The sequence below is a fragment of the Phoxinus phoxinus genome, assembly GCF_949152265.1.
Source record: "Phoxinus phoxinus genome assembly, chromosome: 1".
NCBI lineage: Eukaryota > Metazoa > Chordata > Actinopteri > Cypriniformes > Leuciscidae > Phoxinus > Phoxinus phoxinus.
In genome coordinates, this window is record NC_136876.1 from 18,425,945 (window position 1) to 18,497,337 (window position 71,393).

At 38.3% G+C, this 71,393-nt stretch overlaps 5 protein-coding genes across 15 annotated transcripts in view; 4 read left to right on the forward strand and 1 right to left on the reverse strand.

Annotated features, from left to right (window-relative positions):
• lmx1al (LIM homeobox transcription factor 1, alpha-like) overlaps positions 1–6,265 on the forward strand; it is a 23,069-nt gene extending 16,804 nt beyond the window's left edge. Inside the window, exons 4-9 of the mRNA XM_079627716.1 lie at positions 801–1,033; positions 1,144–1,307; positions 1,391–1,468; positions 1,722–1,839; positions 1,927–2,082; positions 2,172–6,265. Coding sequence (XP_079483842.1) covers positions 801–1,033; positions 1,144–1,307; positions 1,391–1,468; positions 1,722–1,839; positions 1,927–2,082; positions 2,172–2,329 — 907 coding nt within the window. The 3' untranslated portion in view covers positions 2,330–6,265. The remainder of the gene's footprint in view (positions 1–800; positions 1,034–1,143; positions 1,308–1,390; positions 1,469–1,721; positions 1,840–1,926; positions 2,083–2,171) is intronic.
• A 2,706-nt stretch (positions 6,266–8,971) lies between these two features.
• On the reverse strand, positions 8,972–13,387 carry chchd5 (coiled-coil-helix-coiled-coil-helix domain containing 5). Of its 5 annotated transcripts, none has more exons than XM_079613164.1 (5): positions 12,883–13,387; positions 10,808–11,003; positions 10,367–10,507; positions 9,345–9,496; positions 8,972–9,236 (listed from the first exon to the last, which is right to left on the reverse strand). In XM_079613164.1, coding segments are annotated over exons 2-5 (321 nt in total). In that variant the 5' UTR covers positions 10,810–11,003; positions 12,883–13,387; the 3' UTR covers positions 8,972–9,210. The 5 variants fall into 5 exon arrangements, with proteins under 5 accessions (XP_079469290.1, XP_079469289.1, XP_079469291.1 ...); XM_079613163.1 differs by having other exon boundaries at positions 10,819–11,003; positions 12,883–12,943; XM_079613165.1 differs by lacking the exon at positions 12,883–13,387 and adding an exon at positions 11,649–11,779.
• Positions 13,065–34,129, forward strand: atp13a1 (ATPase 13A1; the record flags this gene model as incomplete). The annotated part of the gene is made up of 25 exons (XM_079613155.1): positions 13,065–13,391; positions 13,559–13,648; positions 14,308–14,571; positions 15,290–15,445; positions 15,855–15,924; positions 17,952–18,058; positions 18,144–18,273; positions 19,773–19,828; positions 20,033–20,159; positions 21,177–21,314; positions 21,401–21,521; positions 21,733–21,890; positions 22,077–22,252; positions 22,783–22,893; positions 22,962–23,087; positions 23,802–23,910; positions 23,990–24,183; positions 24,297–24,393; positions 26,920–27,104; positions 27,202–27,316; positions 28,703–28,899; positions 28,984–29,126; positions 30,269–30,380; positions 31,045–31,188; positions 33,197–34,129. The coding sequence occupies 25 exons, from the start codon at positions 13,065–13,067 to the stop codon at positions 33,305–33,307; spliced, it is 3,564 nt and encodes a 1,187-aa protein (XP_079469281.1). The 3' UTR covers positions 33,308–34,129.
• Positions 34,130–34,938: 809 nt separating this feature from the next.
• dsn1 (DSN1 component of MIS12 kinetochore complex) lies at positions 34,939–42,326 on the forward strand. Of its 2 annotated transcripts, XM_079589854.1 has the most exons (12): positions 34,939–35,242; positions 36,127–36,232; positions 36,515–36,542; positions 36,889–37,144; positions 37,224–37,297; positions 37,411–37,483; positions 38,275–38,356; positions 38,476–38,526; positions 38,625–38,696; positions 38,777–38,924; positions 40,539–40,626; positions 41,491–42,326. In XM_079589854.1, exons 2-12 carry the CDS (start codon positions 36,201–36,203, stop codon positions 41,571–41,573), a joined length of 987 nt encoding a protein of 328 aa, XP_079445980.1. In that variant the 5' UTR covers positions 34,939–35,242; positions 36,127–36,200; the 3' UTR covers positions 41,574–42,326. The 2 variants fall into 2 exon arrangements, with proteins under 2 accessions (XP_079445980.1, XP_079445979.1); XM_079589853.1 differs by lacking the exon at positions 36,127–36,232 and having other exon boundaries at positions 41,491–42,102.
• Positions 42,327–46,863: 4,537 nt separating this feature from the next.
• Positions 46,864–71,393, forward strand: part of pbx4 (pre-B-cell leukemia transcription factor 4) — a 38,442-nt gene continuing 13,912 nt past the window's right edge. For 3 of the 6 annotated variants that reach the window (XM_079623205.1, XM_079623210.1, XM_079623208.1), the window contains exons 1-3: positions 46,911–48,121; positions 52,535–52,636; positions 55,692–55,765. In XM_079623205.1, coding sequence (XP_079479331.1) covers positions 47,937–48,121; positions 52,535–52,636; positions 55,692–55,765 — 361 coding nt within the window. In that variant the 5' untranslated portion in view covers positions 46,911–47,936. Of the gene's footprint in view, positions 48,122–52,534; positions 52,637–55,691; positions 55,766–71,393 lie in introns of all 6 variants that reach the window. The other 3 variants (XM_079623206.1, XM_079623209.1, XM_079623207.1) reach the window with 2 other exon arrangements.

Consider the following 71,393-nt stretch of genomic DNA (forward strand, 5'->3'; position numbering starts at 1 on the left):
GGCTCATTTTTCATCTTTTCAATCTTTTCAAACATATATTGAAAAGATGATTGAGAGATGAACAAATAATAAATGCTCATCAGAAGCCTGATGGATCATATTTGATCACATTTTAAAACGATTTTCTAAAAAAAAAAGAAAAAAAAAGAAGACGTATGGATAATCAAGTAAACCTAAGTTGCGTCAGTCCAGTAAATGTTCATCATCAACTATTAATAAAACATTATCAAAAAATAATAACAACTATTAAGGCCAGGATTAGGCCTTAGTTCAATTAGGATATTTAAGTATTTTATAGCTTTTATAAATGTGCCCTACTGGTGTGCATCATGAGACAAAACAATGGCACTGACATATTTTAAGATATGAGATATGATTGAACTTAAAACAGCTCAAACATGCATTTTAGTCTGGGACTGGCTTACGCCTTGTCTGTGAAACCGGGGGTAAAAGTTATTCTTACGTTCTTCACTTAAAATCAGTAAAGATTTCACAGCAAAGATGTGTGTCGTGACCTAAAGGAGGACGTTTTTACAGTTACACAAAAAAAGCCTCAACTATCAATCAGACGACAGAAGGCATGTGATAGATTGTGTGCAAGTTTTGATATTGTTACTTTAGAGGCCTTAGAAACTTGCGTGTCAAATACAATACAGTGGGATTTATAGGGTTAAATACATTTTTGCTTTGTTGCTTGTGACATCTTGTGCGTTGTCAAATATTGCCACCCAGTGTCACAGACAAAACATTGCATAAAGTGAGCGTTCAGTGACACGTGCACGTGTGTGTGTGTGTGTCAGGCTGTTCGTGCGGAAGTGCAGTGCCTGCCTGCAGGCGATCGGGCGCTCGGAGCTCATCATGCGTGTCCTGGGGCAGGTGTATCACCTGGGCTGCTTCAGCTGCTGCGAGTGTGAGCGGCGGCTGCAGAGAGGTGATGAGTTTGTGCTAAAGGAGGGACAGCTGCTCTGCCGGGGAGACTACGAGAAGGAGAGAGAGATGCTGGCCGCCATCAGCCCGGCCCCTACCGAGTCTGGTAACCTTCTTGACCTCAATTGAAGGTTGATATTAAAGGAGAAGAGATGTTGAAATAGTTAAGAAATGACACAGTTCACCTTTAAGCCAATGCTCAGTTTCCCTCTGCAGTAAAGAGTGAGGATGAGGAGGGTGGCGGTGTCTCCGTCGGGGGGAAGGCTGGGGATGATGGGAAGGATCACAAGAGATCCAAGAGACCACGCACCATCTTGACCACGCAACAGCGCCGCGCCTTCAAGGCTTCCTTCGAGGTGTCTTCCAAACCCTGCCGAAAGGTCAGCAGTCGCAGGACGCCTGTGTGCACTGTATGTGGAAACAGCACTTGTATGTCCATCTCACGCATGCACTGTTGTTGCAGGTCAGAGAAACGCTTGCAGCCGAGACTGGACTGACGGTGAGAGTCGTGCAGGTGTGGTTCCAAAATCAGAGAGCAAAGGTACGGTGGCATCATTTTTTGATACATTCTGAAAATGTTCCTGTTTGAAACACCATCTTATGATTTACCCAGGTAGAAAAAAGTAAAAAAAAAAAAAAAAAACATCCTTGTTCTATTGATCATATTTTAGGGTGTGTGTTATGTCTAAGGTTTAAGGGAGTATAATTAAAATAAACTGAAAGTTATGATTACTGATTTTATGACTATTATATGGGAAAGTTGTTCCTGGACCAGAGCATTGTTGTGTGTTCAGATGAAGAAGATCGCCCGCAGACAGCAGCAGCAGCAGCAACAGCAGGAGCAGGAGCAGATGGGCGGCACCAGGAGGGGCCCGAGCAGAGGGGGGCGCCAGAGTAACGATGACAGCGAGGGTAAGACACGGGCGGACGGCGGAGTGGAAGGACAACCGTGTGAAACGGCTCGATGAAAGGTGTAAACCCAGCTCTATCTCTTCACAGACGGCTCCAGCAGTCACGGACTGGATGGGTTGCTCTCCTATTCCTCTCTGCCACGGCAACAACTGCTGGCTTTGGATCCGAACATATACGGCAGCGAGCAATTCCGACACGGGCTCACGCCACCACAGCTCGGCCCCGAGCAGATGCACTCCTACGGTAAGGACCTCCGACTGTATGAACTTCGGCATTGCTTATTCTTTTTCCTTAACTGAAATGTTTGTTTTTAAACGGCGAATTCATTTCAGACTCAGAGACAGTTTTCCATGACTTGGACAGTGATGGAAGTCTCAGTCATCTTGGGGACTGTCTCTTGTCGACCGCAGATGGAGGAGTTCTGGCTGGGCGGATAGGAAATCCCATTGATCGCCTCTACTCGATGCAAAACTCCTACTTTACCTCATGACCCTGGTTCCACCTACCTAAAGCGCTCCTCCACCACTGCAGGGGGCAACAAATAGAGTCTCAATGGAGGCGTCTTTCATCATCAGAACTAATTGAGTCCCTCAATCATATCTTAGTCGTGCCAATAAAGCTCTAACCAGTCAAACTAAGACATGACCAGACCCTAAAAATTCAATATGACATGGAATAGGAATTCACTGGAATCTCATGTTTTATATCACACATATGCACTATTTTTTTGTTCAAAAATGTTTCGACAGTCATAGGTTCAGACATTAACAGGCAGCTGTTCATGAAGTCTAAGTGTTACCTCACCCTCTACTCAATGTAAAACTAACAAACTGATTAAGGCTGTATCCAAAATCTCCCCCTATATTCTCATTCAGTGCTTGAATGATGATGTGTTTTGTAGGCCAACCAAAAAGTTAGCAGTACCTCGATAAAAATATCACCAATACAATTATTCTATTGGATTGTTGCAGAAAATGCTCTGTGAGAGTTTGATTCTTACACATTTTGTTCATCATGATCATTTTTTTGAAAATGTTGAAACCTAAATACAATCTGCGAAGGTAAAAATCTAACCGTATTAACAAACCACACCATGGTCACATGATTTTAACATCACCACCTTTAAGCTTCGAATAAATACATCAGTCTTTGTTTTAAAAAACTTTTCCCTGAAAGTCTGAGTTAGAATAGTTTGCAAGAGTGTGATTATAAAAACACAGAGGCTGTGAAAGCGGATTAGTGTGTGGAAGAGTTTACCCGTTCGGTGTGATGACGTTTAAAGGTGCAGTAAGCGATTTTTGAAAAACCGAGCAGCACAACACACTTGTAGCCAATCAGAAGTAGGGGGCGTGTCCACTCATGATGAGGAGGAGAGAGTGAGCCAATCAGCAGTAGGGGGCGTGTCCACTCATGATGAGGAGGAGAGAGTGAGCCAATCAGCAGTAGGGGGCGTGTCCACTCATGATGAGGAGGAGAGAGTGAGCCAATCAGCAGTAGGGGGCGTCCACTCATGATGAGGAGGAGAGAGTGAGCCAATCAGCAGTAGGGGGCGTGTCCACTCATGATGAGGAGGAGAGAGTGAGCCAATCAGCAGTAGGGGGCCTCCACTGATGATGAGGAGGAGAGAGTGAGCCAATCAGCAGTAGGGGGCGTGTCCACTCATGATGAGGAGGAGAGAGTGAGCCAATCAGCAGTAGGGGGCGTGTCCACTCATGAGGAGGAGGAGAGTGTGAGCCAATCAGCAGTAGGGGGCGTGTCCACTCATGAGGAGGAGGAGAGTGTGAGCCAATCAGCAGTAGGGGGCGTCCACTCATGATGAGGAGGAGAGAGTGAGCCAATCAGCAGTAGGGGGCGTGTCCACTCATGATGAGGAGGAGAGAGTGATCCAATCAGCAGTAGGGGGCGTGTCCACTCATGATGAGGAGGAGAGAGTGAGCCAATCAGCAGTAGGGGGCGTGTCCACTCATGATGAGGAGGAGAGAAAGTGAGCAAGAGAGATTTGAAGAAAGACTGTAGAAAGAGATGGCTGAGAGACATTACAAAAGAGAACAGGTAAGATGAATATCAGTGGTAAAAGAAGGTTGTGTTGTTTCTGCTCCATGTGTGAATAACATTGGTTTTGCTGTTTCGCAGAACCAAGATATGCTTTTGTTGTAATGTTAGCTTTAATAACAGGGCAGTTTTGAGTGTTATTGTTTGTCAGGAGCTGCTGGCAACTAACAACCAGCTCTTGCTTGTACTCTAGTCCGTTTTGGGGGCGGAGCAATGAAGGTAGGGGTGTGTTTTATTTGGGTTGATTTCAAATATCAACAGTGTTTCTCAGAAATTGCTTACTGCACCTTTAATGTGCCAAACAACCTCTTTAGTCCCATTTACACAAGTAAAAGCTATTAATGATGTATTTTATGTTGTAGAATAAAATGTCAGATTTAGCTTATGTTAACCACTTATTTTAGGCATTTAACCAAAAACCCATTTACTTTTAGGATGATGAAACTGGAAGTGCTAAAATGCTAACTCGTGTCTGGGCTTTGGCCGACAAAATTATGTCATCCCTGCAGCGCACTCTATTCATTACATTACTACACTGATATTGTCCACTGAACGAGTGAACGAGACCGAGTGAGCCGGAAGTTCTGTCCACTATGGTTTCAAACAGCACTACAAAAGCCCAAGCCTATTTCCACTCTCTTCGTATTGCTTTGCAATCTTTATGTCCTTCCTTATGTAAAGAAATCAGCTTTTATTTAAATATAAATAAAATAACTTAAGTGAAAACCAAAATAGTCCAGCATGCTGGCTAGAAGTCAATGTACATTAATATTTCTTGTCAAGTAAAAATAAGGTGCACTCAGTAGTTTTATGTATGTCAAGCTGACCGATATAGCAGTTGTTTTGGACTTACACTGACACCTAGTGGCGTGGATGCAGCAGCACACAAACACAAAAGTTTGAAGCAGGGTTATTATAGTTAACTAAAACCATAACAAAAAAAAACATTTTTGTAGCTTGAAATACAGTAAAATATTATCGAGCTCCCAAGGCAACATTTTATTTAGTTTAACTTGACATTAAAAAATAATAAATACTATATAGACATATTTTTTAAAAAAGCTAAAGGGGGGGGAGATCTGTTAATTTGTATTTTATTTTGAAGACTATTGATTTTTTGAAGTGTAAAACTCTTTTCAGAAAAAAAATTCTGAGTGCACCTTTAACATTTTAAATTCCTTTTCGCAAATTATAAATGTTGACAGCTAGTGCAGTATTTTTTATAAAGAAATTTAATCTGGAATTCATTTGTTAGGTTTTTAAATACTGGCAGTTTCTCAGAAAGAGATTTATTGTTTAATGTTTCAAGCCGCCTTAACTGTGCATTAGACAATTAAAGAGACACAATATTAAAATAGTAGCCTACACCATCAAATAATGAAATGCCTGTAAGATAATGACAAATTGAAGTAGATATCTCAAAAAGAGAAAAAATAGTGAGGGAGTCTTGATTATGCTGTAATTTAATATTTAATTAAACAAAACCACAAATGAGATTATTTCATTTAAATCTCAGGTTTTTAAACATTTGGACACAGGGTAAACTGTCTCTGATAAAAAAAAGTGAGAAATGTGAAAACTATCAAGGGCCTTGATTTGCATACCGTAGCTAAAATGGTGGTACAGCGACTATGGTACACATGTAGGTTTTAGATTGTTAGGCATCAGGTAAAATGTAGGGATGTGCTCTAATCTCCAAACTGAGATAAGGAAATAATCAGGGTTATTGCTGTTACAGGGTTAGTTAGCCTACAGTTACAGGGTTGATCATAAAAAGGACATCTATCTCTTTGGTACTGACAGGAAAAATAGCACAAAGTATTAAGAAGACCCCATAAATGTTACAGGACGTGTTCATTTGGCAAAGTGTTGCTAATTGTGCTTTATTGTAATATACTAAATGTGTTGGTCATATGACTGTTGTTGTAATTAGCACTATTGTTATTCGTGTAGTTATTTACTTCACCTCTTTTTACTCATTATGTTCTTGTTGGCTATTTGTAATGGCAACAATAGCATTGGAATATTTATGTTGCAGCATGATAATTATGTGAAATGTATTATTTATATTGATGAATGTACAGTAACTCCATCTGCTTATGAAAACCCTGACTGGAATGTAGTTTCTTGTACACTGGACATGACTTTCTGGTAAATCGAGTGTGCAGCTGACTGCTCACATATTCATGAGCCATTTTGTGATACTGGACTGTTTTATTTAGTGTTATAATATTTCTCCAAAGGACTGCGATGATGACAGATGTTGATGGGGAGATGAATGGTGCGTCTTTCTGTTTCTTTTAATGTGATGACTTTCAGTGAACGTGTTTTTGTGAACGGTGTTCTCGGGTTTTCCAATATAACTCGTCATTTCAAACATTGACGCCTGGCTTTGTGATTTATGGCTCATGCACTCTGAGAAGTATGTGATTCTGGTAAAAAAACGTTACATTTCTTTCCACTTTTGATAATGAACCGAATGAAAGATCTGTTCAACTGCTCAGAACCCTGTGTCCTCCCTCCCGTTTAACCAGCGGTCAAAGCAATCCTAATCTAATGCCTCCCTACAGTCTTTTGTTCCTGGACGCAGGGAACCGGTGGGCATGTGAGGGGGAGATATTACATGTCTGCATTCTTTGGTTTAATATTATACTGTGACGCCAAGGTAAGGGGAAAAACATTCAAACGATGACTAACAGAGTACAAGAAAATACCATTTATAATTGAAATAACGGCATAAATTAGTTTTATTATTTGTGACCCTGCACGAAACCAGTCACATGAAGCAATTTTATGAAATTGATTTATACATCATATGAAATGTGAATAAATAGGCTGAATAAATAAGCTTTGAATTGATGTATGGTTTGTTAGGATATGACAATATTTGGCCGAGATTATATTTGAAAATCTGGAATCTGAGGGTGCAAAAAAATCTAAATATTAAGAAAATCGCCTTTAAAGTTGTCCATTTATGTTCGCGATTGTGCTGCATTCACTCACAACAATAAATGTTTTATATATTTACGGTAGGAAATGTACAAAATATCTTCATGGAACATGATCTTAATATCCTAATGATTTTTGGCATAAAAGAAAAATCAATCATTTTGACCCATACAATGTATAGTTGGCTATTGCCACAAATACAGGTGCTGGTCATATAATTAGAATATCATCAGAAAGTTTATTTATTTCAAGAATTCAACTTAACAGGTGAAACTAATATATTATATAGACTCATTACATGCAAAGTGAGATATTTCAAGCCTTTATTTGTTATAATTTTGATGATTATGGCTTACAGCTTATGAAACCCATGAAATCAAAATTAGAATACATGAAATCACACAGTAATTACACAGTAATACCATGGTCATTGAACCAGGTTTTGGTTCTTTTGGCAGTGTGGGCAGGTGCAAATCCTGCTAGAAAATGAAGAAAGCATGAAGTGCTCTCAACATGTCCCGGTAGACGGCTGCGTTGACTCTGGATTTAATAAAGCACAGTGGACCAACGTCCTCTTTTCTCATGAGAGCAAATTGTGCATCTCATTTGGAAATCAAGGTCCCAGAGTCTGGAGGAAGAGAGGAGAGGCACAGAATCCACGTTGCTTGAAGTCCAGGGTCAACGCAGCCGTCTACCAGGAAGTTTTAGAGCACTTCCTGCTGCTGACCAACTTTATGAAGATGCAGATTTCATTTTCCAACAGGACTTGGCACCTGCACACAGTGCCAAAGCTACCAGTAACTGGTTTAAGGACCATGGTATCCCTGTTCTTAATTGGCCAGCAAACTCGCCTGACCTTAACCATATAGAAAATCGATGGAGTATTGTGAAGAGGAAGATGTGATACGCCAGACCCAACAGTGCAGAAGAGCTGAAGGCCACTATCAGAGCAACCTGGGCTCTCATAACACCTGAACAGTGCCACAGACTGACCGACTCCACGCCACGCCGCATCGCTGCAGTAATTCAGGCAAAAGGAGCCGCAACGAAGTATTGAGTGCTGTACATGCTCATACTTTTCAGTTGGCCAGCATTTCTAAAAATCCTTTTTTTGTATTGGTCTTAAGTAATATTCAAATTTTCTGAGATACTGAATTTGGGATTTTCATTAGTTGTCAGTTATAATCATCAAAATTAAAAGAAATAAACATTTTAAATATATCAGTCTGTGTGTAATAAATGAATATAATATACAAGTTTCACTTTTTGAATGGAATTACTGAATTAAATCAACTTTTTCATGATATTCGAATTATACGACCAGCACCTGTATACCCGTGGGACTTATGACTGGTTTTGTGATCCAGGGTCATATCCACATCACTATCAGATGCTTACTGCCGTTTATTCACCGCTTTAATTTTGTTGTCATATTCATCTAATCGTCGCTCTCAGAAGCGTGGACGGCATTGGGATGTTCGTTAAAAGTATTTAGCTGAAAATGTATTTCCAACTTAGCAAAAAAGAAAAAAGAAGTTCGGGGCCTTATCATGTGTTCAGCCTCAACTATGTGTGCACGAGTTCGAGCACGAGCAATAAGTTGCTGACTGCAGTTCACTTAACAACCACCGGTGTCGCTAATAGCAAGGGCTTCTGAATTCTTCATATAGCCCCTTTAACTGAAGATAAACATATTATCATAATAATTATGTTTCCATTGCAGTATAGAATGTTAATATAGATCTAAAATGAATCCATGTTTCAGTGACAGGTTAAGCTAAATTTATTAAAGACTTATTAAAGATATTAAGACATGTAAATACTCGCATATGTTAAAAAGAAAACAGCATGCTCATCTAAAAATAATTATAGAATTTAAGATTTTCCTCACAAGTCTCCTAATTACAATACTGATTTGAATAAAGGTAATTTTTTTCTTCTTCTTAAAAATTATAATTTATTATTTGTAGTCCACCGCGATCAGATTCTCAAGAATTTCATATTGGTGTATGAAAAAATATTTTTCAGGGATTTAAACAGTGAAACAAAATGGTTTGCTGGTAGAACACAATCTTCAAAAGAGCAGAGAGCTGTAGAGAAATAAAAACTTAAATGCATTTTTTTTTTTATTCCAACTTCTTTTAATATCATGGAAACCTTTTAAAAATTATTTATCTCATAAATAGTGTGAAAAGTTCCAAAAAAAAAAAAAATCTAATATCACATTACACAGTGGGGGGGACATTACACTGTTCTTGTGTGTTGCAGTTCTTCATATATAATATTTTCATAATCCATTTCTTCCCAGTATTATGGAGTATAAAACACCTGTGCTATTGTCCTCATTAGACAGAACAATGGTGAAAACATCTATGTGGGCTGAGGTGCAGCATTTGCTGTTGGAAAAAAAAGTTTTTACATATATATTTAAATGCATTGTACTCTCTGTAATAAATTCAAGCTGCATTATAGCTTTATATAAACACACATACTTCACTGCTTACCTATTCCTGAAAGGTCGACGGCCTCAACACAGGCAATGAAACGGGTGAGGTGAGGTTGACACGCTTCGGCAGAGCTCGGGTTCTCTCGCAGACAGCTCTCAAACGCAGAAAACTCACCGGCACATTCTGTTCGGATCTTCCTTATCACAGGACTGCATTGAGATGCAAGAAGAAGAGCGGGAAAACATCAGAAATAAAGCCCTTTGTATTTGAATCCGGGTTTTAAACACATCATTAATGTTTCATCAGTTTTAGGGAAAAGTAAACTCTCACTAGTTATTTAATTTGTCTACAAACAATGTCCAACAATGGATATTGTGTGTGTGTGTGTGTGTGTGTGTGTGTGTGTGTGTGTGTGTGTGTGTGTGTGTGTGTGTTGCAGAGGATGTCCTGTATAGCTCAGGAGAATTTTTTTTAATTCATTTAGTTTTACTTATGTCATCAACATTTCTACCAGTATCACATCTCAAACAATGTATTTTTTTTAATAATATTAGGTGGTGGAAAGTACAAATTTAAACATATAGATACAATGGCAGACTCCGTTGTCAGCTTAATATTTCATATGTATGTGTAATTAAATAACAGGAATCTTTGGAGAAAACAAATAGAGACAAAATACAGTTTAATGGAAAACGAAAATATAAAATATTCTGTTCCCAAGTAATTATGATTAGCTTGATGTTTTAATAAGCTAATCATAATTAGTTTAAATAAGAGGTCTCATATTTCATCTTCATATTTTATTCTGTGTGATGGCATAACTGTGGGGTAGTTAAATTAAATTATATATTTTTTAATGGATCGCCATTGATTTAATGAAGGCATTGTAAAACAACCAACCTACGTGTATATACACAAATCTTTTCATTGTAATACAACTCAACCCCTGGGACAGAAGAAACGTGTTTGAAGTTGAAGAAACACATTTACATCAATTTGTGGTATAAATAAGAATAAATAGCTTTGCAAAGCAAAGAGATAGAAATGCATTTGTCTGCAAGTGTAACATTTGAACATACTGTGATGAAGTGCACTTTGCCACCTTCAGCTTCAGGTCTAGACACTTCTCTTGCCATGATTCTGGATGAGACACAACACAGCCCCCATATTCCTCCAGCTCCTTCTGGCAGTATTTGGTTGTGATGGCCATTGCTGCCTCCCTGTCATTGTGCAGTTAAATATGTTTTATTTGCCTAAATGCAAATTACAATAAATTATCAACACTGCAGCAGGTGACTGACTAATGCGTTCAATGACAGTCTGTCAAATAAAGTTTTAGAGAATGTTATTACAAAATAAACATTCTAGTTCATACCGTTCATTTTAGATAATGAAGCTTAAACATAGCTTGGTTTGCTATCAGGCTGCTGATTTCATCGTATTACAGCGAAAGCATGACACATGTAATATTACAAAAAGCATTTAACACACTGCTGTCAATCAGCACTAACGTTACTTACATGGTAAGCACCTTTGATTTTCACTCGGCTTCCTGAAGGTTACTCTCGACGGCACATCACGCAGAGACACGCACATGTGCAAAGGGAACGTCCGCGGCGCGCTCCCGCCGGAGGAATTCGATTGGTCAATCTTTACACTTACCGTGATCTTATTGGTCGCTTCACTGGTAGCGTGAAACAATGGGCGTGGCTTACGCTACACAGTTTAAAAGAACATTCATTTTTATTTACATTTCATCGCATGATTACTTTACTGTTCATCGTCATACTTTTTCTTTACTGTCACATTTCAGGACAATAATTCGATTTAAATCAATAATTGCATGTGATATACTGAAGTTCCCAAGAAAAAAAGAAAAGAAAAAAATCATATTCTCACTCTCATACAAGAGCAAAGCAGATTATGTGCCATCAGAGGGATCTTCGTCACTTGCTGTGATGTGAAAAAAAAACCTGGTTGTTCTATTTTAGTAGTTACAATGGCTGCGCCCGAAATCGCGTACTTTTTTTCGCATACTATAGGGACGTCCCGCGTGACGTCACGCCATTTGGAGCAGCCATTTTGACGGAATAGAAAATGCTAAACCGCTGGTGATACTACAGCTCGTCGCGAAATATTCCTATCATGCCCGAGCGATGCTGTACAGTTGGATCCGATCAGATACGTGATCATACAAAAGGAATATCTTTGTAATGTATCCCAAAAGAAATAAAACGGAGAAACAAGTGGTTGGTGGCAATAAACAGGTGATTTTGTTTTGTGTTTTCCCCTGTAAACTCAGTTTAAAGATTATTACAGGTAACGTCACTATAATTTGGTTATAAAAATACATAGACCAACTTTTGCGGTGATGATTGAATAATCCTTCCCCGCTGGCGTCCAAATCAAAGAGTTGCTGACCCATCCGGACTCGTGATACCGATAGCCTGCTAACGTTAAGCTTCTGTATGCTTTTAATGAAGCTCCGGTGTAGCGTTAGCGTGATGGGAAGTGAATAATGTAGCTGTAAATGTCACCGAACTCAATGTCAGGAAGTTGTTCTACACATTTAATGCCTGTAAAAAGAACTTGTGGTGCTTCATATGGATCTATGATTCCTATAATTCTCCTTTTGCAGGAGAGATGCAAGTGGGAAATCCTTATTTACCTTTTGAATGTTGAGCGCCTTATGAACTTTATATAAAAGCTGACGCGGGACAAAATGCCCGGTTTCCCAACACGTTGAACTGACCAAAGCCACTGTGCAATTTTAATAGGTACTTTTAAACGCATATAGCTCAGTAATGTCAGTTTTATGTATTTTCTGAGAGGGGGCGGGCGGGATTTTTGTTGGGAAAGTCCGGGGAGAGACGCACACTTAGACTGGATAAACACATGCAGCATCTTAATTGTTAAGAAAATGAAACGAAATGAATGAATAAATAAATCAAGCCTTTATAACATAACACTAGGCTATATCATAACTTACAACATTCAGAAAAATGCTGCACGCGCACCCCTAGTTCCTACGTCTATGGTCCAATGACGCTACTATGAGCATTTACTAGCTAAATAAATGCGGGTCGGGTACAGAATGTTCTTAACTTATTTTTTGCGGGTGGGTTAGTTGAAAACGTCGGTCGGGTGCGGGTTGTTTGTACATTGACCCGCACATCACTGCACTGAGTAGCTGACGGATGTATTCCGTCAAAATGGCTGACACGCGGCTAGGGGTCACGTGACTGGGAGATCCCTATATAGTATGGAAGTATTCGATTTCGGACGCAGCCAATGTATTTGTTCCAAAAATGGGAGAGGACGCCACCTATCTATTAATATTTTATTTTTATATAATATTTGCATTTAATAATATTCTAATTTGTTACAGTTTGTTTAAAGTCATCTATAAAATAAAATAAAAATAGATTGGAGCTAGACTATTTTATTTATGTGTATTTAACTTACACAATAAAATCAATAATCGTGTAATATATGCTTTTTCTATTACTATCATGTTGTTTTTAAAATATATAATTTGTTTCCATTTTAAATCTCCTGATAACATTTTCTGTCAACTCGCAAAAATATTATTTACCGGATATTGCGTCACCGGCGTACGTGCTTGCGTATGCGGAAACTGTCGTATGTGTCTGATATTTTTCAGAAATCTGCAGAGTGGCCAGACAACAGGCCGGTGCGAAGCTGACTTTTTACCATCAGCGCCTGCAAGGAGGAGGTGGAGAGTAGGAGGGTCGACGGAGGAAGGCACACTCTAGAATGGATGAAGCTAAAAAAGAGGGAAATATGGCCGCAGACGGCGTTGATGGGCCGGGGGGGACGCGGACGCAGACGCGCGCACCGAGCGATGAGCTGGTGAGATCAGTGTCTCTCCACAGCCGCAGATCACGCGTCCTGCACGGTACTGTGTTCCCGTTCCTCCTCCTCTACCCACTCTGCTTATATACGTGGTTTGGGGTTTACGGGGCATCCGAGTATGTTGAAGCCGGCCTGCTGGCGCTCGCCGCTCTCGGGATCGCGCACGTCCTGACAGTGCTCTCTGGCTACTGGTCCGTGCACGCGCACTGCTGGCTCACTTGCTCAAAGGTGATAAATGACACATAAAACATATATGTGCAATATAAGCATTGTTTTGAAAGTCTAACACTTTTGGGGGGTGGGTTGACTAAGTCAAATATCCAAACATATGTTTGGAGTGTCTCATAATAATGCACAGTAAGCTGACTGTAATTATGCAATTATATTTCAAACAGGAGTCTGATCCAGCCAAAGCCACATTTGCAAAAGTTATTCCAACACCCAACAATGGTTCAGCTGAATTAGTGCCTCTTCTGAGGGATAAGGTGAGAGATTTTCCCCCCTGGTGTTTAGGGGTCACATTTGTTATCCTCAAAATAGACCCAAGACAATAAGCGTAAACATTTTAATGAAATGAATGTAGTATATTTTGTAATATTTTTATATAACTTTCAATTAATACAGTTTAAGTTACAAATAGAACAAATGTTTTTTAAAAAATCCATTGTATAGAAGGCATATTTGTGCCATCTGATGGGAGTAATAAAGAAAATCATATAATCCCATAACCAGTAGATGTCTGTATAGTCCTAAATAAACACAACGTATTCCCTAGTTGCTTATTAGATAGTTTTTTGACATAAATTCTTACTTTTATTAGGTTTTGCATTTGGATATAAGCCTATATTTAGACATTATCAATGAATATTTCATCATGGTTGAGTTGATTGTACCCTAAAAACTGCTTTGTATTTTATACAGAGTATTATATAAATGCTTTGTATTTGGAAATAAATTCAATCTTAAAAATATGATTTTCCAGTATTTCGATTTCATATTTTCAGAAGTTCTTATCTGTAAATCATGAACACCTGGACAAATCATGATAATTCATTGGTCAAAAGGTGTTGAAACCCCAAATGTAGGTTAGATGAGAAAAATGTATAAGTGAAGTTTTTGTGTGTGTGTGTGTGTGTGTGTGCAGGATGAGGATGGAGAGGAAAGCCTGTCCTTCGAGTTCCAGAAGATCCGTTATGTGTACGACAGCAAGGAGAAGAAGCGCTTTCTGCAGGTGGCGTTTCCCATCAACTTTCCCATGAGTCATTTCCAAGACTGGAAAGGCTATCAGGAAGAGGCTCAGCTACGGGCTGCAGAGAAGCTCTACGGCACCAACCGTGCAGAGATGATGGTGCCGGACTTCCTTGAGCTCTTCAGGGAGAGAGCCACAGCGCCCTTCTTCGTGTTCCAGGTACGTCTGCGCCGTGCATGTGGCTTTATTTTACTGATATGCAGTGCTAAGTCGATTACTCGCAAAATGTAGTCAGTTACATATTGCAAAATACATGGTGAAAATTGTACATGTAATGCAATCTATTACCTTACACATTTTAGGTAATGTACAGGTGAAACTCGAAAAAATTGAATATTGTGTATTTATTTTAGTAATTCAACCTAAAAGGTGAAACTAATATATTATATAGACTCATTACATGCAAAGCGAGATATTTCAAGCCTTTATTTGTTATAATTTTGATGATTATGGCTTACAGTTTATGAAAACCCCAAATTCAAAATTAGAATATTGTGAAAAGGTTTTCATATATATATATATAACATTGTCTGAATATGTAATCGATAAAAATTTAACTGTAGTCTGGTTACTTTCAAATCTAATCCAATTACAAGTACTTACTTTTTGTAAGATAATTACGTAATCCAGATTACATATAATCAGTTGCTACTCAGCACTGCATATATTTATGGGGCTTTTACCTGATGTATTAATGGCCTGTACATTATAAATGTATGAATCTACTGTGAATGCATCATCTTATGGCAGGGCTTCTCAATCCTGGTTTGGCTTTTTAACACTGAAAATGTGTCAAATATACATCCTGGGTCCAGGATTGAGAAACACTGCCCTGCTGTGGGTATGGAATGACCTGCATGGCTTTGTTCTCCTGCAGGTGTTTTGTGTGGGTCTGTGGTGTTTGGATGAGTACTGGTACTACAGTGTCTTTACACTCTTCATGCTTGTGGCGTTTGAAGCATCTCTGGTGCAGCAGCAGATGAGGAACATGTCAGAAATCCGCAGAATGGGGAACAAACCTTACATGATCCAGGTAACTGCGACAACTTTCAGCGTCCAGCTCCAGTTTTTGTTCATCTGTTGTGAAATGCCCATGTTTGTCTACTAACTCATATCGAAATGTTCTTTATAAAGCACACAGTGCTGGTTCTGCCTTCTGATTGGTCCATTTGTGTTATCCACAATATAGTAACATGCACAGCTACCATATTCATAAAACATTCTGTTATTGTATGCTTGTCAGGGTCTATATATTTTATTGAAAGTATGGTGCTCAAAGAATATGCTTAGTAAAATAATGTTTTATGTAGTAACTATTGTACAAATGCATTACATAGTAACTATTTTATGAAAGTAATCTCTTGCCTTATTGCTTAATTAATTAACCCGATATATAGAATAAGAGCAATATGTATAATTTGAGCTTTTTCCTCTTGTAACAGGTCTATCGAAACAGAAAATGGAGGCCCGTATCCAGTGATGAGCTAGTCCCTGGAGACATCGTCTCAGTTGGTGAGTTTTATGTATTCCGGATTTGATTGTAAAGCGCTTTGGATGTACAGTAGTACTTTGTAAAGCGCTATATAAATGCCTCATTCATTAATCTGTCTCAGGGTTTTTGTCCTGGGTCAAAAATGGTCTTTGGTGGTGGAGGACAAACACACACACACACAGTAAAAAGTACTCTACCCATGTGAACTGCGAGCCCAGTACTATCAGTACATCCAAAATAAATGCAAAGAGAAAGGTTGTACAATTAATTATCCTATTTATTCATGAAATAAATGCCAATCACTTTCAGGACCGATCATAAAACAAAGTGGTTAGAACTATTTTATATTTAAAAATCTGTAAATGTATTCGTAAAAAGTCACTGAGTGACTGATTTGAGAAGCTGGTGATAAAATGAACAAAAAAGTAATACATTCATAGAAAAAGTGTCAGGTCTATTATTTTGAATTTAGACTCCAAGACTTAATGCACAGATCATATGACATACAGTATCAGATTGTTTTGTTCTGTCCATTGCTATGGTTATCACTCACTGTCAATCGGATTTAAATACGATTGTCAGTCCAGAAACTTTGCAATGTGTTGTTAGCAGCATGAAAAATGGCTACTGGTATATACAGAAAGCCAACAAAGATCGCTGCCATTATAATCACTCAAGCTGTCAATTTCAGTTCAGCGCGAGGTACACAAAGCTGCACTCTTGCGAAAACTCACGTGATAGTCAATGAAGCTGTGTAATGAATCTCTTATTGACATCTTGTTTATACTTTGTTGGTTTTAATGAAAGGATTCGCGAGCGTGCAGAACTCGCGCCTGAGCAGATTCGGACTAACTTAAACACACCGGATTTGTGATTGCGTTCTCGCGGTCAGATATGTCTGTAATGGCCTCAACGCTGCAAGAACGCATAAATAAAGTAAATATAAACCTTACACAAACATTAACTGGAGCATTTTACAGTTCACCCAAAAATGAAAATGCTGTAATTTACTCACCCTCAAGTTGTTCCAAACCTGTACGAGTTTCTTCCTGAAAAACCTGAATGCCCATCAACTGTCTGGTTACCTACATTCTTCTGCTAAACACAAAAGATATTTTGAAGAAAGAAACTCCTACAGGTTTAAAACGACTTTAGTCAGAATCTTCATTTTGGGTGAACGATCGCTTTAAAGCAGCCAGCTATCAGCAGTTACTGTAGAACGACAGGTATTGCCAAATTAATTTATCAATTTTTTGGCAAGATTCATTAAGGAAAGGATTCTTCATGGTGGCCGCCAAAATATCTTCAATGCAGGAAAAAACCTGTCTCTATAATGGCATTTGGAAGCTCCAAAAATATTAGTACAAGCTTATTTGCATAAGCTTAAAAATAGCTGAGAATCTTTGCATTTTTTTATACTATTACTCATACTTTAAGCAAGTTTGTATATACACTACTATTCATAAGTTTGGGGTTTGTTTGTTTTTTGAAAGAAATTAATCATTTTATTCAGCAAGGATGCATCAAACTGACAATAAAGACATTTATAATGTAAAATAAATGCTTTTTCAAATATATATTTTTTTACTTTCTATTAATCTAAGAATCCTGAAAAACATAATATCATAATTTCCACTAAAATATGAAGCAGCACAACGGTTTTCAACATAGATAATAATCAGAAATGTTTCTTTATCATATTAGACTGATTTCTTAAGGATCATGTGACACTGAAGACTGGAGGAATGAAGCTGAAAATTCAGCTTTGCATCACAAGAATAAATGACATTTTAATATATACTCATAGTAATTTTTTAAAATATTTTTGATCAAATAAATGCAGCCTTGGTGAGCATAAGAGACTTTCAATTATTCACAAATAAATGTTACAGACTTTTTGAACAGTAGTTTATACTATTAAAAAAACGATTTGGCTTCTGGTTGTCACATGTTTCTAGTACTGACTTCATACATCCAGTAAAAATCCAAATGCTAATCTAACCTTCACTAGCATGTTACTGATCATGGATTTGTCGTGTCGTCACAGGACGGTCTCCTCAGGATAACCTGGTTCCCTGTGACGTGCTGCTACTGCGAGGCCGCTGCATTGTGGACGAGGCCATGCTCACAGGAGAGTCTGTGCCTCAGATGAAGGTGCGTCTGGATGCTTTCTCCACAGAATCGGCAGCAAACCTCAGCTAATAACATATACTAAGCTCTGTATATGTTGTGTCTGTAGGAGCCTGTGGAGGATCTGGACCCTGACAGGATCCTGGACCTGCAGGCAGACTCCCGACTTCATATCATCTCCGGTGGCACCAAAGTGGTTCAGCACAGCCCGCCTCTCCGAACCAGTGCCGGACTGAAACGTTAGTACTCACAGCTGTGAACGTGCTTTAGCTCTAATGCCTAATAAACCTTAGATTTATTAAAGCAGGGCTCCAGACTAACTTTTTTTTACTAGGAGCGCTGTGCTCCCTGACTTAAAATTTTAGGAGCACAAGCAGAAAATTTAGGGGCACACCTTAAATCAGCTTGCAATGCAATTATTAAAATTTCTCCCAAATAACTGTAATACTGACTAATTCTTTAATAATAAATAGACTTAACGTACAGATATTACAATGTGCAGTTTTATTTTAAGTTCACACTCTCCAGACTAACATTTGAGGGCAGCAGCACCGGAGCCACTGAGTTCTACAAACAATATCTGGAAGCACTAAATTATTATCATTCATAATGTCTTAATATTCATTAAAAAGCAAAAGGAGTGAAAAAAATAAATATTATATAGGGAGTGAAAATAGCCAATAAGCATCCTACTGTTTACAATGGTAATTTATTTTGTATTTTTAAATAAGAGTTTTCCTACATCTTAAAATGTTCAATCTTTGAAGGATAAACAAAAAATGTGTTGGTCATCACATTAAAAATAACATTTGTATACGATATTATAGTTTTGAAGTGCTGGAAAAAGAGGTGTAGTACTTGTAAGCGTTTGACTATTTCTGTCACAATACCATAGTTATGATTAGAGTTATTACTACATTAGCCTAAATCCATGGTGAATGTTGCTGATTTGTGGACTGAAAGCCTTCTATAAGTGTTTCTCCTGGTTTCCACGTCAGCACTGTTTGATCTGATGTCTATGGATTATAACAGAGAACTCTGCTCCAAATCGGAATGTTTCTCGCTGGATCTCGCAGCGATGGTGTTATTAATTCTGAGGCGAATTCAATGGATTTCTTCACTGGATCTCCAGAGTCTGGATCTCCTAGTAACAGTGTCGCGTGATCGAGACCTGGCAAGGTCGGGGCGCTGCGCTGTTTATGATTTGTCCGAACTAATAAACGGTCCGTGAGGCATAAATGAGTAGTGCGTTTTCGTTCTGCTTTCATTTTGTTTGTATTCGCTGCTCGTGCTCGGCAACGTTGTAAATAAATATTTGGTTGCACCGGCAGGAAAAATTGTCGCAGTATGGAGCCCTGTAAAGTGTAAAGTCAGTGATTTTCACTCTGCTCTGTATTGTGTTGGTAGTATATGTAAATGAACAACGTTTACTCGTTCTTCGTGTTACCTCTGTTTTTTTTTTTGTATCCCTGCCCATGGACAGTCGGTGGCAATGGCGTTTTGCTTCGGGTGGAACTGTCAGAACGGCAGTTTCTTAAAAAATTTGCCCGTTCGATTGGCCTAAAACACTCTGTTTGTGGTCGTCCAAAAAAATTATGCGCACGGATAATTTATAATGAAAACAATTGTTAATTTTGATTTCATGGTGACTTTAATAGTTTTAAGTGGTTAAATATGATTAATATCATGGTTTAAAATTGGTATGTAATTATACTCCCTTTTTTCTGTCTTTTCACAGCTGTAGACAATGGCTGTGTTGCTTATGTTTTGCGGACGGGATTCTACACTTCTCAGGTGAGGCTCTTGATCATGTGGCATGTTTTTGAAAGTCATTTGTTTGGACATTTTGCCACTATTTATGTGGAGGACTGTGGAATATTAACAGGAAACAATTATGAGAGGAATGAGGGATTGGGTTGGAAAAATGAGTCGCAAGCACACAAACCCTCTCCTTTAATCTTGTGTCTTAAAAATGTCTCAACCTTTGGTGTTTTTTAGGGCAAATTATTGAGAACGATTCTGTTTGGCGTGAAGAGGGTAACGGCCAACAACCTGGAGACCTTTATCTTCATCCTTTTCTTGTTGGTTTTCGCCATTGCAGCAGCTGTGTATGTTTGGGTCGAGGGTGAGTCACATTCATCTGTAAAATCTCCTTTCACAGGGATGGGCAGATATTTTCTTTTTTTTTTAAAGAGGATTGATACTGGTAGACACTAAACCCTGCTCCAAAATGTCACAGAGAATGTATCTCCTTTAATAACTCCTTAATTACTTTTAAAATTAGTTTTAATGTTTCAATATCAATAGTTCAACTTATTAAAGCCTGGAATATCTGTTTAGTTCAGTTGTGTGCTGTGTCTTGGTTGTTTTTTAACTCGTATCTTGTGTGAACTGTCCCTAAAAAAACCACCTGATCTGTTTTTTTTGCAAATTTATATGTATTTTGTACTCTTTACAAGCCCTTTGTGGGATATTTGTACGTTCCAAGCAGGGTATTTTTCCTTTTAAAAATTTTTGGACTTTCAGTACCATTGAAAAGTTTAGGGTTGGTAAGATTTTTTTTTTTTATCATGTTCACCCGGGCTACATTTATTTAATGAAATCTACAATAACAACAGTAATATTGGCAAATATTATGACAATTTTTAAAATAACTGTTTTCTATTTGAATATATTTGAAAATGTAATTTATTCCTGTGATCAAAGCTGAATTTTCAGCATCATTACTCCAGTCTTCAGTGTCACATGATCCTTCAGAAATCAGTCTAATATGATGATTTGATGATCAGTAAACATTTCTTCTCATTATTATTATCAAAGTAATATTTTTCTGAAAACCAAGAAAAAAAATGCAAGACTCTTTGATGAATAAAAAGAACAGCATTTATTTTAAATACAAATATTTTGTAACATTAGAAAAGTCTTCACTCACTTTTGATCAGTTTAATGCATCCTTGCTGAATATAAGTGTTAATTTCTTAAAATCGTTCTGACTCCAAAATGGTAGTGTGTATCTTATTTGCATAAAGGTGATATATAAAATTGCTCGCATATCACTTAATTCTGTTTTTGTTTTATCTGTGATCCTGGCGGAACATTAGATATATCAGCTGTCTCATACGTGACTCTCTGTGTCTTTCAGGGACGAAGGATGCGAGTAGAAATAAGTATAAGCTGTTTCTGGAGTGTACTCTGATCCTCACGTCAGTAGTGCCTCCTGAATTACCCATAGAGCTCTCGCTGGCTGTTAACACATCTCTCATAGCGCTGGCCAAACTCTGTGAGTGACCGCACTGGATTCAACATGATCATCATGACTTAAACTCTCCCCTCTCAGACTTATCCTCTAATATTCTTCTCTCACAGATGTGTTTTGCACAGAACCTTTCAGGATCCCCTTTGCAGGGAAAGTGGAGATTTGCTGTTTCGACAAGACTGGCACCCTGACAAGCGACAGCCTGGTAGTTCGTGGCGTCGCAGGGCTCAGGTAAAGCCTGCAAGTCTGGGCTCTGAGCTTTTAGGTTGTAGAATGCTGTTTTCAATCTAGTAAATTACAGAACTGTGTGTGTACAGAGTAGAATTAAGCATTAAAAGGTGAACTGACAACTGAATTTAATGTGTATGTGGCCTATGACGACTTCCACTTCTGAGAACTGTGAAAATATTCCATTGTCTATTTCTGTTCCTCCTTTCCTTAGAGATGGGAAGCAAGTAATGCCCGTGTCAGAGATTCCAGTGGACACTCATCGGGTGGTGGCTTCGTGTCATTCGCTGGTCACGCTAGATGATGGACAGCTGGTGGGTGATCCGCTGGAGAAGGCCATGCTGACCGCAGCGGACTGGACGCTCACTAAAGGTCAGATTAAAACAGATCCAGCGACTACACTACAAATTATCATTGTGTAATTTGATCCATTTTCCATGTTCTTTTGTTAGAAAAATATTGAAAAGCTTTAGTTTGCAGAAAAAGTTGAATAATGTTCGGTTAACCTAGTACACATAACTTCTCAATGTATTGCATGCTTTCTGTCCCTTTGTTTAGATGAGAAGGTGTTTCCGCGCAGCATAAAGACTCCGGGGCTGAAGATCCACCAGAGGTTTCATTTCGCTAGTGCTCTGAAGAGGATGTCAGTGCTGGCGTCATTTGAGCGAATGGGCTCCACTGAGCTCTGCTATATCTCAACCGTTAAAGGTGCACCTGAGACCCTGAAGGACATGGTGAGCATCTCTTTTGCTCAATGTTTTTCTCCGGGGTAGGTTGCCAGGTCTTTCCACAACCCCTTATTACATAGTTTTGCATTCACATCTACGGCCAATCTGGCATGTCCAATCCACCTAACCTGCATGTCTTTGGACTGTGTGCTGCCCAAAATATACCAATATTTAGTTTTTTTTAAATGTTAAATCAAGTTTTTTTATTTTTTATATTCAATTGAAATATATGCGCTGCGAGGTTTAGAGAGAAGCGCGGCACTGTGATAATTTGCAGCTCATGATAGTGTTTTAGTGGACAGAGCGGTTGGTTTCACACCTTACCGTAATTGCTTTGTGTAACCCAACCTTGAAGGGCAATCTCATCGGTCTGAAATCCTGCTCCACAAATGTTCTGATCGACTGATTGTTGCTTATAGTGAGGGTTACATCACACCTAATATACAATGAATGTTATTCATCGCTGCCATTTTGACTGATTTTGTGCATTATCTGTAGGTCATGAATAGGTTATTAAGAGATTGTTGTTTGTTCAGTTCTGTGAGTGTCCAGCCAGCTATGACGAGGTGCACAGAGAGATGTCACGGGAGGGAGCGAGAGTTCTCGCGCTGGGATACAAAGAGATGGGCCACCTGAGCCATCAGCAGGTATGTATTCACCAGTGACCCCTGAATGAAACGCTGAACGCTGTTGTAATCCCCCTCTTTGTGTTCAGGTGAGAGAGCTGAGCCGCGAGGTGCTGGAGTGTGACCTGCGCTTCGCAGGGTTCATGGTCGTGTCCTGTCCACTCAAGACCGACAGCAAAGCAGTGATCCGAGAGATACAAGAGGCCTCACACCATGTGAGTGGATCAACTCCATATGTTAACATGTGTTTGCTAGCAGTTGACATGTAACCTCCATATTAGTGACGCTGTTAGAAATAATAAAGAAGGAAGGAAAGAATGGATAAAAAACGTACTTCCAATGTTATAAATAATACTTAATTCTTGTGATTTATTTATGTATACACCACCGTATCAAATGTTTAGGGTCAGTAATATTTTTGTAAAATCTTGTTTTTTTTAGAAAATGAATGCTTTTTATTCAGCAAGGACAAATTACATTAAATACAAAATATTCCTAATTCAAATAAATGCTTTCCTTTTGACCTTTATATTCATTAAGGAATCTGTTAAATTGTGTTATTGTTTTAACATTAATAATTAGAAATATATCTTGAGCACCGAATCAGCATATTAGAATGAATTCTGAAGGATCGTTAAATTTTTTTTTTTTAAACTACATTTTGAGTGATTTGAAGTCCATTTTCCCTTCTCCTTTTTTTTCTAAATCTGATCACAGTCTTCAAGGTCGGATTTATTTTGATGAAATGTGTAATGTTTGTATTGTAGCGCAGTATAGTTTGTTTTTTTGCATTTCGATTCAGAATTTTTATTACAGTTCATTTTTATTAAACCTATCAAGAAATAGTTTTCCAATTATCGCCATTTAAAGTCCTCAGCGTTTGGCTGCCCGGTTCGTTTTCTAACGTTTGTCACATTCTCTGTCCACAGGTCGTGATGATCACAGGTGACAACCCTTTAACTGCGTGTCATGTGGCCAGAGAGCTGCATTTCATCCAGAAAGAGCACACACTCGTACTGCAGCCCGGCCCCGATCAAGGTGTGTGTGACGCCTCTGACAGAGAGCTGGAGGAAAATGTTTAGAGTCCATTACATCTGTTCATTATGTTTTTATGCAGATGAATGGCAGTGGGTGTCCATAGACGACAGCGTGTGCCTCCCTCTACCTCCCCCCTCAGTCTCAGATTTGATCAGTCAATACGACCTCTGCGTGACGGGAGAGGGGCTGACCAGGTTGACCTATGACCCCCGTTTACTCCACGCCCTGCTTCCTCATGTGCGAGTGTTTGCTCGCGTCAGCCCCAAACAGAAGGTGAGCTTTCCACGTTTGAAAGTGGAATTATCACATTCGGGATTCATCAAAACGTATGATTTGTTGTTAAGCTGTTCATGTGGTTAACAGTGTTGATTTTCCTGTCTGTGCAGGAGTTTGTCATAACTAGTCTGAAGGGACTGGGTTTCGTTACGCTGATGTGTGGAGATGGCACGAATGATGTTGGTGCACTCAAACATGCCCACATTGGTGAGTCTTTAAACATACTTGTGTCGTCAGACATTCTCCATGTGTAATTTACAAATATAACAGTAAAAAAGTATTTTCTGGGTTCATTCAAGCATGTCATAGACGGTACATTTAGCTCGTCACTTGGTTTAAAACAACCGAAGGGTTTAAGGCGAGACACGGCAGGCAAAAACATCGTTTTTTTTTCACTGGTCAATTTTGAGATTTTGGGCTATTTGTCTTCAATAACATGTTTTCTTTCAGACTTGTGCTGAAAAAAAGTCCAAAATACACATTTAGGTCTTTATTTTACTACACTTTGTCTATTTGCGTCAGTAGATTTCTCTGAAATTCAACAAAAGTTGCCGTTCTAAATCAACGCGCTGCTCCGCGATCTCTGTGTTCTTCCTTTAATCTCACACACGTCTGTGAAGCTCTCTCTCTTCTGTACAATGCTGTCGGATCCAAATATGGTCATTTCCTTTTAATCAGTAACCAATCGTGAAAGTAAAATGGGCATTTAACCCTAAAAGCGAAATCTCATTGGCTGATGTCAATGTCTGACACTGTGATTGGTTCAGATGCATCACGTGACGCGCTCTGACACTCAGATGTGTGTTTTTGACTGTTTTTCTGCTCAGTTGAAGGCCATAAATGCTGTGTTTATAAGTTTTGATGTGATTTAGGTCGTTTGTATTGTTGTTGCTAATGATTTGATAAGATATTGTGTCAGTAAATAGTTGTTTCCACTAAAAAAGTATGATTTTTTACATTACAAATCTTTAAATGCCTTTTTCTCAAAATGACTTTTCTCTCATACTCCAAGTCCGAAATCTCCTCTTCAGTAGCACCTATACACACCAAACTTTCCAGTCTTGTACCTAGTCATATTATAAAGACAATTACAGAGGGATTTGTAAATATATTATTCCTAGCCTGATTTATATAACATTTTAGTCCAAAAAACATGGCGAAAATAAATTTGTTAAGGCTATTGACAGTATATTCTGTTTTACAGGATAACAAAAGTAGATATCCATAAATCCCTCTGTAATTTTTTTTCCCATCTAATTTGTGAACACAATGAAAAAATAATTTTGAACCTGGCTTTATCCAATTCTGAGATTTCGTTTTTTAAAATATAGGCAAATTAGCGCATATTTAATTAGATAATGCCTAATTTGCATATTTAAACAATAAATTACAGAAAACTTGTAATACATTTTTTTCTCATCTTAATGTAGGTAATCAACTGGGAAAGTTTCATGGTGATATCTGCTAGTTACAAATATTTCCTTATTCACCTGTAGTGTCTCGCCTTAAAAGCAGAAATGTGCAGTTCATATTTTGTTGTGAATCAACACCTACATTGGTTCTTGCCTACAAAAATGTTATTTAAGTTGTAAAGTTACCTACATTAAAATATCACACATGGTATTTTCCTCACACAAAATACTTTTAAAGACATTTTCTTTCCAAAATGAACTAATTGGCTTTTATTTTGTTACTGTACTAAAGCCAATTCTTTAAAAAAAAATCTAGGAACAATTTTCTTTGTTTTAAATGTATATTTTTACCCTCTTTAAAAGTTATTTGTATAACCCTGAAGAGACGCATTTACAATTAATTTTTATTTGTGGTTTGCTTTTCACAATAAATATTGCTCTAGAGCAGAATTTCTTTTTATATTTTAAATTATATGTTAAATGATAACTTTGACATCCCCCCCAAATAGTTTTTAGTTTGCATAAACTAAGATTGTCCATAGATTACATTAAGTAACTAAAATAATTATGATTACAATTACCGGTAATTACATTTCAAGATTCCAGACATTTTAAAGAGAAAATGAGAAGATGAACATTAACGATTTTAGAATTGAGGATATGGATTTTTTTTAAACTAATTACTAACAATTTTTTACTTGGTAAAATATAACAATGAGCATGTTAGTTCAGGTCCATTAAGTAATAATAATAGACACAACTTTTGATGTTATTGAAGTGTTGTAATGTTGAAATTCACATTAACTGCGATTAATAAATCTTTAGAAGCATTTTTCATTGTTAGTTTATATTTACTAATGTAGTTTACAATAAGGTTCCATCTGTTAACATTAGTGAAGTGTTACCAAAACGGCCATGGTGCTTTTAGGTTTTATAAAATTACATGACTTATTCAGGTCTATAAAATTGTTACAATTAGACTTCCTCATATATTTCCAAGACAGTGGGAACCAAACATTCATAGACAAACACATTTTTGAGGGGGTGAATAATAAAAAAAATTTAAATCTTGTTTTAGCTTATCTTATAGCTTATTTGAAATAATTTTGAAGTAATCTTGGCCCCCTGGTGGACCCCGGCCCGCTGCTTGAGAACCAGTGCTCTTTTCACAAACATGAGTGCATTAACTGCTCTTTTTACAAACTAAGTGACAGTTTCAGTGTCACTCGACAGCATGTCACAGATAGTTCTGTACTGAATCCGGAACATACTTTAATCAGTATATGTCCCCATATCGAAACATGCCCTTTGTGTTTACCAGGTGTGGCCTTGTTAGCTAACGCCCCAGAGCGCATGCCTGAGAAAAAGAAGAGGAGCAAAGACAAAGAGTTCCCTGTAGATCCCAGACCTGGACCCCCAGTCCCGAGTTCAGGGGTCAAACTCAACTCCCGTGCAGCCAGGCAGAGAATGATGGCCCAGAGAGAGGAGCAGCTAGCTGCACAAAAGGTGTTTTTTTATTTTTTATTTTTTTATCACGTGATCATGTTTTGAACTTCAACATTTATGAAGCAACCCTATATTGCATAATTGCCTTGTGTCATAGGAGAGGATCAGTCAGGTACTGCGAGAGTTGGAAGAAGATCAGATTCAGGTGGTTAAACTGGGCGACGCCTCCATTGCTGCTCCGTTCACCTCGAAACTCTCCTCCATTCAGTGCAGTAAGTTCAACATGTTTTCGATCAGTTTATGCTTTCATTTTAGGCTATGTCTACATTCATCCGGATACATTTGAAAACACACCTTTTTCTCCGATTTTTTGGCATTCTGTCCACACTGATACACTCTGTTTTTTGTTCTGCGAAAACTGAGAAAAATTTGTAGTGTGGACTTTGAATGATCGTGCATGTTAGTCACGTGCAGTGTTGGGGAAAGTTCCTCTTAAAGGTAATGCTTTACAATATTGTGTTACTGTGTAATAAAGTAACTAATTACGTTACTTGCGTAAATGAGTTTTCTCCCTAAAAAGTTATGAAAACGTTACTAAGTTGCTTTTTTATAGAAGGTAATGTTACGCTATATTTTCACTCCCTGATGAAGTACCTAATTACATTGCTTATTTACTTTTTATAGAAAGAATATATCATTTTTAAATAACGGTGAGTTTTCCTACATCTTAAAAACTTTTAGTTTTATAAATGGGGGTAATGAACAAGGATGAACAAATGTTTTGGTCATCACATTAAAAATAACATTATATGATTTATATTTGAGTTTTGAAGTGCTGGAAAAAGATTTGTGAAGTACTTGAAAGCATTTCACTATTCCTGCCAAACTTCCATGTTTACAGTTAGTGTTACTACAGTAAATCCATGGTGAATGTTGCTGATTTGTGGACTTAAAGCCTATGACTAGTTCATTCACGGCACAATGTTTCTCCTGGTTTCCACGTCAGCGCTGTTTGATCTAATAGAGATCTACGGTTAATAACGGAGAGATTTGAATGCTTCTCACTAGATCTCGCAGCGATGTTATTACTTCAGTGGCGAATTCAAATGCTTTCTTTTCTGGATCTCTTAGTGCTGTGTAGTAACAGTGCCGCTTGATCAAGATCGGCTCGCACTGACGCGCTGCACTGACATTCGTCCAAACTGATAAACAGTCCGTGAAGCACGACATAATGAGTAGCGCAGTTCCGCTTGTTGGGCAACGCTGTGGTGTCAGCGCGACTGCTAACAAAATTTTGGTCACACCGAATCGTTCGGTTTGTAATGCGTATCGAACCAAAAGCCTCGTACCGAACGGTTCAATACGTGTATCGTTACACCCCTATTTACGATATATTGTCACTCCCTGGTGAAGTAACTAATTACATTGCTTATTTACTTTTTATGGAGAGTAATGTTACTTTTTCTCAGCTGGCTGAGGCTCGCTATCTTCCAAGTGTTTAACACAGTAATGCATTGAACAACAGCCTACCGGCATATAACATGCACCTTTATTTTCACCTAAAACCCATTGTATTGAAACTAATACGCTGTTTTAAAGTGTATCCGGATTATTAGTCCTAAATACGGTTTGCCTAACTTTGTCCCGCCTGTTTTCAGTCTGTCACGTGATTAAACAGGGTCGCTGTACTCTGGTGACCACCCTGCAGATGTTTAAGATCCTGGCGCTGAACGCCCTGGTTCTGGCCTACAGTCAGTCTGTGCTCTACCTGGAGGGGGTCAAATTCAGCGACTTCCAGGCGACCCTTCAGGGCCTGCTGCTGGCCGGCTGCTTTCTGTTCATCTCGAGGTCAAAGGTGAGATGGTAACGTTTGGGAAAGCTGCTTGTGGTTTGATGAACTGCGTTTCACTGACTGTATGCGATTATTTGTTCGTCTCAGCCTTTGAAGACCCTGTCCAAAGAGCGGCCTTTACCTAACATCTTCAACCTGTACACTGTCCTCACAGTGCTGCTGCAGTTTGCCGTTCACTTCTGCAGTCTGGTGTACCTGTACAAGGGCGCACAGAGCAGAAGCCCACCCAGGTATGAATGGGACACTTGTCGCCACATGAAAAAAATAGCCAAAAATAGTGAAAATTCTGCCAATTAGTTTGTAAATGGGAATCTTAGAAATATCGGTTACACTTTATTTTAAGGTGTCCGTGTTTCAGTGTAATTCTACATTTAAGGACTGAGTAATAATAATTAACTACATGTACTTACTATAGGGTTAGGGTGTTTTGGGGGGTTTAAAGGTTAGGGTTAGTTGCATGTTATTATGCACAATTTATAGTAATTCCTATAGTAACTAGAAACTACATGTAACGTGTAACAAAGACACTAAAATAAAGTGTTACCAAAATATCTTATAAACACTTACAGTAGTACGAAGTTGTATATGTAAAGTTTTTGAGAAAAAATAATAATAGAGCATTTAGTAATGTTGATTCATTTCTATACATTTACATATGCTATCTATATACACATATATACAGTTTGGGGTCTGTAAGATTTTTATTAATTTTTTGGGTAATGTTTGTGAAAAGTCGCACCATGAATGCGCACCTAAGCTAATGTATTTGGCCAAAAAAACTGTAAAATTGTGAAATATTACCATTTAAAATAAGTTTTCTTTTTGAATATATTTTAAAATGTAATTTATTCCTGTGATGTAAAGCTGAATTTTCATCATCATTACTCCAGTCTTCAGTCACATGATCCTTCAGAAATCATTCTGATATGATGGCTTGATGCTCAATGAAAATGTCTTGAAAAATGTGCTGCTTAATATTTTTGTGAAAAACCATGATCATTTTTTTCAGGATTCCTTGATTGAATAGAAAGTTCAAAAGGACAGCATTTATCTGAAATGTCTTTACTGTTGTTTTTGTCTTACTGACCCCAAACGTTGGCCTATGACCATTTTCGCTTCTCTCGTCAAAAAGTGTCGACTCTCTTTAAATGTAAATTACTTCAAAACACCTCATATCACTGTCAGTGTTCAGTCAGTACTAGTCATTCTTCACATAAGACGTCATTGTTCGATTATTTGATTTTCATAACATTTGCAATCTGGCTTCATGTTTCACCTCTCTCTCTCTCTCTCTCTCTTATGCACCCCCTCTCCCACTCACTCACTCACATGCACTCTCTCTCACGCACTTTTTCCCCTCTCTCTCTTGCAGGGCAGAGCGGTTTGTGGACCTGTACAAAGAGTTTGAGCCCAGTCTCATTAACAGTACTGTGTACATCATGTCCATGGCCATGCAAATGGCCACATTTGCCATTAATTATAAGGTACTTTTAATTTTTAATAATGTGATATTATATTTAATACATGTATCAAACATTGTGAAATTACTTTTTACTTTCAAAGCTTTTGTAACATGCACTTCACCTTTCCATTTCATTGAAAGGAATAGTTCACTCCAACGTTTTGTCATGAAATGATTTGACAAAAGGGTTACACTTTATTTTTAGGTGTCCTTGTTTCAGTGTAATTATAAGTACTAAGTAATATGAATTAGCTACATGTACTTACTATAGGGTTAGATTAGGTTTGGTTTAGGGTTAATTGCATGTAACTGGATAATTGCTATAGTAAGTACATGTTACGTGTAACAAGGACACTGTAAAAACACTGCAAGCGCGGACAGAGGTGGAAAGTCCAGGGGTCAGAAAGTAAAAGTCCTGCCATATGTTTATTCCACCCATGAACTCAGTCAGCTGATTTCACTAATTAGTTCTATCTCCTGGCTGAAAAACTGTGCTAATTAGCAAATCCAGGTGATTGGAACAAAATACTGAGGAGGACTTTTACTTTCTGAACCTTGACTTTCCACCTCTGAGCGCGGATGAGTCGAAGCTTTTCAGTGAATAACGAATGTTAATTTTTGGCCGAACTACAATTTTAATAATGTCTATTTGAACCGCTCTGATTGAACAAACGTGTCTTGTTCAGGGTCATCCGTTCATGGAGTCTCTGACTGAGAACCGGCCCTTGCTGTGGAGCATCGCTATATCAGGGCTCGCTATAGTAGGGCTGCTGACCGGATCTTCACCGGAATTCAATGAGCAGTTTGCCTTAGTGGATATCCCAACTGAGGTATGAATTCAGCACACCACACTATTCACAAACTGTTACTTACCGCATGCTTAAAAATGTCCATTGACTAGTACTGTATGTCACTACACTAGTGTTGTGACATACTAGTATTGTGATAAAATTGTCTTTGGATACTGTTGTAATTCCATCCCTTATCCAAAATGTTTGTATAAATGTTCATGAACTTTGTGCTGACAATTAATTAGCACACAAATAATTGTGATTAACATTTGAATTCTGTTTCGAACGTGCACTTGCGGTGTAAACAAAAGCCTGTTCAGCTGATGAACGATAAAAACATTGACAGCAAATCAGAATCCATCCTGCTGTAACGAGCTCAAGCATTTAAAGCAGCAGAGGACAAAACTCAGCGTGCGCTTATAATAAACAAAGTTATTGTCTGCGGGTGTGCATGCTAATGTAGTTATCGGTCTTGGTGTGAACGGGCCTAAATACGTTATTTTATTTTACTTGGAATGGTATGTAATATAAGAAATTATAATAAAATAGACTTGTATGATTTAATTTGATGCTATGAAAATGTATAGTTATATACTTAATAATATGTATTTTACAAGAGTGCATAGAGATGGTGTGATTGTATTCTGCACAGTTATTGTGCAGTTATTGCGATTACATCGAATAGGCCTAACCATGATGAGATGATTAATCAATAATCACAACAGGCCTAATGAATGTATACTTTAAAACCCCACATGAAATAGTTTTCCAACCTGGGTACCTTTGACTTTTCCACATATGATTTGAGAACATGCTAATCCAATTCTTGCATGGCCTGCTATATACAGGGATTCTGCGGGTCTTCAAAAGGTCTTAGTCTTAATTCACCCTTCCATAAATTAAGGCTTTAACAAGGTCTTCAGTCAGAGCAGAAAGTTTGAAATTCATGGTATTAAATGTTGCATGCATTGCAAAAAATATGTGTATCTATCTTCCTCAGTATTTTTCTTTTTATAATACAGATATCTAAACATTCTTGAATCAAGATGCATTTATTTTCAATGCAAAATGAATTTATGAAGACTTGTTTTCACTTCAATCAAAAACTAATGTTTGTCAATGGGTTTTTGAATTAAGTTGATTTTTCTGAGTTGATTGGCAGATATATGTTCTTGTTTTAATCATGATCAATTTCACTATAAACAAGACTTCTTATCTTATGTCATCTTGCTTCTCCAGTAAATGTTTCTTGATTTAAGAATCTTTAGACATTTGCACTGAAAAATAAGACAAATACTGAGGAAGAACAGCACTTTGTAGTGTGATCAGATGGTTCTAGTGTTTGGCAACAGAGCGATTCAAGCCTTAAGCTATTTTTCTCTTTCTTTTTTCTTTTTTGTGTGCAAAAGGAATAAAAAGTAATTAAGATCTGTTGTATTTTAAAACTCTGAAGTGTTATTAATACAACTCAGTGTTTCTCCCTAGATATTTACATTTAGAGAACATTTTGACATGTTGTGTTCCCTTCACTTTATTCCTTAAATTTTATTTATTTATTTTAAAGGTGCTCTAAGCGATCTCTGTTGGCGTAACCTCTTGTTGATGTTTGAATTATTATCAAACAAAACAAAGGCTAGCTAGACCCTCCCTCCCTCCTCATCCACGCAATAACCCCCCAAACCCCACCCACCCCACATCATTCTTGTCGGTTATTGGCTGGAACAGTTTGTTATGTTTCGTGGTGCGGGTCGCTCTGTTTATTGCTCAGTTTGTTTTTGCTGCTGTTTGTGGAGCTTGGGCTCTCTGCAGAGACCGCGTTTTTTTTACAGTGTGTTCAGGGGACAGGCAGCTAGCGGATAGTGAGGAGATGTTTGCGGTATGTGAAAAAAAAAATGTTTTGGCCTAAAAAACGCGCGAGATCGCTTAGAGCACCTTTAAAGAGAAAAACCTGCAGAAACCCTGTATATGGTATGCAAATTGGTATTTGACCTCTTATCAGTGGTCTATTTACAATGAATGTATTTTTATATTCTTTTTCTCTTTGCAGTTCAAGTTAATAATAGCCCAGGTCCTGGTTGTGGATTTTTTCGCCGCCCTGCTGGTGGACCGAGTTCTGCAGTTTCTGCTGGGCAAAGGAAACCTGAGGTTGCCTAAATGAACTGTTATTGCCAACAGTCACCAAAGCAGCCGCTGCCCCTCGTGACCAGACTGTGAACGGGCTTTACAGGAACACGGGACTGGCGGCAAACTCTGCGAGACGCGAAAGGGACGGACGTGAAACTCAATACTGTAACGCACCCCAGTGTTTCCTTTTCCGCCGTGTCCCTGTCTTTGCTCTGTCTTAATACTTTAGCTTCATTTTCTTTCTACTGACATCTTTAACCACCCCCTCCGCTCTGAAGGCCAAGAAAACTACAGTATTGTGTTGAGAGTGAGAGTGTTTCAGTGCGGGTGAAGCTATGACAGGGGCGTACTGAAGAAGTGTTTCTCTTTTTTCTTTTGTTTTCATCATTTTGTAAAAAGACAAACCTCAGAAAGACTTATAAATGACCAAAAAAACTCTTGTGTTGTTTATTTGCACGACTCTTTCTCGTAAAGGCAAATTTGAATGAGAAACCAAGCTAATTTTGCACTGCTTTGGTTTAACAGCAGTGTATAATATTATATGAGACAAACTCATATTTTCAGGAAAGCGAAATGAGCCATTTCACTTGAAGCTTTAAAGCACATGTAGGAATGTAAATGATGAAATAATATGAATGCACAACATGGTATGATGTTTTTCCCATATCAACGAATCACTTCAGCAGGAATAGTGTGAAAGAAGGAATAACATTTTTTTTATGTATTTGTTTTTCAAAAAATAGTCAATGAAAAGAGGGTCTTTAGTTTCAGAACATTTTGACCGGCAAGTTTAAAGATCACAACGTTTTGTTTTAAATGTATTTTCAATGCAATAACTCCAAAATAATCATGAAGTAAATAAAATAAAATTATAACATTTAAAAAAAAAAAAAAAATAGGCACGGCAAAATGGTTTGCTAACGTAGCCTAAATCAGTGCTTCTCAAAGTCCTTTATTGTCCAGCCCCACATTTAGGGTAAGATATGACAAAGCTGCTTGTTTTATAATTTTATATATATGTATTTGTTTATGGAAGTTTTCTGAGGCCCCCTATAGCCTAAATAAAGCTCTTAATTTTAAAGGGGTGATATAATGCCCTTTTCACTAGATGTAAAATAAGTCTCTGATGTCCCCAAAGTGTGTGTGACGTTTTAGCTCAAAATACCCCAAAAATATGTTTATATAGCATGTTAAAGTTGTACATTTTTGACAAAACATTTTTTGTCTATCTTGTGGTTAGTTGGTGAATTTATGTAAATAATGTGGAGTTAACTATCTTCTAGTCATTGATTAACATATTCTGTCATGATAATCTATAAATCGTGTTCTGGGGGTGGGGTTTATATACATTTTAGGGTTAGTGATGTCACTAACCCGGGAGGAATGTCGTGTAGTCCCTACCAGCCTGTTGTAGTCCTTAAAAAGCAATTTCTTTAAAAGCAAATATCTTCCTTTGCTTTGAACTTTGTAACTTTGCAGATGTTGTTTATGCTCAAACAGCAACATTACACACTAACTAAAGTTAGAAAAGTAAAATCATAATCAACTACCCCTTTAAAAGTCTTTAGAGGCTAGCTACAGGGGCTGGACTATGAAACGATACTCTGGCCAATACAGTGTTGGAGGTTTCATGCCTATATATGTGCAGCCTGGTGGCCAATCTTCACTGATTTTACATTCCATCAGTAAGAGCAGAGTGTGAAGTTTCAATTGGCAAAGTAGTAGCACATGCAGGCAGCTGTACATTAAATATTGCAATCCACACAACATAGGAGACACATAGAGTTCAAAAAAGGAAAAAATAGAGTTCAAAAGAGAAAGTGTCCGCTGGCTCATATGTGACAAGGAAGGACAGCTAGTCTTTTTGGTGTATGGAGAACTATGGTGTCCAAAGTAATTTCGGCATACCACCACATCCAACAGGAGTAACGGTCGATGCAAGAGGAAGCTGTCCGAAAGGGATACACAGGTACTAACCGGATTGTATACAAAAATCATTAAACCACAGCTGCTCAACTCACTGCAGAATTAAATGTACAGCTTGACTCTCCTGTTTCGAATAAAACTTTTTGTCTGGAGCTTCACAGAGTCAATATGCATGGTCTGGCTGCTCTAGCCAAACCTTTAGTCACTCGTGCCAAAGCCAAATGTCGGTTTCATTGGTGCCAACAGTTCAAATCTTGGGCTGGGGACAATGTGAAACATGTATTGTTCTCGTGTTGAGTCCTACTTCACTGTCTTTCCCAAATATATGGGGGTTACAGTTTGGAGAAGTCTCAAAGTGGATTAACACCCGGAGTGAAGCACAGCGGTGGATCAGTGATGGTTTTGGATGAGAGGATCATGTGCACAATGGTTTAAATATTTTACCCTGAAGAGGGTCCGTTTATCAGCATTATAATGCACCAATACACACAGCAAGACTACCGACAGAACATGCAAGGCTTTCTTTTAGGGTGGCATTTGCCACCCCGGGTAGATCCGCCTCTGCATGAAAGTGAACTTGAACATCTCCCATGGCCTGCACAGTCACCAGATCGGAAAATTATTGAGCCACTTTGGGGTGTTTTGGAGGAGCGAGTCAGACGCTTTCCTCCACTAGCACTTCCACTAAATCTCTCTGACCACTGTGGAGGACTTGTGCCTGTCATTCCCCAGACGGAATGATGCTGTATTGGCCGCAAATGAATGGTCCTACTACATATAATTGTACATATTGTTACAATTTTTAAGAATTATACATTTTATAATAAATAATATTTATCAAACATATATAATAGTCTTTTCACAACCAAAAATGGGAATTGTGATTCTTAAAAAAAGTCACACAACACTAATGTAACTTGACTACAGTTCCCAAGAACCATCACGGTCGAAATGAAAGTGGGCGGGGCATATCTGACACTGCGCGCGGTCTTTGAAAGAAAATGGCGGAGCTTCAGAAAGAAGGATTTGAGCCGTGAGTGTTTTATTATACAACTCGGGGAATAGATGTACTAAATGTTTCCCACTCATATATGATAGTAATTTCTGCATGAAGGATTCACTTGAATAAAGCACAGCGTTTAACGCGATTGATGTTGTTGTCAGCTAACGTTAAACTGGCCATATATGATGCTACACATAACTGTTACTGATAACTATTATTTAAAATACTTTACAATGTTGAATTATGCAGCAAACAAGGTTGTGTAGTTTGCTCGGTGTGCTGTAATCTATATGACCATTTAATCTCTCACAGATGTGATGCCAGCAACTTCGACACCAGGGTAAATCTGTTTTCTGTTCTTTTTTTTTTTAATGTAACGTTAAAATATTTGCGTTTAGTAACGCAAATGTAACTTTTGATCACATAAATGCAGCCTTGAAGACTTATTTCAAAACATTTTACAGACCCCCAAAGTTGTCATCATGTTTTAATACAGAATCCAAAGTCTGTAGCAGGGGTCACCAAACTCGGTCCTGGAGGGCTCTGCAGGACAGTGGCCCTCCAGGACCAAGTTTGGTGAGCCCTGGTCTATAGTAAAAATGCCACTATAAATATGTGAATGAATAGTTAACCTCTGTTTTATCTATATAATAGTGTGTTGTGCTTTATGTCATCATCTAAACTAGGTCTCAGAAGTGTCTCATGGAGTCAAACGTCCTCGTGACAGTAACCACATGTCAGGTCCTCCTCAGAAGTCTCCTTGCACATCGCCTGCTCCTTCAGTGATGCAGCGTTCAGAAGAGGAACGGCCAGAGGACTCGAAGGTTGAGGACGGCGTGAGGGAAACTGCTCCTGAACTGAGCCCTCGCTCACGGAGGAAATCCTTGAGGAGATCCTCCAGAGGCAGACGCTCTCTGCCGGCCTTCCCCGGCTCCTCACAGCGTGAGTGCTGAGCCCAAGAGCCTTTCTCTGGACGTCATTTAGGATTGTGTTGACTTTCTCTTCTCTTTGTGTCTTTTAGCCCTGTGTGAAACCATCAGTCTGTCTTTACCTGATAACGAGAGGCTGGAGATGCTAATTAAAGCTGCTATGCAGGTCTGTAAAATGAATATTTGTTAAGGAAAATAAATGAAGTGTTGCCATTGTGACAGTGAATATACTTTACTGGCTTTTTCCATAAACCTTTTGATTTCCCTGATTGTGCATAGAGGACAGTGAAGAGGGTCAAAAACAGTCTGTACACTGTTCCTGGTGTTGATACAGAGACACTTCAGACTCAAGGTAAGTCAGGGCCAGTCATTCATTCATATGTATATATATATATATATATATATATATATATATATATATATGGAAATTTCACTAAAATATTTTTGCTTTTAAACAAAAAGAGTTGGAAATTATACAGTTATACACACTGCCGTTCAAACGTTTGGGTTTGGAAATGTTTTTCAAATAATTTTTCGCTCATGCTCACCAAGACTGCATTTATTTGATCAAAAATAAAGTAATTTTTTTACAAAAATGATCATTTAAAATAACTGTTTTCTAAATATTTAAAATATAATTTATTCCTGTGATCAAAGCTGAATTTTCAGCATCATTACTCCAGTCTTCAGAAATCATTCTAAAATGATGATATGATGCTCAGGATATAATGCTTCATATTTCTCTGGAAACCGTGCTGCATTTTATCAGTGTTTTTCTTTGATTAATAGTTCAGAAGAACAGCATTTATTTGAAATAGAAACCTTTTTTGTAACATTGTACATCATGTTTTTTCTGTGACTTTTGATACATTTAAAGTGTCCTTGCTAAATAAAAGTAGTAATTTCTTTCAAAAAAAATATTCTTAATGACCCCAAACATTTGAATAGTAGTGTATTAGAAAAAGTGTAATTTCCAACATATTCTTACTGATATTTCCAAAAAGTAATTTGTGCATATAGAATTAGCCAGCTAGATAACATTGTCTTGATAATGCAAAAACAGAATTTAATACATAAAATGCATTTACATTTTATGTCAAAAATCTATTTCATGATGTTTATATGAACGTCGTTCACTTCCAGTTGAGTCTTTGCATGAAGAGTGGGACAGTCTGGCTAAAGAAATTAGCAGAGAAACTCAGAATTCACTCCCAACTACTGAGAGGTAAAAGTCAGTTTTTCAGTTAAAAGGAATTATGAATCAGTAGTCCTTCGTTCCTGAAGCACACTCAAGTTTATTAAATGTCTCTCTCTCTCTCTCTCTCTCTCTCTCTGTATATGCAGTGACCCCGTTGTTAACATGACCACTGCGCGCATTCAGGAGGACATTAACAGGTAATTCTCCATCTGCTCTCATCGGTCCGAGACGCTACAGTGGGAATCGAATTTATTTCATGACTATAGCTGTTAATGGTCATCATGTGCTTATGAAGGTTACAGGCTGAAAGTGTGTCATGGGAGTCGCTATTGGACAAACACCGGACCAAAGCTGACGAACTGGACAAGTGAGCACAACTACACACAAGCACAGCACACGTGTGGATACAGAAATGTCGTTTAGCTGTGCATCTCTGTCCCGTTGCAGATGTGTGGAGCGGGGGGAGGAGAAGGGGGTGCCACTGGACCCATCATCCTTTGCCAAGTCTTCACAGAGTCAACTCGTTCTGAACAAACCCGACTACAAGGCAGTACTCATGGGACAGCAAAAGCTACTCCGAAACATGGAGCTAGTGGTGAGGCCAGGACGTTTAAGACTTGAGGATTCACTCAAATGCAAAAGTATTCAGAACCAGTTACAGTTCGACAGGAATTGAAATCAGTTGGGCCGGTAGTTCTGACACCACTTTCACTAGCATTATCACAATTTTAAGTTTGCTACAAGTATTTTTATTTTTCATTAAATGTTAAGCTTTCTTTACAATTAGTTTGTTGTAACAATGTACTAAAGGTGCCCAAACTTTTAATACAAAAGGCCTAAAATAAAATTGAGAGCTGTGGGCTGCGAGTAGCTGTAGCAATATATCCAACTTTATTAGATATTATTATTATTTAGTAAAAAAAAAAAAAAATCAAATTCCTTTATATTTTCTATATATGACCCTGTGCCACAAAACCAGTCACATGGGTACATTTTTTGAAATTGAGATTTATACATCGTCTGTAAGCTAAATAAATAAGCTTTCCATTGATGTATTGTTTGTTAGGACAAAACAACTGAGATACAACTATTTGAAAATCTGGAATTTGAGGGTGCAAAAAAAAAAATTTGACATTGAGAAAATCGCGTTTAAAGTTGTGCATTTACGTTCGTGAATTTGTGCTGCATTCACTCACAAAAATATATTTATATATTTACAGAAGGATATTTACAAAATATCTTTATTGAACAGTCTTTACTTAATATCCTAATGATTTTTGGTATAAAAGTAAAATCGATAATTATGACCCATACAATCTATTGTTGGCTATTGCCACAAATATACCCGTGCGACATGTGACTGGTTTTGTGATCCATTTTGAATACTCAAATGAGACAATTTATAAATGGGATAAACGAAGATAAGCTTACATAGGATTTTTTTTTATCATTATTTATTTGGACAAATCACTTCGCAACTTCTCTGCTATTTACAATATAGGCCTAAATTATACTATATTTAACAAATATCCTAAACAAAAATAATATAACTTTTTTGTGGCATATTTTAATGTTGACACAACATGGTTCTCAGCTCATTTTGAGTTGGACATGACAATTGTCCAACTGGACGTGAGGTTTGTTGAATAAATCAAGCATTCCGGCAAGTCAATCATTAGATTGATTCAAAGTAACTGATAACTCATGATCTGAGTCCATCAAAGCTTGCACAGTCCTTTACCTATTCCTGGCTTTAATTCAGTAACTTTAGGCAGTTTTGATGTATATGCTGTTTGATGACTGCGTTAGCCTACATGCCCGTTAAAGCAGTGTTTCTATTGCTTGTATTTTTCCCTGTGTTTTGATCTGGAGATTCTGTACTTTTTCAGAAGATGTCACAGCGCCCTCTACCGTATAACAGTGAAAATGCGGAAAGTCGGAAAATTCCGTCACATTCCAAAATGAAAAAGATCTGGCTTATAGGAGTCATTTTAGACTACACTGATCATGCTGTATTTTTGTCGTCGCACCCAAGCAAACATAACGCTGTATTTTGTATCATACATAATGTCTCTAAATAAAGTTTAGAGTGCTCAGAAATAAAACAAAAAATGAATGTAGTTTAAAAATTAGTACAGTAAGATAAGTGGTTACTCTTCTTTCTTTCTTTTTGAGAGCTCCTGTCATGTGCAGTTGTGTTTCTTCACAGATGGACTCTCACTGTTGTATAATGAGGGAGCTGCTGTCTTTCCATGAGAAATCTCAGCTGCTGCTAAAGGAGACCAGCACCAGACTAGGTGAGAATATGTGTTTCAGTCTCTGGAATAGCTCAATAATTGACAGACAGACACTTTCCTTCAAAAGTTGTTGGGCAGTAAGATTTTTTTTTTTTTTTAAATAATTGAATCTGTTTTCAACTTATAATAATCAGAAATGTTTCTTGAGCATCAAATCATATCAGAATGATTTTTGAAGGATCATGACTGACACTGAAGACTGGAGTAATGATGCTGAAAAATATTATTTCACAATATTACTGCTTTTACTGTATTGTTCATCAAATAAACGCAGCTTTGGTGAGCATGAGACTTCTTTCAAAAACATTTAAAAATGTTACCGACCTCAAACTTTTGAACTGTGGTGTACTTTTTGTTGATCACAAGATAAAAATCAAGTACACAAAAGCAGCAACATCTAATAAAGTGTTTGAAAAATAACATTACTTACAAGAGCTGCATGATTCTGGATAAATTGAAAATTAAAAATTGTTTTGTAACTAAAGATGGCCTAATGATTCTCCCAGAATTCTGAACAGACAACTAAACAAAACGAAAACATTAAAGAGAGGTTCTGACAAAATGTTCATTTCTGCAGTCTACTAAGTTTTATTTGTCTGGGTCAGTGGCAGCATCAACACAGATTTGAGTGTTCGCTGTGATCGGTTTACTAGTTGTAGAATCATCGTCGTTTAGGAATACGATCGCTTGGGTATTTGAATCGAAATCTTTTACTTATTAATCGTGCAGCTCTACTACTTGCAAAGTAAAATCACATGAAATGCAATTCAACGCAAGCTGCCTTGATAGTGCCAGGTGATTTGACTGTAATTCAGAAGTGTGTGAAATTAGTTATTTAACACTTGGCTTTCCACTCCCACACAGCTTCCAGGGCAGGATTTCAGGATCTCCCTTCATCCCCAGTCAGACAGCTGATAAAAGGAGCCATATCTAGTGCTTCCTCCTAGTTTACAGTGCCGTGATGACTCCCATAGGATGCTGTGCTTCCACAGAAAAGCCCTTTGATCTGATATGACCATTGTGGTAATGCATTAATGTAGTAATGCATAAAACTTTTTAATGTAACATTCTACTTTTTTCCTCTAACAATTCTCTGTTACCTAGTAATTTGGACACAAAATAGATGAATTTTGAATATTGGATTGTCTTTAATGTGTGTGTGTGTGTGTGTGTGTGTGTGTGTGTGTGTGTGTGTGTGTGTGTGTGTGTGTGAGAGAGAGAGAGAGAGAGAGAGAGAGAGAGAAAGGTTCAGAATGTGTAGATGAAGATGGACACTAGATGGCAGACTAGTTATTCAAAGCTCTACTTTTACCCGTGTGCTTTCAAGACTGTTGTATGTTGTTTTGTACAATTGTAAAGATATCTGAATACAATTAAATGCCTTGTCATTTACTTCAAACTTTTTCTGCTTTTCTTTCACAGTTCTGTCATGTACATTTTTTTGACTCAGTTTGAGCCCCAAATGCTTTTAAATGGTCTTTAAAATATCATGCATGTCTAATGGACTAAGGATGATATTCATTCATCCATCCCTGGATTTTTTTTTTCTCCTTCTGCCTGAATGGTAAAATTGAATGAACTGTTTGAGCTGGTGTCTTGTTTCCAAGACAAACACTGCAAGCAAGTATTTATATGCTTTAAGTCGTCGTTATTAGCCTAAAGAAAAGACACTGGCCCCTGGACTTTAGTCATGAGCTCTTTGAGGGCCTTTTAGCCTTCTATTATGTTTGTTCTTGTGACCCCTTCCCCCACACACTTCCATCCCTTGTTCTCTATTCAACATAGCACAGGGCTGCTGAGCAAGAAACAGGCTTAGAAGATTTCTCCACTTCACATCCTCTCTGTTTATATCACATTTCCATGCCCACAAGACTAAACACGACCTGCTCTGAACTTCCGTGCCACAATAACAGTATTTGAGCTCGAACAAAGCCACGTTCACTCTCAATGCTACGTCCACTGTGATCAAAGACAGACGTTTCAACAAAAAGCTTCAACTGTTTGGACCTCGGCTGCTGGAAAACGAGGTCATTTTTCTCTGGCGCGCATGTAGGCTGATTTGACTTGGCTTGTATTTAGTTTTCTCTGTTAATGTAGGGATGGAGGTGGTTTCGCAGGAGAGTGGGGTTAAGCGTCAGAAGCACTGGGGGTGGCACAGCAAGAGGGATCGATTCTTATTTAGATGAAAATGAGGCTCAGCGCTTGTGGGCCGAGGGTGCATCTGCCTCAAACAGCTTTAAGAAGAATACCTATTCACAGTCGAGAGGGGGGAACACTAGTCTCATGGTGGCAAATACTTTTAAATTAAACGTCAATTGACAAAGATTAATCTATGCACGTGGCGTGGTAGTTGTCTACGTTCGTATGGAGTAGAAATCTAATGGTCCTTTTGTAGCTGGGGATATTAAATCATGCTTTGTTTTCAGTGTCTGTCAGGAACTGGTTTGTATTGTTATGAGCAGAACAGGTTCTTAATCAATTAAAATACATTTCTGTATTATGCAAAATAGACATTTGGTCACTTTACGGCATACACACACACACATATATATACATACACCGGTATATGCATTTATATGTGTATATACAAATACATTATATATAGATACACATATGTGTGAGTGTGTAATGTGTATGTATAAATAAACATAAATATATGCTCACATATCTATATGTGTGTGTGTGTATATATATGTAAACATACACACAAATGCATTATATATACACACACACGTGTATATGAGCATATATGCATGTTTTGTTTATATACAGAATGTATGTATATATGTTATTATATAATGTATGTGTATATACATACATTATATACACATGTATCAATCTAAATGTGCATATTCTATATTTATAATGCATGTGTATGTATATGTGTACACAGTATATAAAATACAATATAATGTGTGTGAATATATATATATATATATATAATAAAAATGGTAATACATTACTGAAATATTTTAATATATTACAAAAATGTATATATATATATATATATATATATATGTATACACACACACATACATACATACATATAGTGGTACATTTTTCCACTGGGCCACATTGTCCATCATTTAGGAAATGAAAGGAGAAAGATTGAAAAAAATATAGATTTACAATTACTCAAAATCTCACTGTGCGAAAGCAACGCTGTGATAACGAGTTCAGGTTACAGTTTGTTCTCTAATATTCTCATTCTCACTTCAGATTGATTAGTGTTAGATTGTAGCCGAGAGATCCGCTACGCGTCAGCATAAACCAGGACCACTTTTGTCCCATTCCTCTCTTTACACACACATCATCAAACTCCCATTGAAATGCTCCAGGCTGAGTCTCTCCCCTCCATGTATCCCAGCAGCCATTCGTCTGAGAAGCCTGTCTTTTCTCTCTGAGTGATGAACTGCCCCAAAACGTCCACGTTTGCAAAAAAAATTGGGACCACTTATTTTTAATCTGCTCTGTCCGTGCACTAGCTAAAACACATCGATTTAAATAAGGAATGTTATACTTAGGCATTTATATGGGCAGACATGAACATATTATTAGATAATTAATAGGTTCATTTAACTTTACTTTGTAATCAAGAAAATAATCTTCAGCTTTTCACTTTTTTGAAAGCATTTTTATTTTATTGAACTCTTTTCTCCAAAAACAATCCTCTAAACATATGAATTTAAAAAAGATAATTCTCTTAGACTACATTTTGTGAAACTTTGGCTAATTAATCCCATTAACTGAATTTAGATTCAATTAAAGTTAGAAATCGTAACTCACTCTATATCCAACCCAATAATTTTCTTAACGTAATTTTAAATGCGTTTTCCTTAAAAGAAAAAAAGCCTTAAAATATCTTGAATGTAACTATAAACCCTCGCCAAGTTTAGTATATGCAGTTCTATGAATATGTAAATTAGCCCCGCCTCCACTCACTCACACCAGCTCAGAGATCCACTCGGTGATCTGATTGGTTATAATGTAGTTTGTGACGTCAGAAACACCAGCGATTTCAAACCGCATTTTTGAGACTACCTTTTGTTCTCTGCAATTTTAAGGAGAAAATATTCAGCAATGGTGTTGACTTATGAATTTGCACATGGTTTGTCTTAAAGCATATTAAAAACACCACATAGACATATAACCAACATTAAAAGCTTGATTTTCACCGGGGGGACTTCAAAACTGATCAATTCCTTGAAGCATTTCTTGTACTGTACATTGATGCGGTTCAAAAACCTATACGTTTTGCAATACACCTCAGACTTTAATGTTGTCACAACATATTTTAAAGGGATAGTTCACCCAAAAAAATAAACATTGTCATCATTTACTCACCCATTCTGTATGTCGTTCCAAACCTGTATGACTTGCTTTCTTCTGTGAAACATAAAATAATATTTTTTGAAGAATGTTAGTAACCAAACCTTTTTGGCTACAGGACAAAAGCAATGCGTAATTCCAAATGCAGCGAAACCAACCCCTGAGAAAAATCAATATGGAAAATTCCTTCATATTAACAGTACATTTGGACCCTATTTCTACAGGCTTTACTTTTGAGTGCACCAGTAGCTCCCAATTTACCCAAAGACATGTTTTAAAGCATTCTGTGTCGGGGAAAGTAAAAGTAATGTATTGAGTTACTCCCTAAAAAAGATAACTAATTGCATTCCTTTTTATGTAAAGTAATGTGTTACGATACTGTCGAGTTACCTTTTCACACCTGGGCTGGGCTTTCCTGTTTTTTAAGTAATATTTTTGGCAAATTTAAGGCCCTTTGAGACCAAAAGTGACATAAATAAGCATCAGGCTGGACCTTTTAGCTGTGCTGCCATTCTGGATGACAGAAGAAAGTTCAACACTCTTCAGCAATAAAGATTAAACAAAAACTAAACAAATGTGATGTTTACCTAAAGTCATTTTTGCTTATTATTATGAATTGGATCATCGAAGGTCAGCAGGAAAGACATTGGTTAGTAAAGTGAGATTAAATGCATACAGTATATTTGTGTTATTTAATATATTTAACCATTGCAGGTTTGCATAATCTTCTGAGTTTGCATTTCACTGTTCATTTTGTTTATTTAGAGGAATTCTGAATCTAAATTCATGCTCACGTTTAGTCTAAACAAGCATCATGTTTACACAGAACGCCTCCGCATCTCCTGATTTCACTCAACATGGGGACAGAAGAGGTGTCAGTCAAGAAATAAGAAAACTTGCGTTACTTATTTGAAAAAGTAACTAAAAAAAAGTAACTTAGATTTTTGTTGTAAATGTAAAAGTAATGCATTGCTTTACTTGTTACTTGAAAAAGTAATCCGATTATGTAACTTGTAATGCGTTTCCCCCTATACTGGCAGCACTATCAGACATTCTGAATTTTGGTTTTACAACCATTCAGGCAGCCCTATGTTTGATTTGCATCTTCTAGCTATTTCATTTGAGTAATGGAATATTTTTTTGAAATGTTTTGAACAGAGGCAGTTAAGACATTTTGGTCACAATTAAGGGTTAATTATGCTTTGTAAAATACATTGAAATGCTGATTATGGAATGTGGACACTTCATCACTGGAGGGTTCTATATAGAACACTATAGGGTTCTTGACTCATTCGAACTGATAGCATAATAATACTTTCATGATTAATGTTTTTTTTTTTTTTTTTTTTTTTTTTACAAGCTGTTTAATTAATGCAATTTTTTAATTAATAAAAACGAAATCCCTATAAGTGTCTCCATATATTGCAGGTTCTATATTATATGTTTTGTTTATTGAACCTTTCTCGGTTTTAAACCACCCTTACATAAACTTACCATGGTTTCAATACAGTAACGCTGTAATTATTAGCAGAAATGTTGTAGATTAATTCTAAATGTAACCTATTTAGGGAAGAAGGGAGTGAATCCGTTTAGGGTAATTAATTCAACTATGAAATTGTAATTATCAAAATTCCACATGCAGCTAACAGAAACCACAGCTACACAGATCAAAGCACAGCAATTAGGTGCCAGCCATTGTGGCACCTCTGGTTACTATGCGCTTACGAGTACAAATGCCATAGTTCAGCTATGGTAACAACTATACAAAAGCCACTTACATGATAAAATTACAGCATGCGGTCTGTTTGAAAGAGACGCGCAAGTTGTTTACTTGCTTAGGCGCGTGCGTGCGCGTCACTGGCGCCCCTAGAGGCTCCACACAGTAGCGGCTCTTTTGTGCGCGATGATGACGTACGCGCTCGTGTGTAGTAGCGTGAACGCGCGCAGTGGTGCGCTCGCTCAGAGGGGGAGAAAAGAGCCGCCGAGGAGGGCAGAAACACAAGAGAGGGGCAGTTTTTTTTTCTACGACAGCACCGCGGCTTGGGGAACAAACCAACTGTGTCGAGTTGGCTGGCATGGAGCTGAGCGTTGCCGTTCTGAGCCGTTTCGAGCCGTCCACCTAAAAAGCCGGGGCATTTCGGGGGCAGTTTGCTGTTGGTCCCGGGGGTTCGTGGAGCCCGTGTGAATCTGTTGCTAGCAGCGCTCGAATGCTAGTTAGCTCCGCTGCTAAGCAGCTAGCCAACACTGCGAATCAATTGTGTCGGAGATCTCGTATTTACGTTTAAAAGCGGTCGCGTTCGTCCGTTGCTCTCGGGATTCGTTTTGACCGTTGAGTTTTGTCTTTTTCCTAAGTGAGGAGACGTTAATAAGCGAACGCTTGAGTTTCTATTTCGATTTATTTTCAAGCAGGGACTTTTTTCCTCCTCTCTATTAGCTTGTTAGCCGCTCTGGTTGGTTTAGTCCAGCTTGTTAGTAGTGTCTGAGATTTCTACTGTAATAGCTGTCAGCGACAACAGCCTCTTGACGAAAAGCCAGATTGTTGACATGAATGGTTTTATCGCGGACTGCGAGTTGTTTAGAGAGGCGATACTTTGAGATGCCGCGCGTGGGATACTTCATGTTTCCAGGGACGCTTTTATTTTCTTGTTAGACTGCTTTATGGGAGTGCTAGTGTGCAGCGTTTTGCTTTAGACAATACTGGTTTTTGCAGGAATTGCACGCGGTCTGATATTTTTTCCCCCCCCATGCAAACTAACGTTAGTTACTCACCCTTTCCCATCAATCGCGCATCGTTTTGATGTGGTTAAATCCCACATTCCAGTCGCGCTCTCGTTGTTTTTTTTATCTAACGTTAGTGATTCCTTGAGCTCCACGTTTGTATTCACGCTGCTGGTGGTTACATGGTCACCACGACAGATCGCTGATACAGGTTTTCATTGGTTTGCGGTTGGGGAAACGGCGAGATTCGGCTTTTAAGTATTATGGATGAACAGACCCGAATGCTGGCTAGCATGGGCGGACTCGGCGGACTGTCTCAAGCCGACGTGGGTGACCCCGATTCGGTTCGGAAGCAGCAGTCCCTCGGTCAACCGCAGCAAGACATAGGGGATATTCTCCAGCAGATCATGGCCATCACCGACGAGAGCCTCGACGAAGCCCAGGCGAGGTAAGACCTGTGAGAGGAGGAGGACAAGTGTGGATAGATAGATAGATATATAGATAGATAGTGTGCAACAGCAGCTGGACACAATCTACACCTCATTGCTGTAAATACAGTCAATATTTGTTTACGGAAAATCGTATGTGATAAAATGGCTTGCACCTTTTTCTTAATTTAAATCATATTTTATTGGACTGTCCCTTTTTTAATGCAAGTAGAACACATTTGTATTAAGCTCACTTAAGGACTTGTTTAGTACCAGATAAGATTTTAGAATTTTTAATCATGTTAATGTTAAAAATCTTGTGTAAAATCAATTGGTGTTTTTTCCCCTGTTTGCTTGGTTTTTATTGTGTACTGTGTGTATGTATATATATATATATATATATATATATATATATATATATATATATATATATATATATATATATAGGCTATGCAACTCTTGTATTTTTTTTAATTCAGTAGTTGCCATGAATATAGCCACAGATGCTGACATGGCATTAAAGAAAACTATACTGATACTTTTCTTAATTTACATTTGCGGATATTCTCACTAGAACTTGGTGTCTTAATAAAAAAAAAAGTATGTTCATTTATTTACAACATTGTTGGATTTTACCTTTTCAAGTTAAAAGTTGAATTGGCATTCGAAAACAATCTTAAGTCACAAACGAATGTAAATGCATTAAATAATCGGTTTATGAGCAATCCAAACTTTTTCATTGAAAGTTAGCCTAATATAACAAAAAAGTTTAAAGTTGTAATACTAGGAGTCCTTGTGTTTGTAATTCCACTGTTTTCCACTGAAACAATGCACTAAATATGCTCCAACTGGATAATAATACTATAATTACTAAAACCTAAGGATGCAAGTATTTTTTCCCTCCTCTGGTTTTGCTAAATGGGGCCAAAAAGGTTTTAGAGGTCAACCAATATGTTTGTTATCAGGAGCCCATGGGCTCTGTGAAGCCATTTGGTCTTCAGCGTGCGTCTGCCAGATTGAGGCCCCACTAGATAAATGAATTGGATTAATGTGCTACCTCGTCATTAGCATAGATAATCAGCGCGCGCTTAATTAAGTCATCGCCGTCAAACAGTGTCAGACTTAACCTCGAGACGAAAACACCCGACAGGATTGACGACTTTCCCGCCTTTACCCACAGATCCTCCTCGGGTACAGTTCAGTGTATTTCTATTGACCGCACTGAAATTGATCTCTTATGGATCGCTAGATTGCGCGCTGTGACCTGCGATCTGTTGAAAGGTCAAGCCGAGCCACAGATCCCGCACAAAAGCTGCCTTTTAATGAGGGATCGTATGTGCGCGTATGCCCTGTGATGTGTCATTAGCTTGTGATTTTCCACCAAGCCATTTGACCACCTGGTTCTCTTAATTAATTCACTTCTCTTTTACCCTCCTCCTCCTCCCTGGTGTTCATCCTTTTCATTGTGTGTTGGGCGCAATCAATTCTCCTATAATGCGTGCGCGTGTGCAGCTGTCCACAAATTGAGTTTCTATTAATGAGATGGAGGGTCGCTACTCGAGCAACTTATAAACCCAGCGAAATTGCCTTTATATCTATACCGCATTTCTTGGGTGATATTGTGTAGTGACTTTGTTTCCCTTGTACAAAAGACTGATGAGTTGAATGATGATAGTGTGCATGACTGTTTGAAGAGGGTTTTTAGGTATTTGGTTGAAGATAAGCAATCAGCAGGCTTAAGGAATAGGGAATTGTTCACCTAAAAATTGCTTTTTCATTTTGCTGAGTGTCCTGGCTGCTTTTTTTCCCCAAAGTAATGAAAGTGAACGAGGTGACCATCAAGCTCAAAAAATTATAAAGTATAATGCAAGTTGCCAATATGACCTGTGCTCTATCTTGAAGTCATATTGCTTTGTTTGAGGAACAGACCGAGATTTCAAACTCTCCAAAATTGTCTTGGATGTCTAAAAACTATGCTGCTTGTAATAACATCCAAATTAAATGGTTTTATTAAAGCCAAAAATATAATTGTCTAAGTTTTTACTAGGGGTGGGAATCACAGGGTACCTCACGATACGATACATGGCTCACGATACCGATGGTATCACGATACAGCAATTCTGTATCGTGATATCGATAATCGATAAATTGCTAGACAATCCTATAATGATACGACATCTGTCTAACTATGAAAACATAATGTCTGTGAAAAGGTTAAGTGCAGGTTTTCTCTCTTTAAGTCCAAAAAGTTTTTCAGTCTGTAAATTAAATTTAACATTAAGTAAATGAAACATTTTTATCCTTATACTTTTGAAAAGCTTAAACGTTTATTTGTGTGTAAACTTGCACCTTTTCCTGCTTATCGACTTATCGTATTTATATAAACCTGATACATTTAAAAATGTACCAACAAAATGTACAAACGCTCCCGTGTGCATCTGTGTAAGTGGTCGGTAAAAAGCGTCAAAGATGTCCATTTACAACATATTTGTCCCATCAATGGTATAAAAACCGAAGTACGTTAAATGTGGCTGGGGCATCTATTATTTTACTCGCACTGCTGTCCGCCATCCTATTAACGACTCTTTTTCTTAGGCTAGTTAACTTAGGCTATGTTCACGTTTCCCTCATTCATGTGTTGAGCGCCATGAAGTAGCGACGCTGGGAGCAGGGAAATCTATTTAGAGCGCCTCATTTTATTAATTAAAATATCGATATTTGGCACCAGCTTATCGATTCTCGTATCGGATTCGCACAGAGAAGGATCAATATTTTGTCCCACGCCTAGTTTTTACCATATACAAAACAAGGGTGCATCATGCAGACTTGCAGTTTGAAATTGACAATGTAGGCCTAAAAGTTAGGCTCAAAAGAAGGAATACCCTCCATTCGTATACCATGAAACATTTCATTCAACCCCATTTTGAAGTAAGGGGAGTCTGAAAAGGTCCAATTGAATTTAGTATTGTTTTTTTGTTTTTTTTTTAAGTTTTGTTGCAAGGATCGTACCCAACAATAAAGATGACAAAATAGTTTTTTAAAAGCTAGAAATTAGGTAGAAATGCCTCCTTAATCTATGCAGATTCTATCCTATTACTTAAAGGTAAATTGCAAAAATGTTCTCAAATCTGGAACATCTGCATCTTCAAACTGGCATGTCACAGCATGTGTCATGTTAATGATGCCAAACTCTGTTAATTCTTGTCTTTCATAGCTGGTTGTGAAATGGCCAAGTTTAAATAACCAGAATCAAATTTGAGAGCTGGGAAAAAGGGAAAGTTTTTAAGTCGTATGGAAAAAGGGCAGTGTAAATAAACCTTGTTCAAAGCATCTCATTGACATGAGGGTGAGTAAATGACAGAAACTTTTTTTTGGTGAACTATTCCTTTAAGCATAATGCAAGATATGGTTAGTGATGGACGTAAATGCATTTTCTCTTTAGTCACTTCTTCTCTGTCACTGATATTCTACAGTTATTCTTGAGTATAAGCCCTTGCCACCTTCAGTTATGAAGCAAAAAAGCCCTTCGGTGCTTCCGCACAGACCTGAAATAGTTCAGATACCTGAGAGAAATATGCATTATTATTTTGTCAAGTGCGGGATGGTTTTAGGGCAGATAAGCCAGCTTCATTTGCGGTGTGGAGAGCTTTACTCCGCTTCAGAGAGATTGTACCTAGTGCGGTCAGCAATCTTGGACATTATAAGACATATTGCTTTCTTTTTTTCTCTCTCTCTTTTATAAACAGATTTCCTTTATTTGATACTAATGAAATATGCACGGTTGTGGTATCTCATTAAATGGATTTGTGGCTCATCACAATACCTCTTAAATTAATTAGTATAATGTGTCCCAAACCTGCATTATTTGCTGAGTGGAGGCACGTGCTTTGCTCAGAAAGTAAAGAGACGTGGTTCTGTCTGGATTGCTTATTCATTGCATGTTCAAAAATAAATGTAATGCACAAGACTTGCTTTGCATTGGTAGATAAGGTCAATTGAATTGATTGACTAGATTACATCAATCAGAAAAGAGCTAGTCAAGCATTTATATCGCTATAAAAGCACTTTCATGCATACGTCCTAATTCATTAAGTAGGTTTGTATTATTTATAGATGTGAGGTTTCTGCGATTCCTTTTACTTTGCACTCACTAGTTACTGTTTTGTTACCCAGGTTTTTGTTTCGACATCTTGAACATGTTTTTTTTTTTTTTTGGCAAAAGTCAGACTTGTTCTGATTCCATTGTCATGTGCCACAGTACTTGATTTCTGTTTTCTATTCTTCTCTTGATCTGCATTATTTACTGTGGGGGGTCTCTGGTCCCAGTTTAAGGGGTGTATGGGGTGGGATGTCATCGGGACGGTGGGGGCAGATGCCAGCGCTGTCTGTGCGCCTGCCGCCCTCAGCCTCTCACCCTGTTGCCCTGTGTCCAGATGCTGGCCAGAGGAGGCACCGGCGCAGTGGACCCCACAGAGGGAGGGGGAGCTGGGGGGGAGCACAGCAGGGTGTGCCCTGCCGCTCAACTTCCAGCACAGGTCAGTACAGGAGCGCATGAGCACCCCCTCCTCTTCTCTCCCCCATCATCCCCTCCATGTTGATGACAAAGAGAAAAATGCACTCTCATACAGTTAAAGAAGCACTTCAGTCATTGATTTAAAAAATCTCAGTGGGGCTAAACCTTTTGTTTTTATTTTTTAATTATGCGATTGCTTTTTAAAAGAACCAAATTCAGACCCCTTTGAATAGACCAAAAATGTGAATCAAGATCTTTTTTGCATTCACATTGTCCTTGGCCCTAAACATGGGCTTTTAGTCGGGGCTGTTTTAGTTGTGATTAGTCTACTGTTCAATAACCACTTGAATGTTTTGATTTTTTTTCCCATTATATTTTATTATAGGCTAATCAATTTGATTATATCAAAACAGTTATATTTAATTTATTATATCCTTATTAAATTTAAATCTTAAGTAAGACAGTTAAGATTATGCCTAAATTTTCACAGGAAACTAAACTAAAACCTTTCTTTTTCTGTTTATTTGACAATAGATTTAAATTATGCCCCTCGTTATCTTTAGAAATGAGAATAAGTGACTTATCTCCTTGTTTGTTTCATTGTTGCATGTCATCATTCACTTTGTGTAGTAACCTATAATGGCCAAAATATTTCTGATTATGTGCATGAGAAGGTAAAGTGAACCTGAAGCGCTTTGCGCTCACATTGCGCTTTATAAGCGATGGACACCTCAGACTTGAAGTAAAGCCAACTCAAAACACCTCATGAGATGGTTTTCGTTTTAAGATTATTTTGTGTAAAAGCCACATATATGTACCCACTCTCAGGCCAAGTGAACCAAACGCTCTTAACCACCACAGACTTCACATATTCATACAATTGATTTAAAAAAAATCTCTATCCCCATGTCACATCTCAGGAAAGATTTTGGTTGCATCAGTTAAGTCAAGTCTTTTCATGATCACTCATCCATTGACATGAGATTAGGTTTCTGTTTGTACTATCAGTTGTCATTCCTTGATGTTTTTGTATTTGTCTTGCTCATATTTGCAAAAAGAAATACCCACAATAAACCCACAAAAGCGATATATTTTTGCCATCTCATGTCTTTAAATGTTTGTGCCTCTTGCATTGAATTCTACATACCTGAAACATTTGGGTGTGAACACATCGAAGCCAACAAAGAACATTTTAGGCAGCGAATGAAGTCTTGGAAGCTGAGAAAACTTCAGATTTACTTCTTCAAGTTGGATGATACACAAGACAATTGGAAAGTAGGCAATGTGATAAGACAAGCTAACTAATCAACAGTAACCGCTTCAGCTTTGCCCAAGCTAGTGCCGTTGCCCATTTCCAACATAATTACCCAATGAGTTGCACTGTGTGTCATCAGCTTAAGGCCTCATCCACAAAAAAACAATATTTTTTTGGGATTTCCCACGTTATCTGTTTGCCTCGGAGCAAAAGGGAAGCATTCTAACTTTGTTTAGTTGCGGCCAACTGCAATATTAGGTAGAGAGTGTTGTGGTGTTCAGTTTAGGACTTTCTCATAAAAGATTATTCAGGGCAGTTGGAGGGTTTTGTAGCATCAAATTTTTACGAAATGCAGTGCATTTTTTGATATGCGATGCCGAGAGTATTTTGAAGTGTGCGTCACATGATTTGTGGGTTTATCAGTTTCCTTGCCCATTTTAATCCCAGCTGTTAGTTGGCTGGCTTTAACGAGAACACCTCGATTATTGGCATTTGTTAGGGGTTAACGATGCTCCTGGAAAGCATGCTTCATCTGCTCTCTAATACAGTAGCGCTGAAATCTGGCTGCGTGTAGATAAGCTTCCCAGGCATCAGAGCTTACCGAGCCTGGAAATAAAGTTTGCTGATGGGAGACTGCCCTGAAATGATCGATGATTGGATTTAGCACGTATGATTCTGGCTTTGAGAAGAATGTTTCCTCTGCGAGACAGAGGGTCCTCGCTTGTTTTGATATTCTCCAGACCTGCTCGATAAATTAAGCACGTTCGGGGTGTAAAAAGGGCTGGATAATACCATTAAAGGGTGGAATGCTTTTCCCTGAAGACAAATGAGGACCACGTGTCAGTTACTCATTTAGCTGGAGTGAGCCGAGACTGCTGCTGTATCTTCTCAATCTACAGACACTGAGCTTTTTAAAAGACTTGAGTTTCAGTGTGTCCATTACATCTTGATTGATTCTTGAGTAGATGTTTGCACCTGTGATTGTAATCATATTCTGCTGCGAATGTTAAAGGTTGTTGGTATGTCTTCAATAACCATAAATCCTCTGGTTTGTTTGGCAGCGAAACGACGTGTGCTTTAAATTGAGACTTTGAAGAATCAATCATTAATGATTCTCTAAAAAGGAGACTTGTATGGTTGGTATTTTAAAAACAATGCTCAACCAATAGCTAGAGAGCAGAGTCGATGAAATATGTAAAAAGGATAGCGAATGAGATGAACACTTGTATTGCATGATATATATAGCCTACTCAAAATTCACAAAAATGTGAAGCCATTATTGGGCTAATTCAAAACATACAATAAGGTGCGAAATGCAATCAGTGAATGGATTTGTTTGTTTTCTATTGATCAGCAGTAGTTACTCTAAGGAAGTAGAAAAGCATTATAACTGGCCATGTATCAAGACAAGTGTTGTAGACGCATGTCTGTTGACATGCTGTGAAGTATGCCAGATTGTGGTAGAAGATGGGGAACTGTATTTGGAAAATTTGTGTGGAAGCATTTGTGCCATAACCTTTATTTGAATAATTGATTTAGCCAATCGGGCACTAAAATAACACGCGTATACATGCACACAAAGTATGTAAATAAATTGCTCTATCATTGGCCTATGGAATTTCCCTCTACGGATTTATTTCTTATTGACGAGGCTATTGGTAGATTTTAAAACGGACAGAAGGGCAATTTGTTAATTGGGCACAGCGTTCGACAGATGCCAATAAACTTAAAATGGCCAAATACTGATCGTTACGGCGGTCTTTCACTGTTTGAAATGAAATCTAATCAGTCTCTCTCTAACGTTTTTCCTTCTCTCTTCCAGAAAACACGCACTGAACTGTCACAGGATGAAGCCGGCTCTCTTCAGTGTTTTATGCGAGATCAAAGAAAAAACTGGTAAGTCGTTCACTTGCTCTGCCAATGCAGAACTTCTGTGCAGGTTTGTGTCTTCAAGCCGAGCTCCCACATTTCGAGGAGATCTCTTTCATTACACTATTGATTCTGCATTGACCATATGCAGAGACAGGTGTTTAATAATCATCAGTCTGAATTTATTGAGTCCCCATGCTCTTTTTTTTTTTTGCGTCAGTAGGGTTCCTCTGGGCTTTCCAGGTGTCTTATTGTATCGCCCACTGCAATCATTAAGTGTCATAGCAATGGATTCAATGTTTACAATGTGTGAAATCTCACTTGAATGCATTTCAAAAGCTTTGAACTAGCAACAAGTGTATTTGCTACACTCTCATTGTTGCTTTGTTACATTTCTCATTGTGAACCCCATCCACACAATCCATCCCAGTCCGAACAGGCAACGGCTCTCGCATCTCAACTCGAAGATCCACAGTGGTCAGTTTTCTGGCAGATCTGCAGCTTTCTCTGCTCAAACGAGAGGCTGACAAATGATTAAATATTTATGGAGGTGTTGGCGTTGTCTTTGTGCCATGGTTTCTCTCGTTTCTTTCCTGTCATATCCTGCAGCTTGAATCCATCTCAGGTTCTGTAACAAGCATGCTCATGTGGAATTACAGTGCAAAAATGATGTGCAACGGTCTGTTTGTGGCAATCTGTCAATAACCCAGTCTTACTTTCCTATAATTGGATGCAAGTAAAGGGTAGGCTAGAGGAATGGGTATTGGGGGTTGTCCCTGTTGCCAAGGCAACCTGCTGTCTTATTTACCTAATGTCATTCACTTTGATTTTCACATTTAGCCTGCCAGTGGAGAAAGGGCCGGGGAGAAATGCAGCACTAAATGGAAGGTGTTGTCGGCAGTGCAGACAGGCGAAGTTAATGGTCAGAATTTTTCCATATATCACTTCGGTTATCGCCAAACTTAATCTAGAATTCGTGTTTTACCCTGAAGACTTCGGCGTAAATGAGCTGATTTACTAGATGACAGGAACAAGGCCATTACTGTCTGATCTGAGCCGTGGTTTCACGTTTGAGGCCTGTTTATGGCAGTTTCATTGCGACAAAATTATTTTTTTGCTCCGAAACTTTGCGATAAATAATGGAATCCTCAATTCCATTGTATTTTATATTATATACATTTAACATATCTTTTATAAAAGTAATATCTTGTCTGAAATCTATTAGGGGTGGGGGGAAAATCTATTCACATATGAATTGCGATTCTATCTTCTGCCGATTTGCATCATTTCACAAATTAAAAAAATCGATTTTCTGTGTTACACTTCTTTAACCTCGCAGTACTGCTTAAAGTTATAGTGTGAAAAAGGATTTCGGACACAGCCAAGGATGCATGTGATCCCGAGTTCAGTTCTCTTTCACAGCTTATTGCGCTTGAATGGTCAAATACACAAATGATTATGTAAAAATGCACACCGTGTGAAGTACTGTTATGTCCTACGTGAACACAAACAGTTGGGGGCAATTCAGATGTATAACATTATATTAGATCTGTGCATTTGTTCTTAAAGGGACAGCAGCCTAATAAACTGTTGTTTTGTTAATTTAATTTAATAAAAAAAAGAAAAAGAAAATCTGAAATCGCTTTTGTATCTTCATTATGAATAAATTTATATTTAACAGTAAAGACTCAATTTATATTCCATCTAGTGAAGACTAAAATTTTATTTTTACATTTGATTCAATTTCTGTAGTATTTCTGTGTTAAATAAACCTATGCTACTGTACCTGAAAAACTTAGTTTACTGTAACCTGAAAGAAAGTTTTATATTTGCAAATGGTTTTATTTTTGTATCACGGAATTTGATTTATGTACCAAGTAGTTTTTCTATTTGTCTCCGGCTGCCTTACTTTATTACAGAAGACTACCAGTCGTGTGTAATGATTGCAAGTCAGCTTAAATGACATTTGTTTTATAATAATGGGTTGACTAAAGTCGGGAAGAAAAATAACAGTACGTTTCAAGGTTTATATTTAATTCAATGAGTTTTTTTTTCTTCTTCAAGACCTATTAAACTGTCTTCTGCAGTCAAATAGGAAAATAAATAAAACCGTAAACTAAATCAAATCTAAGCATAAATCGGATCGATTTTTAATCAATGTGAGGTTGAAGTTATATCTATGATTTGTATGTATTTAAAAATGAATCCAAATGGTTTTCATGAAGTTAACTGTTCTACATTGATCCCATGAAGTTCAAAAATACTCACTGGCAAATCTTTCATCTTTAAATACATATAATATGGAAACCAAAAACATTTAGGAAAATTCAAACCATTAAGGAATTTTGTATCCAAAATCGATGGCAACAATTTTGTAAACATTAACATTCTTGTATTATAATAGGAATAATGCTTAGTTTTATTCGCTGTATGCGTTTAGATTATTTTTTATTTTTTTGTCTTGTGCAACAGTAAAATGGGGGGAAAAGAGAAGAAACCATAAACGTTAGGTAAAATGTGATTCCTTACAATTCCTATCTATGGTATTGAGCGGTCGGTGAGATCGAAACATTAACAAAAGTCAGTTTAGCATTTGAATAAAAGCACAGGGTTGTCGCAGTCCAATATTTCACACTCTGTGCGATGGTGTTGGGAGAGATGTATTGTTTTGCTTTAAAATCTGCTTGGACTTTGTCTAAGCAGGCCTCTGAGTGTACTTGTGTGGTGGATGGTGTCCATCATGGTGATCAGCACGTCCCCCACCTCCTTCCCAGCTCCGTGTGTGTGTGTGTATATATACCTGCACTGTTTTTCTCCAAGACTCCCCGCTGCTTTTATCTCCTGCCTCTGGAATGTGAATTAAAGAAGGCAGCCTCCTCTACTGCACATGATTGTAGTGCTGATCAGTAGTCTTTACATCTGTTTTCTACAGTCTCGGTGTGTCTGCCTCTGTCTCACTCTCTCTCTGTCCTACACCGAACAGCAGGGATAAAAGCGAGCTGGAGCTCAGGCCTTTCCCTGCCGCTGCGGTCTTGTCCTCTCCTCCTCCTCCTCCCTCCTGATGCCTTGCTTCCATTCTTGAAAGAGAAGTCTTGCTCTGAACTCGGGGCTTTGATATGGTAATGGAGGTGGAGGGGAGGGTTAGGAAAGAGTGGGGGAGGGGCATTGAATTCCTCGGAGTGCTGCTGCAGTTGGGAAGATTGTTTTTTATTGTTAAGGAAATGTTCTGCTCAAATGCAAGTCACACTACCCCCCCCCACCCTCGAATATTCCCATCTGTTTAACATAAACTTCATGTGCGTGAAATGTAAGATTTGTTCATTAATCTCCTTAGGAACAAATTAAGAGAGAGAGATGAGGTTTTTCTGAGCCAATTGTCTCTTCGGTCTTGTCCCTCCCCCATCGACTTAAAAAAAATGGTTGCAGCAAGTTGATTCTCACCCTTTCTGTCACCCTGACTTTTGTTCTGGCTGCCCAGCTCATCGCAGAGGTCACAAGCTTTTGTGCGTTCTGTTTTTACAGGTTTTTGAATTGCAAATGAAGCGTGGCCAATAAAATTATAGGTAGTTGAAAAGAAACATGTACATGTACAGTTTTTTTGCTTTACCATTAAGGTTTTAGGTTAAAATATATATAACACTGGGGTATAAACCACAGCGAAAATCGAATATATATTTTTATTTGCATTTATATATTTTATTTGCGGTTCACATACATAGTGCTTTTGTGTAAACAATATTTCTTACAGGAACAATATTTCAATATAATGTCAAAAAATTGCATGATCAATTATTAACAGAAAAAAAAGAACTTCAGAGCAGTTTTAGATTAAATGTATCATGTCAGACTGCACTTTCTTTTGTGTCCTTCACTTACTGTTGAGGGTACATATTGAACCGAATTGTTCCCTTCTGTGCAGACAGAGAGCTTAAAATCTTGAATTCTGAATTCATGTTGCAGAAGCTTTTATGGTTGAATCTCTTGGCATTTCTACAGCTGTTAACTCCCTTGCTAATAGCTCATAATAGTGAAGTCATGTGATGTTTGTAGAGTACCTACCCGAAGAACCGGCCAGGTCAACTTTGCTCTCGGTGCGTTTCTGCTATTGAAATCCCAGAAACAAATACATGATTTGGCAGGACTAAGAATGCAATGGCCTCAAATAAACCTAGTACTGCATGAATTAAATATGAGTTTTGTTTTTTAATGTCTGAATGTGGTTAATGGTTTATAAAACCGTGTCTAATAGGCTTTAAAAGGACAAAATGTCCAGTATCTCTCCAGTGCACTGATGAGTTATGATGCGTTTCCCCATATATTTCCAGTTTCCATTTAAATAATCATTTCTGGTCTCTTGTAGTACTTTACAATTTTACTTGTAGTTTTTTCTAATAACTAGCAACTAGACCACATACGAGTGGTCATAAGAAAAGTTTTAAATTCCAACTGGCCACTGTTCAAACAAATAAACTGGCCTTAGTGGTATTTTACACGATACATGATTTGGAGATGTCAGGTGAAGTTTTGTTGAGGTTGGCTTGATTCATAACTTATCCTGTCAGTTGAAGTAGGAAATTATTCAAAGTGCTCAAACAGTTTGGCACTAACAAACGTCTTTCCAAGTATTGAAAAACTTTACCATCAAGCTATCGTGTAAAACTTGTAGATGGTTTCCATGTAGTTCTGCATGCATGCAAGCCCATCTGGTCTCAAATCCTTGTTTATAACCAGCCTGTATGATCTACATAACTCCAGTTTCTCAGTCTGGTCGGTCAACGACCTAATTAAGGCTTTTTAATTATCATTCATTTTTGAAAGACCTTAATTTGAACCCTCTTGTAAAATTTTATGAGTTGTTGGAAATCTCAGACTCGTTTTACGAGACAGAGCCTGAAGGCCTATGGGTAAAAGAGCCAGTGGAGTGTGAGACTTTTTACAACTTAAATAAACTGCAATAGAGACGAAACTAGACGTTTGTGCACCGTGACTAAAGCATTCAACCTGGCCTCAGAATCAACAGCAAAAAAGGCTATTTTGAACATTTATAGCAGCCAAACGTATAAAACTAGCATCCCGAACATCATCATCATTTGGTAGTGTCCCCTCCATTTCATTCGACATTTCTTGTGTGGCGCTCTGTCACTCAATCTGTTTTTCTCTCCTCTGTTCTAGGAGTGAGAAAGATAGAGTGTGAAGGGGGAGAGAGAGAGAGAGAGAGAGAGACAGCGATAGAGAGAGATTGATGAGGCAGTAAGAGCAGCAGTAATTACTCTGTGTCCATTCCCCACGCCGGATTGGCAGACGGCTAATATCACACAGACCCCTGGCCCTGACAGGCGCCCCCCCCCTTCCCCCCATCACAAGGTCCAGAATGGTGGGGGGAAGAGAGCGTCACCCCGAACACTCGGCTCTGTCCTAATGCTGTGTGGGCTGAGCGTCTTTCCTCTCATTACGTTGTTCCTCAAGGAATCAAGCCTTTTCTCAGGACTGGACGAGCAAAATTGGACGGTGCACTTGTGAATGCAAGGAAACGTTTAAAATGCGTCCAGGCCCTTTGAGTTGATCAGCCAAGTACTTCCTCTGGTCTAATAGTTTAATTTATTGGAAAATGCAATTTGAAGATGACATGAAATCTTAATTGACCCTATTTACTAAATGATTGTGCCTGGTCCTATTGTGCACAATTCATCAGTGTGTGATGTTCTCATTTCATCAAAATGCAGTAATTTTATGCTTTGCATGTGTCTGCACTCTGCAGCAACCTTTCTGCTGACGTGACCAAAGATGTAAATATGGGGGAGATTATATGAAGCATTAGCATTATAGACCAGTGGTTCGCAACCTTTTTGACTCCAGTGCCTACCATTGTTCACAACAATATTCAAAGGCCCCATTGCTTTTCCAATACTTTGTGATTTACTGGACGATACGCTTGGCTCACGAGACGATGCACTGTATTGGGTTTATGAGAATGAGACGATATTTGTAAATATATATATATATATATATATTTAAGAAATCTTCAATGAGAAAATATGACTGGAAAGTCTTTTCGACTGAAAGTCACAAAATGCAAAACAATACAGGCACATTTTACTTATCATTTAACTAATCTAGGGCTGTCACTAATGATTGTTTTGGTAATTGGCTAATTGGTCAATTATTTAGACAATTAGATTTTTTTTGTGGTAATAAAAATAGTCCTGAGTAGCCTCTAAAATGACTTGAAATACATATAGCCTATATAATCAAAAGTTTTTATAGTTTTATTGAACAACACTGTTGTAATACACATAATATTATAAACAATCAACTTATATACATTATGTATTATAACAAATGCCTGCAAAGGGTGCCAACAAGCCTGGTGATTGTTACACTTAACAGAATGATCAAATATGTGGCCACGTAATGATTGAAATGCTACAACCACTGTAATTTCTGTAACAAAAACATGTGGACATCAAAACATGCAAACTCAGAGCGAGGGTTTAAACTTTTATTTTGAAATTGCGATGAACTACAGTTTACATTTAGAAACATACTGATGTATTCTCCTGTGTTAGTGTAGGCTTATAAATGATAGTGCAATATGTTATGATTTCAATTGTTTTAATATATGGCACCGTCAGAAAGCGATCTAATAATGCGGTTCATGGATTGACAGCTTTTCACCTCAACGAGAAATATAACATTTAATGTCACGAGAGTAACCCCTATTAGGCTATATACCCTTTACTTGAATCAAATTATATGTGTGTGTATATTAGGGGTTTAACGGTTCTCTGTAAAAAAATCAAACCATACCTTTCTCCACCCACGGTTCGACACGCACTTTGATGCATACACATTTATATTATGGTTGTTGAAAATAACTTGTAAAACAGACAGTTTTCTATCGATGGATATGCATTCTGGCTTCCCCTAAAATGAGTTCAATGCGAGTGCTCTATGCTTTAATATGACCAGTCATTTACACTGGTTTTTGAATTGGCACTTGTGCAGGTGAGACCTGAACAGCACACATTGCTAACTGTGTTTAAACTAAACTCTTTTAAGCCTTGCCAATTTGAACATTCAAGTGCAAGAAGACACAAAAGAGGACTCGCACGCGCTGTGAGAAGCACACGGAAAGCCGCTTCTCAGGGTATGTTTACACGACACCGTTTTTTTATTGAAAACGGAAGACTTTGTGTGCGTTTTGGCCATTAATTTACACGACAACGGCGTTTTGTGGGCCTGAAAACGGGATTCAAAGTGCAAGGTTTTGAAAACTATTACTTACTCCATGTAAACAACAAATATGTGAATTTGTGAAAACGGTGACATCATGCGTATTACGTGTTAATGGTAATCAAACAATAAGACAAAGAAATCAATCACTGCTTTTGACTGAATAGCTTTTGTAACTTTAAAGATTAATCTTGATTTAATTTCTGCACCTGAAAACTACTGTTCAAGACCTGAAAACCCTGAAAGTGATTTACTTATTTACTTTTTTTATTTGACAATAGTACTTTTTCCCCTGAACATAGCACATGCCAAACCGTACCGAAACCGTGACCCTAAAACCCAACTGTGAGTAATTTGAACCGTTACACCCCTTGTGTGTGTGTGTGTGTGTGTGTGTGTGTGTGTGTGTGTGTGTGTGTGTGTGTGTGTGTGTGTGTGTGTGTGTGTGTGTGTGTGTGTGTGTGTGTGTGTGTGTGTGTGTGTGTGTGTGTGTGTGTGTGTGTGTGTGTGTGTGTGTGTGTGTGTGTGTGTGTGTGTGTGTGTGTGTGTGTGTGTGTGTGTGTGTGTGTGTGTGTGTGTGTGTGTGTGTGTGTGTGTGTGTGTGTGTGTGTGTGTGTGTGTGTGTGTGTGTGTGTGTGTGTGTGTGTGTGTGTGTGTGTGTGTGTGTGTGTACACGCTCTAACACACACATACATCTTGCTTTTAGTTGTTTGGTAATTTTTACATTCATTTTATCTTATATTAAGGCATTTTGAGGCCCTGTGTCCAACCACTTCTATAGACTGAATATTTCCTCTGAATATTAAGTTTCATCCGGAACATTTCCAATTAGATGTTTGTGTTTTGAATACTGTTATCACAAAATAATAAAAAACAATTATGACCACATCTCATAATGCTAACCAAAAATGTTGCGTTCCTATTTTTAAGCACTATGCGGACACATTTTTTTTTTCATCCACTTACTGAACTTTTAGGATCAGAATTCAGTTCAGTAGAACGTAGTTTTCACTCTATTAAACATCCTAAATTTGTGTTGGGATTAAGCGATCAAAAGAGGAGCGACAGCCGTATTTATCTGCGGTGTGTCAAAACTCATGGAGATGTCCCTCAGTCTGCTGGTCTAGGGAGCAGTGTTTGAAAGAAGCCCATGTCTCTTTAATTAAAGATATGTAAATGTGGCCTCAGCTGGATTACATTAGCTGGCGTGGCTTTGGTGGGGTGTAGAGAGTCAGAGCCCTACACCTAATCCAGACTAATTAAGGATTAATTACAATTGATGGGAGGCTTCCATCCCTGTGTGGAGGTCCTCACTGCAGTCTGTGACTAATCTAGAGCACTGGAGAAGGGATTTGAGCTGGGGTGATCTGTCAGAGTTTGCTCCGAGCTCCTCTCACTTTAAGCTTCTCTCGAGGGAGGGAGTTTCAAGTTTCTACGCATACCATTTGGATTGAGGCATTGGCCTTTTGTTAAGCTACAATAATCTGTTTGTCTCACGCGAAGGTGTTAATGCAAACTCGCTCTATTATGTAGGTTAAGATGGACACACGGCTAGTTAGTGGGGGTTGCTAAGGCTCAAATGTAGGGTTAGGGATTTGAACAAACCACTTACCCCAAGTATTAACCTTCGGCGAGTAACACATCCTAAACCAATTGCACTGCAGGCTGGAATGATACCTTCAATATTGGTTGCAATATTACTTTTTGGACGCAGTGTAACATTATGATAAAAATGGGTGTGGAAAATCCTTAGACTTAAGTTGTTTTTTTAAGTAATTCGGAAAGAAGTCTCTTATGCTCACCAAGGCTACAGTTATTTGTTATCCGTTCAAATATCATGTATTCCTGTGATGCAAAGCTGGATTTTCAGCATTATGACTCCAGTCTTCAGTGTAACATGATCCTTCAGAAATCGTTGTAATGGTGTTTTGCTGCTCAAGAAACATTTCTGATCATTATCAATGATGAAATCAGTCGTGCTTCATATTTTTGTTGATAACAACAACAAAAAAATCAGGATTCTTTGAGTCGAAAGTTCAAAAGCAGCATTTATTTGAAATAGAAATCTTTTGTAAAATTAATGTGTTTACCGTGACATTTGTGACCCTGGATCACAAAACCAGTCACAAGTCGCACGGGTATATTTGTGGCAATAGCCAACAAAACACTGTATAGGTCAAAATTATCGATTTTTCTTTTATGCCAAAAATCATTAGGATATTAAGTAAATATCATGATCCATGAAGATATTTTGTAAATTTCCTACCTTAAATATATCAATTTTATTTTTGTGAGTGGATGCAGCAAGACAGAAATGGACAAATATTTCTTCTTCTTTTTTTGCACCCTCAGCATCCTAACAAACCGTACATCAATGGAAAGCTTATTTATTCAGCTTTTAGATGATGTATAAATCTCAATTTCATAAAATTGACACACAAGACTGGTTTTGTGGTCCAGGGTCACATTTGATCAATTGAATGTGTCCTTGCTGAACTAAATTATTAATTTCTTTCAAAAACAAACCATACTGACCCCAAACTTTTGAACACTAGTGTACACTGAAAAAAGACCATATTTAAGACTATCATTGAGGCTCTTTTAACGTGGGGCAGTAAACAACCATCTAAAATACCTTTGCAACTTCATAACGTGTAAAACAACTCAGAAGTTTCGATCTGGTTTGCGTCATTACCCATTCCTCACCCTCCTCCTTTCTTCTCCAACGTTTCCTGTCCTCTTTTCACATTCCTATAAATAATAAAAGGGCAAAAATTACATTAAAAATGTAGTTTTATGGTTGCATGAAGAGCACTAGGTGATGCAGTTGAATGCTTCAGACTCCAGCGCTGCAGCTTGTGGCGGTCTCGTCGTCGTCGTCTTGAACATGCTGTGCCATTCACCTGTACACACACATGGTACAATGCAGTGCTCTGTCTGTGTGTCTGTCAGCCTGAGCTGCAGTGGGCGAAGGTTAGTTTACACTCCCCCTCAGTGCAGCCAGCCGCCACTCTCCCCGGCCCTGTTTGCCTCTGTCATATTTCTCGTTCGCTCGTTATAAATGGGAGCTGCGCCTCTGATCTATTGCTTAATTGCCACCTAATTTGCATAACAGTGCAAATTAACGACCTCTCAAATGAGCGTTCATTTTTCACAAGGTCTTTAGGAGCTCCTTAAGAGGCGGTGCTAATTAGCACAGGAGGCAGCTGCGCTGATGAGCCAGGGAGCGCGCGAGAGGGGGGCGTGTCGCTAGGACGAATCGCCACAGCAACAGCCTTCTTCCTCCTCCTCTTCCTCCCGGAGTGAAGTCATCTGCAGAGGCTTCTTTTGTCCCCTGTGCGATGTTTCACCTGACCGTGTCGAGCTCGCGGAGGTGGGACGGTGTGTGTGTTCTCACCTGCGTGATCTTGTTTGACCGGTCCCTGCGTGCCTAGCGAAGCCTGTTGTACCGCCGCTCGGGTCTATGAGACGCTAGTTGAGTTAATTAAGAGCTGATAAATGACAAGTTGGAGCAGACGCCGTGTTTGCCTAAGGTAGGAGCGCCGTTCACACCCTAATCACATCCTCCTGTGTTGACGCTGACCAATGGCCACTCCTCACAGGGCGTGAACGCAGGTCTGCGCGCATGTCAGAGGACGAGCCACCAGGTGCGCGCCACTGGGCGCCGGTAAATAGGCCCCGCAGACGCTGCTTAACCTGAGCTGCTTACAACAGGAACATACTGGTGGATTTTGCAGCTTTATACCACCTTGGCACTCACTCAACATGCCCTTCCTCTCGTAGTTTCTCCCGAGAAACCTTCACAAATCCCACCACACTGTACTCCGGCACGTTCTCTGCTGTGTCGTCACGTTCGATTTCTTTTGTTTTCTGGATTTGAACGTCTCTCTGGTCGTGTGGCGTGATTCCTTTCCTCATTTTGTCTGAGGCAGGTTAAGTTGCTTAAGTGACTTTGCCAATTTTCTCTGAACCATTAACCCTTATAGCTTACCAGCACTATACACTGGCTGTCCGTAAGCCTGTTATTTAGGTTGTTTATTCAGCGTTGATTCTAACGTTAGCGCTTGTTGTGGGCTCTCTTTCTAGCTTTTACCCACAACACCGCTGCAGGTCTTCATAAGTTGGAATGCAACTTACATTTTTACGTGCTTAAAAAGCTCTACGTTTACTCGGATTGTTATGCAGCACCATTTGAACTCCCAAGTTTAATATACATGTTATAATTTCAGGAAGCATTTGTATACGTTTCAGAAATGGGCTTTGGTCAAGCTCAAGCACTTAATAAATGAACGAAGTGCATAACCAAATCAAGATGTGAGGGTCTTACATTGAGCATGGGTGAGGGAGACATCTTGAGTTATATTTTGTGTTTATGTTGATTTCTGTCACTTTATCACCAGCAACTAATACCATAAAACATCACTTAAAGGAATATTACAAAAGTTAATGAAATTGATATTGAGGACACAGGAAAAAAACTTACTCTACTTTTTTCTTTTTATTAGGTTTTTGAAAGTCTCATGCTCACCAGGCTGCATTTATTTGATTAAAAATACAGTTAAAAACGTAATATTGTGAAATATTATTGCAACTGAAAATAACTGTTTTCTACACACCCTGATGAAGTCTGATTAGCGTTGGTGTGCCGTTGCTTGTCACCTGTTTTTAAAATACCTAAGCCATGAAGAAATAAAGGCTTTTTATATTTTTCTAAACTATTTACTCGAGTGCCTTGGATTGTTATTTTTATGAGCTGAACCATCCCTACACCCAAAGTGCACTGGGATAATACATTTACACCCCGCACTGCACTTTCTGCATTCCTTGTTTTTAATAACGGTTTTCTGTTTAAATATATTGTTAAATGTTATTCATTCCTGTGATGCAGAGCTGATTTTTCAGCATCATTAGTCCAGTCCTCAGTGTCACATGATCCTTCAGAAATCATCCTAATATGATGATTCGATGCTTAATAAACATTTCTTATCAATGTTGAAACTAGTTGTGTTGCTTAATATTTTTGTGGAAATACCTTTGATGAATAATTTCAAAACAATTTTGAAATTATTGAAATTATTTTTGAGTCTTTACCTACTCTTTTGATCTATTGAATGCATCCTTGCTGAATATTAATTTCTTTAAAAACAACTTTTGAATGGTAGTGTCTAGATTGACACTAATAAAACAACATTATAATATTTTTTATAGATTGGAGAAAGAATAAAATGAAGAAGCACCAGGAATATTTAGTATTTGCACTTTACATTAAGACATGCTTGTGATGTGGACCTGAAAACGTATTGCAAAGCAGGAATGACCCTCGTATTTCACTTCGACTAATGGCACTGCAGTCGTTTTTGTTTTGAAGATAAATTCCCCTTATTTACATCCCACTTAGCTCTCAGGTTAGCTTGTTTGTTTGCGTCCATGTGGGCGTGCTTTTCAGCGCGCACTGATCCCTCCCCCGTCGTGTTCGCCTTCCTCCTTTTGATTTATTGGCTGTTGCGGTCAGAGCGTTGTCATTTCCTAAGTGTCGCCCCGCACTCGTTTGCAGCCCACCGCGATCATCTTCAACTCGTCCAAACCCTTCCTTTCCCGTTCTCTCGCTCTCGGCCTCCCTGCCCCCTCTATTTTTTCCATCTCCTGCTCGTTCTGTCTGCTCTCCTCCTCGCTATTTTATCTCCTCCTGTGACTCCTTTTTGCAGTTTTCCCCCCACAATTCTCCTCTTTTCTCTCCTTACCTTCTCTTCCCCCCTTCTGCTCCCTCGCGCTCTCCCAGTGAAAGGCTGAGAATACCCAAGGGAGCTGATGCAATTAAAATGCTAATCCTGTCTGTCTACAGAGAGTGGTAGAGGGGGGGCTGACAGCATGAGGGATTGCGGCTCACATGGAGAACTCGACTGAAATGGAGAACAGAGGATGGGGGGAGGTGGCTGGGGGCACGGAGAGAAAAGGAGGCGGGGTATGACGGGAGAGCGGCCCAAGCCAAAGGAGGAGGGAGGGTGAACGAACGAGAGAGAGAGAGAGAATGCGTTAAGAGGTACAGAGAAAAAGACAGACGAGGCCCGAGCAAAGGCAGCCAACACAGCCGTGATGGACTGTTTCTCCAGTAATGCAAAGAAAATGGCAGCATTAATGTACTGCTTCCAGCAGTGAACACAATACCTTTGTCTGCGCTTAACTCGTCACCTGTGCCATACCTGGCCGCGTTCTTGCGCCTGATTATGTATGCAGTCGTACCCAGCTGGGCGCTCTGAATATTTCATACGACTCGCCAGCTCTGTCTGCTAACGCCTGGACGTCTGCTGGCTTTTTCCACTCGGCCCCTTTGCGCCTTTCCCCCTGCCTGCACGTTTTTCACCGATCCTTTACAAATGAGGGGATTCCTCCCCTCGAACGGGAGGGGCGCGCATTGGCGTCGATCATTCATAAATTTAATGGAAGGATATTAGTGCAACTTGGACAGATGCAGCGCATTAAAATGTACATTATCTCATTAGCATGGCGGTGTGTTTGTATTAATGAAGTGTGCTAATTGAAAGATTTAACAGGCTGGCTTTATTAATCTTCTTAAAGCCGTACAAACATTGAGACACAGTGGCTTTTCTGGTTAATATGGTCGGGATTCAGAATGTAGCTGTAAGCGTTTACCGCCAAGCTATTATAAAACGTATCCAGCCGTAGTGAAATCACCACGTTAGTCATGGATACATTTATTATGGGTTTTAAAGTCAAGGTTGGTAATAAATTGAAATATAAAGGGGTGTTAGAAATTTAAAGGGGTCCATATCATCTAGTGCCGAATGTTGTGGGTTATTTGTGTAATTATCAGTAATCACAGCTTAATTGAGATAATTAGGCTGAAGAAAAGGCTGTATGCTTGAGGGATTCGGCTGGAGGCAGAGCTCGTAATGGATATTGTGGGTGATACTCTTTAGGGAGGTGGTAAATTTCACTCTATTGATTGTGGGGCTGTGGTCGTAAAAACAACAACCCTCCCCTCACCCATCATACTACACACACACACACGCACATACACACACGGTGAGTCTGGGTCACAATCCAGGACAACAGAGGTGCGTTTTGAGTTTTGGCCAGACACATTATACAAGCACGAATTACAAGTGTACATTTTGTTACTATGGCACTTAACAAACCTAAACTCTTCAGGACAGTGATGTTATATTATATGTACAATTAAACCCGATGTGATGGTTAGCTAGCTATAAACATGTCTACAGTTTAACTATCTTTCTCAGCAATTGTTTTCAAACTGTTGCTCTGACCTGAAAATGGTTGGCGTGAAAGGGAAAACTAAGAGGCAGAGCACTATAGCACCCTTTGTGGCTATTCTGAGAATGCCTTACAATCATTTAAATCATTATTGAAATCATTTACCACTAAAATGAATGATACTGTATATAAAATAGATATTGATTTGAAAAAAAAAACTGGTTTTCATGTTTCAATATTTTGATCACTTTTTTAAATGGTAAAAACAGATTTGCTTTTTCTCTCTTTTATTTTAATAATTTAAATAATTATTGAAATAATTTACCAGCAGAATGAGTTTTTTAATAAAAAGTTTTAAAAAAAGAAACCGATGTCAAAATATTTGCTTTTCTCTCTTTTGTTTGATTATAATTATTGAAATACTTTACCACCAGAATGAATAGAAATAAGTCAACAGATTTATTTTTTTCTCTTGTTTTATTAGAGTAGTAATTTAAATATATTTATTGAAATGTACTGCTAGAATGAAAATGCAGAGTTTGAAGCTTTTAATAAAAAGGGGGAGGGTGGGGGTGGGTATATATATAAAATAGTTTCTTAGTTTTACAGCCTAACCAGGAAGAGTCAAATGAATGCATGAAATCGTATGCATGAGTGTTGTTCTCTATTGTCCCTGTAATAAATAGTGTGGCTTCATAGCGCACAACATTATGCTCACACTTGGTTGTTGTTAGTCACAGAAATGATCCTACCGCCGAGTTCACTTTGAGTCAAACTTAATGTACTTGAGAAAAAGTGTTCTTCCTTTTTGTTTGACTTTGGGGAGTTTTGCTGGCTGAAAAAGAGAGAGGTAAAGAGGGAGGGATGGTGAATCGGGGTCATTAGTTCAGGCGGCTGGGTCTGCTGCATTCCTGAGCTCGGAGAGGGGGAGAAATGAAAGATGGAATGTGACTTGGAGAGAAAGAAAGAGGGAGGACCTGAGTGGAGGGACCCTGAAGGGGCAAGAGAGAACAAGAAAAAAAAGAGCGCTTGCCAAGGGAAAGAAAAAGTTTTCAAAAAGTACGAGGGGGGAAAAAAGAGGGAGAGCTGGAAACAAATTCTGTGCTGTTATTGGGGGAGGGTAAGTGCTGAAGTCATTAAATGTGTTATCAGTTAAAGGGAGGATGGGAAATACAGCTTTGATTTCAGC

Bases quoted from the DNA above. Each gene is read 5' to 3' on its own strand.
- chchd5 (XM_079613162.1), bottom strand. The intron at 10,508-10,818 runs GTGCTTACCATG...GCACAATGACAG, and splicing joins AAGCCGAGTGAAAATCAAAG to GGAGGCAGCAATGGCCATCA. The intron at 9,237-9,344 runs GTAAGCAGTGAA...TTTTTCCAACAG, and splicing joins CGTCGACCTTTCAGGAATAG to CAAATGCTGCACCTCAGCCC.
- dsn1 (XM_079589853.1), top strand. From the start codon at position 35,145: ATGGAGAACTATGGTGTCCAAAGTAATTTCGGCATACCACCACATCCA. The intron at 35,243-36,514 runs GTACTAACCGGA...AATCTCTCACAG, and splicing joins TGTCCGAAAGGGATACACAG to ATGTGATGCCAGCAACTTCG. The intron at 37,298-37,410 runs GTCTGTAAAATG...GATTGTGCATAG, and splicing joins TAATTAAAGCTGCTATGCAG to AGGACAGTGAAGAGGGTCAA.